Source organism: Pipistrellus kuhlii, unplaced genomic scaffold (genome assembly GCF_014108245.1).
Source record: "Pipistrellus kuhlii isolate mPipKuh1 unplaced genomic scaffold, mPipKuh1.p scaffold_m20_p_5, whole genome shotgun sequence".
Taxonomy (NCBI): Eukaryota; Metazoa; Chordata; class Mammalia; order Chiroptera; family Vespertilionidae; genus Pipistrellus; species Pipistrellus kuhlii.
Genome location: NW_023425551.1, coordinates 30,220,377 through 30,280,938, shown reverse-complemented (window position 1 = coordinate 30,280,938; position 60,562 = coordinate 30,220,377). Strand labels below are relative to the sequence as shown.

The window sequence follows — 60,562 nt, the reverse complement described above, 5'->3', positions numbered from 1 at the left end:
TTCCGGTCAAGGGCATGTATCTTGGTTGCAGGCACATCCCCAGTGGGGGTGTGCAGGAGGCGGATGATCGATGTTTCTCTCTCATCGATGTTTCTGACTCTCTATCCCACTCCCTTCTTCTCTGTAAAAACTCAATAAAATATATTTTAAAAATTATTATATTAAGGAAAGAAAGGCAATGGGAACTGGAGAGTTTCAGATCATTCCCCCCGACCCAAAAAAAAAAAAAAAATGTTGTTTTTTTGTAGTAATTTCAGTAATCAGGATACTTTTTTAAGCTATAAGAATAAAATCTAAATATCATGGAACAAATTCAGCACTTAGTGACTTTCACTTTAAATCTCGTCCTTCCTTTTTCTGTCACTAACAGGGGACATTTATCTCCTCTACCATTATTATTATTACCCATTGTTAGGATAAACAAAGTCAACACTGCCCACCCAAGCGAAGCCTAGCACTCGTGTTGCTCAGGCAACAGTTTTTTCTCACAGCAGAGCTCGTTCCTGATTATATTATTAGTTTCTGGTCAAGATGTTGTTGAAACCAATGGTGTCCTTAGTAATTCGGATTATGTCCCTCAGTTAATAGAATTGAATTTTGCCCAATTTACATGGCAAAAACTCATGCTGTAAGAGAAATGCCTGCATTCATTTCCTGTCCCTGGGTTCCACTGCGGCATATTTTACCATAATTTTCCTTTCTCCTTGAGCACCTTTATTTTTATCTTTATTTTCTCAGGGGAGAGCGTGAACGCAGCCCCCACATTTGGGGAAACCACAGGGCTCAGCACATCCGGAATGCAATGGATAAGCCTCGCCCTGGGAACACCACCTTCGTGATCGTGGGATCTCCCCTGCCAGGTAAGTATCTCCTCGAGCACATTTAAATAAATTCTCTCCTTTCCACCAAAAACCCTGGTCTAAGGCACCTTAACAATAAGGGAATCCCTGTGATGGGAAAACATTTAAACCATTCACTAGACCAGGAGTCTGCAAACTGCAGGCCCAGTTCAACAAGCCTCATGCAACAAGCTCTCTTTTTGGCTTGCTGGTTGATTTTCCTTAAAAACTACAAAAACCTATCTACCTACTGCTAACATCTCAGTTCGCGTATAAGACGCTCGTGACCTGCATTCTCAGGCAGCTATCTAACCAGCAAGAAGGAGTAAGCATGAAGAAAATTTTCTTAGAATCGAAGCCGGTATGTCCCTTAACCCCACCCACCCCCAATCCAGGACTGTGCATTCCACTGGCATTAGCCTACTGGGACCACACAGGAGTGTGAGGCTGCCGTCTGGTCTTTTCCCTGCCTGTAAGGTCTCGGCAGCTCCCAGGTATGTTGTGCCTGGGATCTGGCTCCTAGTAGGAGAGGAACGAGATAAAAGACAAGAACATCCGTCCTGTGTCTGGAAACTACATTGGCCAGAAGGTCTTCTGGTGAGCTTGATGCCTTGTCTCAGCTCAGCCCTTCCCTCACTGGTCCCCGCATCCTGCTGTCCACCCAGCCCACCCAGGGCACTTTCCATATGTCTGGTCTCCCATGGTTTGCTTTTCTTTTGCACCCACTCAAATGTGGGTTAACTTCCTTGAACAAAAAAATCCCATTTGACTGTCTGGACCAGACAAGTCTTTAACCCTGGCTGTGCATGGGAATCACATGGAGAGCAAAACAAAACAAAAACCTGACCCCTGGACCCATCCTGAGACCAAGAGAATTGGCATCTCTTGAGCAGGGATAGCAGTAATATTTTTAAAAAGCTCCCCACCCCCTTGCCATGTCATTTTAATGAGGATCCAGGATGGAGACACCCTGATTCTGATTTTTTTTTACATCAGAATCATCTGGGGAGCTTTTTAAACATATATATTCCATGTATATGCATTGTAGAATTGTATACCTGAAACCTACATGATTTATTAAGCAATATCACCCCAATAAATTCCATAAAAATAAATAAGTAATATTGATTCCAGACCTAATAAATTAGTATCGGAGGAAGAGGTGGGACTGGAACTCTCTGCTTTTCTCTGCCTCTTTCTTACCTGACTTCCTCTGTGTAAACCCGAACAATGTGGATGGTCAGCCTCCATTTCCTGGTCTCCACAGCCTACCAATACTAGGAAACACGATCCTTTAGTACAAATCCCTAAGGATCTGACTGACTCAACTCTATTTATAAGTTGATACTTTTAGCTGAGCCTTCTCAAACCTTGACTTTCCATTGTCAAAAGCCAATGGACTCCATTCCCAGCTTCCCTAGAATCTCTGTGTGGGCCTGAGGCTGAATCCCGTGCAGTGAGACAGAAGCAAATGTGCTCCACGAGTCTTCTGGGAGGTTTCCTAGGGGGTGGGCGTGGGGGTGTGCTGGCTGGAGCTCCCACTGCCATCCTGGAGCCCTGAGCACAAGAGCCACATCCTTGGGAGAGCTGGATGTGCACAGCTGGGGTCACTGATCAAGTCCTGGCGACAGTCCTGGGCTGCCTACGTCCAGAGAGAAATACATGCCAACGATCTGGGGTTTGAAAGCGATAGTTTCCTATGATCCAATAGGCTGTGACCAGAGAGGCAGGACACAGAACATACCAGGTAGTGAATTTCCAGGTCTGAGCAGATTTAGGAAAAGGGGCCTGAACAGAGTAGGCACACTGTTTGGTGTTTCGCCACAATCCCTGAGTTCCCCCCACCCCCACTCCCCCGCCTTTTCTATAAAAGCTCTTACTGGGTTGACAGCTTGGGTCTGTATGGAAAAGAAATACTAGAATGCACGAAACATGTTGACATGGGCTGATATCACAGAACATGCACCAGGGCAAAACTACAATGCAAGAGAAACGGGCTCTGGGCGGCAGAATTGTGGGTAATGGTGGCTGCAGGCCAGGTCAGCAGGTGCCCTGAGCAGATGGGAGTCTGTTGTTCGGCTAATAATTGAAGAAACACTGGTTACATATTTTCTGGGATCTGGTTAGCTCATTTCCCTTAGCTGCTTAGGGCTATGATTTATAGGTGGCAAAGCCACTTGGGGTAATAAAGCCCCCAGGCCTCGTGGCAAACTGCTGAGATTTTTCAAGAAGAAAGGGACTGCTTGAACGTCTCAATTGGCTTTTCCTAAGTGAATGACACCCAGAGGAAACAGGTTTCCTATGTGTCACCATCATTCACAGCTTCAAGAAGAAAGATGAGAGGAATCAAGAAAAAATTGCTAAATCAAGAAAGAGGGGAAAGGGGGGGATGTTACATTCATTTCAAATACCTGACAATCATACCCTAGCTGGCTTGGCTCAGTGGATAGAGCGTTGGCTTGTGGACTGAAGGATCCTGGGTTCAATTCCAGGCAAATACCTGACATTCTTGAGAGTCCTGGACCAGGTTTCCCAGAACTAAAACTCCCAGTGGACACAGGTCCCATCATCATTTTTTCCCTCCTTTTCTATAAAAGCTCTTAATGGGTTGAGAAAAAATTGGTTTCAATAGCAACTGGTTTGAATGAGCCTGTTCCATAAAAGGAAGACCATATCATATATCATTTTTAAAAACAGCCTTCCTTCTATCGTGTTCTACTGGGCTATGGCCTTTCTGTGCAGCTTCTTTTCTTCCTAAGTGAATAAATCCTAAAAGTGTGTCCATAACCTCTGACTGCTGAAGAAGCTCCGTGCCTGCAACACCTGTGCCCTCACAGCTGCCGGTCGCAGGAGCGCGGGTCTGAGCTCAGGCACAATGCTAGACACTGTCAACACAGGGACTTAAGAAAGAAATCAGTTGTTTTCCATGTTCAGAAAAAACAAATAAACAATTTTTTAATGGTCTGTAATAGAAAACGGGAAAGAAAAAAAACCCAGCAAAGTAGTCCATTCTCAGGCCTTAGCACAGATCACCAGAGACTTCAGGAAATCTTTGTGGAATAAAAAAAGAGAAAAGAAAAGGCCAGCCAACTGAGAAAAGCAATGGCTATATTCAGAACTTGCTTTAGCAAAGGAGTCAGCAGCCATCACATCAAGGCAGGCAGAGGGGTTGGAAGCTTAATAGTGAAAAAAGGACCTGCAGGTGGGCCCTGAATGGAGGCTGCCACCTGGGAAGCTGTAGACAACTAACGAGAAGCAAGGCGTCCACTGTGACTGGTTAGAAGAGCATATTGAGCTTTCTCTGGTTGGTCCTACGTTAGAAATGGGACAAAAATTAGGGAACCTGTCAGTTATTAATCAAGTTCCTGGCTATTTGGGGCCAATTGTTTCAGAAATGATTGAGTAGCTTTCTGGATTATTACTAAAGACTAGAGGCCCGGTGCATGGGGATTGTGCATGGGGATTGCGCACTACAATTACTGTACATAGGAGGTGTGGGTGAGGGAGCGCCACTAATCTGGGGTCAGCCGAGGAGCGCACTGACCACCAGGGGGCAGCGCCTGCATTGAGCGTCTGCCCTCCTGGTGGTCAGTGTGCGACATAGCAACTGGTCAACTGGGTCATTCTGGTCATTCCACTGTTCAGTTGCTGGGCTTTTATTATAGCAACCTGGCTTCCTCCAAATGTGACCTATATCAGGCTGACTCCTGGGGCCGACTATTATAAATAAGGGTCTGGTTTACTGGACAGGCTGCTGCAAGTTGTGGGTCAGTGTTCTATTTTTACATATGGTCTGGCCATGGCCCATTTGAAAATTGCCTCTCATCTTTCAGACAAAGACAGATAGCTGTCTACAGGCAGTGAGGAGATTCTGGCATTTCTAGAGACCCACTTAGGGAGACAGCTAAGCCCTATTGGCCACCTTGCCCAGAAGTACCTATGACGTCCCTGCTTTTGTGAGCACATCCCCAGGACCATGCCCCGAAAAGGCAAGGCAGGAAGGGAAGGATAGTGGTATTGAGCAAAAACCGACATTACAGCCCACCCACCTCCAAAGATTCTAATATAATAGAGTAGGGCTGGGCATCAGTATTTTTCCAAAACTTCCTAAATGGTTCTAATGTGCAGCCCGGTTGGCAGATAGTGATCGAAACCTTTGAGCACTACTGGGGGCACATCCTTAGCCACGAACACAGGGCTGCAGCCATGGTCACTTCCTCAGGAAGCCTCTGATCTTTCAGTCTGGTAATGCTGGGCGTTAGAAATACAAAATCCAGAGGGAAACTAAACTCTGAGAGTAGTGAGTAGACAGTGTCAGAGAGTGTGAGCCTGCCTGCACTACATGAAGATGCCACATTTATTGAAACTGGGGTATAAGCAACAAATTCAAAACACTTCAAACCACCATGCAAGTGACAGAAAGATGACCTGTGCTGGGCTTCATTTATATATATATATATATATATATATATATATATATATATATATATATATATATATATATATATTTAAAAATGTTTTTATTGGTTTTTAGAGAAAGGAAAGGAGAGGGAGAGAAACATGAGAGAACAACATTATTAATCTGCTGCCTCCTGCATGCCCTCCACTGGGGATTGAGCCTACCCCCAGGAATCCAATCAATGACTTCTCGGCTCCTGGGTCAATGCTCAACCACTGAGCCACACTGGCTGGATTGCATTCATTTCTTTAAGGAATGAGGTAAACCTCAGATTACAAAACCAAGGCCAAAATAACTTTGCAGAATTAGAATGTGTTCAAGAAACCAGTCACACTTTAACTGGATCAGACTTCAACATGGAGCATTTGTGTTCCTCTTAGCTTAGGAAGCTACAGTCATCCAACATAGGGAAAGAGAATAAATACTCTTGCTTCTGCTCTCAGTTGCAGAGGAGGACGTTTCTCTCTGCACTGAAAAACACTATTTCTTTTTCCTGCTCTTTTTCCCTCTCCTTTCCTTGGTTTCCCCTTTCCACGAAGTTTCTTCAGACGTCTCTGCTCATCCATGAAGTCCTGATGCTCGTCTCTGTAGAGGCCATAGAAACGCAGTATCCCCATGAGCGCAAAATAAGTGTTGTGATTTGCATACCAGTCATATGTCTCCTTCCTCTTGGCCAAAGGCTGCTCACTAAACAGCTTCACCACTTTCATGGACTTGGAATCAGTAGGCCTGGCAACTTCACCAAATAGCCGGGCACTCAGACGAGTCATGCGCAAGGCATATTCTGAAAGGGAAGACATTTCTGGGGCAGCAAGGAGGAAAAGTCCCGAGTGGTGGCCTTCCTCTCCCATGCGCCCTTCTACCGGAAGGCCCCTGGGCTTCATTTTTATTTTTATTTCTTACCTTTAAACTTTGTTTCCCCTTCTTTAAAATGCCATTTTGTCATAACATTATTTCTCACAGATTTCAGGTAATGAGTGTGTGTGTTAGTGTGTCTGTATGTGTTTCATCTAAGTTTGTACCTGACACAGAATTCATAACAACAGGCCGTGGGGGGCATATACCCTCAAAATAATCATATATTTGCTCAATTTACCAGGTATCCATTTTTTATTTCCAGTTATTTCTAAATTTCAGATTTACCAATGTATCTGAATTTAATACAATACCACCCCCTGGTGGAAATCTATGGAAAAGAACCCATACTCGAATGTTTTCTCCACCATCCCAGCCCCTGCGCCAACCCCTCTCCCAGACACCTTCTTTCTTTCTCCCAGAATAATTTTTTCTTCAAACAAAGTCAGATGCCTATGGATGAGGACAGTGTGGGGTGTAAGGGAAGAGGGTGGGGTAGGAACCTAGTGGAGGGGAGCTATGGAGGGGAAAAAGAGGAACAATTGTAATAATCTGAACAATAAAGATTTGTTAAATTAAAAAAATAATAATAAAAAGTCAGATGCAAAAGCTCAGTGAACAGAACGGCAAAAATAAAACCGTACTGGGGGCTTTCTCTTTCCCACATTCTCATTGCCAACCCCACATCTCCCTCAGAGTGAAAATAGAATTCATCTCTACACAGTCGCCATCTTCCCCTGAAATTAAAATCACCTCTGTTTCTCTCAAGCTTCCTTATCTCAACGAAGAGCATCTCCTTTGCCATTCACTCAAACCAAACCCTCCTGAGAACTCATAAAACACATGAACAGATTAAAGGCTCTGAGCAGGCTCACATCAAGAAACCAGTTAGATATATTTAATTCCCAAATTCATTTTATCATGAGGCACATCCCCCTCCTCCCCAGTACATTTTTTAAAAAATCCTGTGAAAAGCACTGGGTATATTTCATTCAGAACGATTGTTCCATCTTAATTAGCAACTTAGCTCTTTGGCTGCACATGCTATTCAGTCTTCAGAAATGCTTGGGCACAGTCCACCATACAACAAGCCGGCTCTCAATTGCCTGTGGTGATGCAAAGTATGGACCTTAGGGAACTGAGCCCAGACAGCTATGTAATTGATGCCACCGTGTCTTCTACCAGGAATTCTTCTAGCAGGAGTCATTCATTAACTGTAATAAACTTATATCACATGATCGTATGATTTTATTTACAAGGACTTTAATCTCATTCGACTACAACCAGTGAGCATCATGGGCAGCCAGTGAGCTCAGTGATTTCCATGCCTTATCTCCTCCTGTAGATTTATGAGCCAAATATGTTGAAATCCCTACAGAAATCCCCATGCAAATTAGCATAGATTCTTGGACACTAGGTCTAAAAGTCATCTTTTTTTTTTTAATCAAAATCTTTATTTTTAGTAGAAATAGAGCTCTATGTTCCATGTGATTAGTAATAGATGTAAATCTAGTACCAGAATAGCATTAGATTAGATTAGCATAGTCCTAAACCTACTCATACACATTGTATCGTTTTTAATTAACAGAAATTGTATTTTGATCAATAGTCTCCTGGGCCATTTGCTGTCATTTCTTGGCACTTATATCTTTGGCTTGGGAGCGGGGGTCCTGAGGGCTTGAACACACTCGTTCAGCAGCCTGGCGGCCTCCAGAGCTGTCCCCCAGTGCATGGAGAAGCCCCCGCTCCCGTGGCCATAGTGGTGGACCACAGGCAGCCTCCGGCCATCCCGGGCCAGGAGCTCCTTCTGCAGCCGAACCCCTGCTCTGTAGGGCCTCAAGCCCACCGTCTCCTTGATGTCCCAGGCTCCGTGGAGGGAGGGCTCCAGAGCACAGCATCGGGAAAGAATGTCTCTGCTAATTTCTGCATCTGGGGTCAAGTTCCAGTCTCCACTTTGCCTGCTTCCACCCAGGATTACGTTGGATACACCGGGGAAAATGTACGTCAGCCCACTCCCATCCCGGATAAAGTGCTTCACCCAGGGAGCCTGCACTTTAAGCAGCTGGCCCTTCACGGGGTAGATCTCCAAGTCTCCCACAAGCTGTCTGCTTCCAAGGCCTGTACAGTTGACCACGATGTCGAAGGACGGCTGAAGCTCCCACAGGTCTTCTATTCGCCGGGTGAGTGTCACGGCCCCGCTCTCTTTTACCCTGGGGAGATCGAGAGAGCGGGAGGTGAGCCTTGGCAACTTCCTGCTCAACCCTCCACAGGCAGTGATGGACAGGAACATGGACACAAACTCCTCAAGAGCTTCCACGGCCCAAGCCAGCCGAATTCTAGCCACCAATTGCTTCATAACTGGGGATTCCAAGAGTGGAACCCAAATAAAAACCTATTTCAAAAATTCAAAGCCAAGTAAATTATATACAGGGCGGGGGCAAAAGTAGGCTTACAATTGTTCATATGGAAAGTAACACAATACTTAATAAATAATAATACATGGATAAACTCTGTTTCAAGTACTCACAGATACAAATTCTGTCCTTTGTCCTTTTTGTATTTATTATTATTATTATTATTATTATTATCATTATTATTATTGATTTCTAAGAAGAAGGGAGAAAGAGAGAGAGAGAGAAACATCAACGATGCTAGAGAATCATTGATGGCTTCCTCCTGCACACTCACTACTGGGGATCAAAGCCACAACCTGGGCATGTGCCCTGACCAGAATGGAGCCATGACGCTCAACCATTGAGGCATATTAGCCAGGCTGTCCTTTCTATTATATGTGCAGTAGAGTTTCTATATCATTCTAGATGCCAAATAAATACCAAATTAATCTGGGTATGTGAAATCCCCACATATTTCTTGTTTGTGTCTTTTATTTAGCCTTGGACATTTTTGTCTTGCATGTTCCTTTGTATTCGTCTCCCTAATTGGATGGCTGGGACAGGGCTGGCACACTCCCTCTTATGTCTACCACAGGGATGCTAGCAAGAGAGGGCTAATATTTAGACATTCTGTTCTGTGTTCCAACCATTCCAATTAGAACTCAAAATTATCCTCAGAGACATAAGAGAATTTACCAGCCTTGGAATTTGAGCAAATTAGCTAAACCCACTGCACTTGTCTTCTCAGCTATAACCTAGAGACAAGAGTGCTGAGCTCTCATTGTGTTTTTTTTTTTAATGACAATTATGTAAGAATGCAACAAATGTAAATGTCCTTCTTTTCCATTTCAAGGGTACCTTGTTGGCTGAGCTACTGATGAAAGCTCATCATCCACCCGGGAACTTCTTAAATTATCATAGAGCACAGGGTGTTGGAAAGCCCTGTCAGGCTTGCTGTGCTGGGTCCCTCCCAACCCTCATGCCTCACAAGAAAACTCACTGAGTGTGCCCAGGGATCAGTCATCCTGGTGCAGTTGTGATGTGTCCACAGTGTGATACTCAGTCATTACTCTAGAGCCATGGCCCATGTGTTAAGACGGCACAAAAATGTAGGCGGAAACTGTACCTGGAAGCCAGATGCTAAACTAGGTAATCAGGCACCTACATGGCTGCCTTACCTTCATATGAAGTAGTTATTCTGGAGGTTTTGAGTGACATGGCTAGGGGTATAAGAAGCTTGGTGACTTTGTTCTTGGAGCTTCCTGCAACTGTCCTCACCCTGGGCAGGGAGGATACCATTGCCCCAACCACCCAGGAGGAAATGGGGGGAAGAGTGGGAGGGTTCAAGAAGCTGTGCTCACTAAATAGCCCCAGCCCAAGTCCTCTGATCATCACCCTAAGATCCAAGTGTCCATTTTCATTAAGCCTAGAATCCAGGCTGCGTGAGAGAGGAACCCTAGTGGGAACAGGAAGTCCTGAAAACCAAGCCAGAATGCAAGTTGAAGGTATCTGAGGCTAACCTTGGTGAGGAAGGAATTACCTAATTTAGATAAGCCCTCAGTGTTAGAGTTCTTATTTATAACAAAAGAAAACAATGAAGCTATTTTCTTTATCACCAATGAGAAAAATACTCAAAAATAATTTATAATAAGCATAGGATTCTCCCATTCAAAGAACGAGAGTAAATCATCTAATTTTATATAACTGGAAGCATGTTTTCCAAACTCCATTGCACAGGCCAGGAGACCAAGATACTATTTCAATAAGTTTGTTTTACTGGTGTGTGGTGGTGGTGGTGGTGGTGGTGGTGGAGGTGGTGGTGGTGGTGGCAAACCAACTTGTGTATCAAGATGCACACTACAAGTTACAGTAGATGGGCATGTTATTCATTAAAAAGCATGGTGTGATTTGCTCCTGTGACTCAAGCACTGTCTTCAAATTGTTTTCAAAGCCTCGGCCATCTGTGATCAACAAAACACTGTGCAAGAGCTCTGAGGGACCACAGAGAATTTTCAGTATATATTTAATGAGTAACTAAGAAGTTACTTATGGCTATGACAGATTAAGGAAGCAGCAAAGAGCCATGTACACTGACCTTTTCTCCAGCCATGGGAGGTAGGCAGAACCTTCCAGTTTCAGCGTTGTAAAAGCATGACCAAACACATGTTGGGGGAATTTCTTCAGCTCAGCCTCTGTCATCTTTCGAAATCCCAGAACCACATCAGCCCAGAATGGCACTTCAGTAGAAATGCTCCGATATACCTGCCAACTGAAGTATATTAGGAGAATAAATTTCCTGAAATTTTGTGAAATAACACATTTCTTGTGAGCCCCATATGACATTCTCTAAAGCAATGAAAAAAATCACACTTTCTGCACATGAGCAAAAGATCTACCTATTCTTCCATTCTCTTCGGTTCAGATACCTCAGCAGATAAATTTAAAATGTTCATGAGTGAAGGGAATAAGACATTTAAAAGGTAGTTTGTCTTTTAAAGATTGGATTTAATTCTTTCTTTCTTTTTTCTCCCAAAAAGCTCTTGCCCAGATTTTCTTACTTATTTATGACAATGAGTATTAGAGGAAAGGTTTTCCTGTTTTGCATAATGCTTGACATAAATTATAAGCAAACCATCAAAAGTTTAAAGGTTGGCCTCATTCTTGAACAAAATATCTAAATTGGAATGAGCAATGGTGAGAGTCCAGGAGGCTGGGGTGCAAATTATGACCTAAGTTGTAGGTCATTCGACAAGCTCTCAATAAAAGAATCTGATTTGTCCAGAGAAGTCCTGTTACCATGAAGTCATGGTTGGGGTGAATGAGGCTGAAGTGATATTGATTGACAACAAGAAGCCTGTAATAATCCTACCAATAGCTGTGAGGCATATGTTGAATTTACAAGTGTTTTCATCAATATGAATAAATGTTGTAAATCATGGCTGCTCTAAAATAGCCAGGAAAATAATTTGAGTGCTGTACCTAGTTGCTAATGATGTAATTCATAACTAAGTAGTTTGCTTCGGGGCTTGTGCTGCAAGCTCTCTCTGGGCTAGACTGCCCTCTTCCGTAGCTTCACCATCATCTGTGGGCCAAACACTCAGCAGGCTGCATCTCCAGCCCTTTCTCTCTCAGGAGTTCCCAGACCAGATCCACACCCCCCATGTTTCCTACTCCCCACTGAATGTCTATCTCATATCTCACACAATGACCACACAACACGCACACACACACACACACACACACACACACACACACACATTTCCCCTACTCCTTTCCCCAATCTTATCCAACTCAGAAAGCAGAATTCCATTCACACAAGTGCTATGCCAGAAATCCAAAAATCACCCTTTACTCTCTCAACCCCTGCATGCCATCAACTACCAGATCCCGTCAAATATCTTAAGCCCTGGCCTGGTGACTCAGTTGGTTGGATGTCATCCCGTACATCAAAAGACTGGGTTCAATTCCCAGTTAGGGCACATACCCAGGTAAGTTAGGGGTTAGATCTCTGGTCAGGGTGGCTACAGGTGGCAACTGATGGATGTTCCTCTCTCAAGTTGATGTTTCTTTTTCTTCTCTCTCTCTTCCTTCCTCTCTCAGGTGGGAATTAAAATAATAATAGCTGGTCTGGCTCAGTGAATAGAGTGTCGGCCTGAGAAATGACAGGTCCTAGGTTTGATTCCAATCAGGGGCACGTGCCTGGATTGTGGGCTCAATCCCAACTGTGGGGCATGTAGGAGACAGCCGATCCATGATTCTCTCTCATCATGGATGTTTCTATCTCTCTCCCCCTCTTCCTTCCTCTCTGAAATCAGTAAAAATATTTTTAGCCGAGACTGGTTTGGCTCAGTGGAGAGAGCATCGGCTTGCGGACTGAAAGGTCCTGGATTCAATTCCGGTCAAGGGCATGTACCTTGGTTGCAGGCACATCCCCAGTAGGGGTGGTGCAAGAGGCAGCTGATCAATGATTCTCTCTCACTGATGTTTCTAACTCTCTATCCATCTCTCTTCCTCTCTGTAAAAAATCAATAAAAATAAATAAAATAAAATAAAAAAGATGGATCCTATCTTCTAAAACAAAAAACAAAAAAACAAAAAAACCACAACTATTAAAAATATATTTTTTAAATAATAATAAATCTCCTCTTAAGCATTTCTTAATTCATCTACTCTTTATCCCCACCATCAACAGCTAATCTATCCTACCATCATCTTGCATTTCACAAATCTGTCTTCCACACTGCAGACAGAATAGTTTTGAAATGTAAATATGATCAGTTACTTCTCTGTGTAAAATCCTTCAATGGCTTCCCATTACGTTGAAATTTTTCAACCCCTCCAACACACCACAGTCACCCCAGACGCAGGTCTATGCATGTGCTCTTCTCCCTCCCCAGAATGCTGCCTCCTCTGTCCTTGACCCTGTCTCTGCCTCCTTCACCTCTACACATCACCAGTCTAACCTACCCCCATCTGGATGGTCTGCACTAACACATCACTTTTTTCCTAGTGGCTTCTCATAAAATCCCAGAACAAGTTCATTCTCCAGATAACTGCTTTCGTAATTGGCGTCTCATTTGTTACTCATTAAATTTAGGACATTATCCACATGCCATAAGCTGCCTGAGGTCAGGACCATGTCTGTCCTTCTTAAAAGTTCACTCCATACATGTTTATTGAGCATCTGCTATATGCCAAGCAGTCAGTATTACGTTGCCCAGTTTTATATCCCTGATACCTAGGATAGTACCTGACACCGATGAATGCTGAAAACTTGTTCTGAAGGAATGAACAGATTAATAAAGTGACATACTTAAGCCAAAGATGCACAGGACATTGTGCCCTGGTCTTAGCTTGTGTCGTCCAAATCCTTTTTGGAAGCAAGTAGAATAAAAATCATTCATGTGAGGGAAAATAAAGAGCTCTCTTTCAGAATAGCTTAAAGTGCCTTCTTTATAATAACCTCAGCGATGGCAAAGTCTTACTCTTGAAAAGATAATTAAATTGTGGACACAGCTGTTTTTTAAAAATTATGTAGAGCCAAAGTTTGTGACTTAGACTGGACCACATTGGTTTTGACAAAAATGAAGGGTGGTCATCTATTAATGAGAACCATGTTTCTACATGGCTCATCCTCTGGTTTTGAAGACAGTGATAGAACCGTCTATCTTTGGAAGGTAGAGAAGCAAAAGTTGCTCCTTTGGACAAAGACTTTGAGGAATTAGTGATGTCAATATATTTTGGTATTAGTGATGGTGAGGAAGGGCAAGAAAAGGAAAAGGATAGAAATCTGCCCGATGCAGGGGTGTTCCCCAGCAAAAAAAAAAAAAAAAAAAAATAGTCAGCAGACATCTCAAAAGAGGAGAGAGGACAGGGTGTTTGTTTGTTTGTTTGTTTTTGTTTGTTTGGGGGAGTTGTTTGTTTTGCTTTAGAAATAGCACAAAGGGGGCAGTGGATTTAAAAATTTAGCAAAAGGCAAACATCCCTCTGCTCTTTCAAAGGACATGACTGTGTTATAACACAGGATAACACAGATAACATATAGGTTATGTCATTAAGTTAAAAGTGATATAATTATTAGTGACCTCTATTTAAAACCATATAGAAAGACATTTCAACATTTTAAGTGCAAATTTGTGTTAGCAATGTTACATAGGATTTATTTTTAAACTCTTTTGTTCAATTGTGCATCTCCTGAAGTCAGATATGAAGAATCAATAGGAGTGGGCTAACCATTTCAGAAATATTTTTTCCCTAAGTGGCAAGTCACAAGGTAACTTTGGTGACCTACAAAATTTACATTTTTGGAATGTAGCATTTTCCGAGGACACGAAATATATAAGGTGTCCCTATGTTTTGGGTCTCTGCTCCCATTTGAGTGTCATGCCTGTTTGCTTTCCATCAGCCACATATCTTCACATAACCCACCTCACTGCTTACCTGACATACTTTTGCGGCCATAGTTGAAAATCACTGCATAACCTCCAAGGAAACTCAAAACAGTATTTGTTGAGAAACTGTAATGGATGTTCATTATTAAAAAGTCTAACACCATAATTTGCCTTTCTCGAGTTCTTTGGAGTAAAGCCTAAAATGTTCTTCTAGCCGAAACCTGTTTGGCTCAGTGGATAGAGCGTTGGTCTGTGGACTGAAGGGTCACAGGTTCGATTCCGTCAGAGGCATATGTCTTGGTTGCGGGCACATCCCTGGTGGGGGGTGTTCAGAAGGCAGCTGATTGACGATTCTCTCTCATCGATGTTTTTAGCTCTCTGTCCCTCTCTCTTCCTTTCTGTAAAAAATCAATAAAATATATTTTGAAAAATAAAAATAAAATAAAATGTTCTTCTAAATCCTCCCACATCCAGGTCAGCATTCTGCGCACAGCAGACACTCGATAATAATATATATTGAACTCTCAAGTCTGTTTAGATCACATGTGTCAAACACTAGGCCCTCGGGCCAAATCCGTCCCTCCAGGCCTTGCAATGTGGCCCGCACCACGCTGTCATCACTGCACTCCGCTGCGTTTCCATCACAATGACAGTTTATGACTGTTCAGTAAACCATTCGGCCCGCGATTTAGGCTGGATTTTAGATTTTGGCCCCTTCTCTGATTGAGTTCGACACCCCTAGTTTAGATCATTGTAAATTCTGAAATAACCTCAGCTCTCCTCTCTTACCCAGACACCAGATGAACGGCAGCCTCCCGGGCGTCTGCAGAATTGGCAATTGCCCACAGGTGGTCAAAGGTCTCTCTAAACCACTGCTTCTGCTTGTGGGTGGGTGTGTCTGTAATCAGGGAGAGAAGCAAGTGGAACAGAAAGGAAAATTATAATGACTCTGCTTCAGATAAGCTCCTTCTAGACAATGGGGGGGGGGGGGAATAAAGAGGCGAAGAGGAACATTTAGATCAAGTACCACACGGTGGAGGATTTATCAGCAACCAGAATTCTGAATGTGGACGCATGCTGTCAGCACCTGTTTATATAATGATAATATGCAAAGGGGGAACCAACCAATGAGGGGGAAACCTGGTAGGTGAGCCAGCTGGCAGGTGGTCTCGGGCAGAGGTCTTGAAGGGTCGGTCTGTAACCAACCTGAGCAGAAGTCAGTTCACGGTGAGGCATCCAGCTGGCCATGCAGTTACAACAAGAGGAGAAAGAATCCAGGGCCCCTTTCCTGGGGACGGAAAACTCGGTGGGTGACGAAGGGAGACCTGGGAGGCCCAGGTCAGCCAGGACAGAGACGGGAACGCACACCAATGGGAAGCTGGAGAGCTCACCCTCCAGCCACAAGGAAACACGCCCTGCACTGTGAAGGTGATGCCTCGGGAAGAGCTCCCTGCAGCCCCCACCAGGCTGTCGTGACCTCTCGCGCCACCCCATGAGCCACTGCCCGCTTAGAGCAGCAGTCAAAGGTCAGCAGGGCATGCAGGACCGCACCAGGCACCGCCCCTCTGTCAGAGTCCTGTGGACCAGCGCTCCCTATCCCCCAGGCAGCCCTGCCAGAGCCCAGGAGATGAGGCTGGGACACAGCTTCTAGAAGGGAGTCAGGCCTGTCCGGGAGGAAAGAAGTCAGGATGCAGTCCCCAAATAAGTGTCCAATGCAGGTACAGATAAATCTAACTGTGGGTAAAGTATTTGGCCCTCTGGTTCCTGTGGAAGGTTTGTAGGGGGAGTCAGGGCCAGGCCAGGGAGCAGTGGTTCGGAGGGGCTGCAGTGGGAGCAGCACAGAGGAGATGAGGGAACTGAGGCACAAAGGATGCTGGTCAGCTTTGTTTGGAGAGATGTCCCTGTGGTTCACAGTAGGGTGAGCATGCCCCTGGAGTCACCCTGCTCCCCGGACAAACCCCCAGGCCAATGAGATTGTTTCAGAAGCAGGGTTTCAAAACTTGTTAGGAGTGGACCTGTGCTATCTTTAAACATGTGCCCATTGTGTACTCAGCACTGTAGTCCAAAACTGAGGACTATGCCATTGGGGTAGAAATCGGGAAGAAATAAATAATAAACTCCAAAGAAAAATAAATTAGTTTATACCCAACAATCTAGGCCACTCTATGGACTGTCTTGAAATCCATTCCCTGTTCCCACCCAAAACCTGAGATCCACATGAAATCATCCCAAAAGAACTGCTCTCTACCCAGTTCAGCAGCGAATAGAGCAAGCCTGGTGGCCTTGTTCACGTTCTAGTGCTGCTAAAAAGAACCGGTGGCCCGAGCAGCAGTAATAACAGTAGCAACGAAGTATATAGCACTCGCTGTGTCCCAGGCACTGTTCTAAGTGCTTTACGTAAATTAATCCATTGAATTTTCACATGACCCTGAAAGGCCAATATGGTCCCCATATGGTGCTGACACTCATGAGCACAGAACATATTTACCACTGAGCCTCGTCGGGGCACATGTGGGAAGCAACCAATCGATGAGTCTCTCTCACATCAATATTTCTCTCTGTGCGTCTCTCTCACATTGATGTTTCTCTCTGGGTGTCTCTCCCCCTCCCTTCCACTCTCTCTAAAAAATAAAAAATCAATGGAAAAAACAAACAAACAAACAAACAAACAAAACATGTCCTCAGGTGAGGATTAACAAGCAAAAACAAACACAAACTCAGACTCAATGCATCTTTCAGCCTGAACACACACTGACTGGTTGCTCTATTCTGGCTTAGAAATGAGGATCTTGGTCCCATGACACACAGGCAGTTTCTGACTTGAGGGTCATTACTGGAATCCGTGGAAAGACTTAGAGTTGCTCATTGTGGTAGTCCTTAGTGATGTTCACCAAGTACCCTGCCTGTCCATCTCTGAGCCTTACAGAATGCACTTCCTGGTCTCCTCTCAGGGGTGAGAGCATGTGAGTGGTGCCAGCCCATGAGCTGTCATCACAAGTGATAAAAGTCACTTGGCAGAGCCTTTAATTGTGGAGGTGAGACCCCTTCCCACCAGAGCTCTCCCCAATACCCCCACGCACAGATACCGGTGACATTCAAACAGCAGCTGCTCCATCAGCTTAGGTCCCTGCAGATCCCTTGCTGATGCTCAACAAACATATACCACAAGCAAGAAATAAACCCTTGCTTCTTAAACTGCTAACGTTTGGAGGTTGCTCTCATCGTACAGCTTAACTGAGCTTTTGCTAACAGCTGAGCCAATAAGATGTTAAAAGCTCACGTGACACTCACATGCATCATCATTCTACCTGACATCTACCATGTCGGACAGAGCAACGAAGATGCCTCTCACCTGGGTAAACATGGGGAATGAGGATTCCAGCTGCCACATCGCTCGTTGTCTCCGGACTGAACTTGTCTGAAATGACTGTGATGGAGCATCCCGGGACCAGTTTGGAAATGCACAGAGCGGTGGAGAGCCCCATCACCCCTGCCCCCACCACGGCAACCCGGACTGGATCCATGGGCCTGCGAGGAAAGAAGGTGTGAGCTCCAAACCTCGTTTGAGGGATTAGTCCATCCAGTACAAAGTTTGGCCTGAGGTCCAAAACCTCTCACAGTAAGACCTTTCCTGCTGGCATTTCTCGTGGGGCAAGGAGAGCTCCCAGGAAGTTCTCTTCCCAGGAAGCACCGGGGTGGGTGTGGGCAGCAAGGGCTTGATGGGGTTTTAGACGTGAGCGCAAAACCATCCTGGAGCTGCCCTTGGAACATACAACAGTGATGTAGGTTTGCCTTTGAGGGGAGATTTCTACTCATTCTGCTCCCTTTCCTAAACTACTTGCCCTCTGGGTAAAACCTAGGAGAGGTGAGTGAAGTAAGCAAGGTAGATACAGCAGCAAATATAACATTTGACAGAAAGTTTGAACAACTGAACTCAGCGTCTCCTGTCTCCTCACCCCTTCCCTACCTCTCTCTGTCACTACTTTCCCAAGCCCCACACTCCCACCCTCACCCTCACCCTAGGCCTGAAACCCCGCCCTCTGAGAGCAGGCTTTTCTTAAGCTGGGGAGCAACCCATGGTCTCCTAGCCTGGACTCCCTCCTCTAGAAACCAAGCCATACGAATTCTGCACTAACTCCTCAGGGCGGTGAATAAGAGAGAGCCACAGAGTGTGTCTCATAAAGAGGGCTCTTTCCCAGAGCCTGTAGGGGAATACAGAAGCCTGGGCTGGGTGGGTGCCTGAGACCAGCACTCAGTGTGGGAACGAGAGGGTTGATGAGGGCTCACCACCCTCCCACCCCCTCGCCACTGAGCCCTGCTCCACTGTAGCTTACCTGCCTGTTGTGCCTTCCCTGCTTGTCTGTCCACTCTGTTTCTGCTCTCTGTCTCTGTAGGTCTCAGGCTCAAACTCCAGAGAGATAAAATACAATTGTTGATCATTGCCACCCCTATCAGATAATGTTTAGCAGCAGACCAGCTCATTGGGCTGAATCAACTTGTACATCTGCCCTTGGCACAGGGGCCCTTCTCTGTCTAATCAGCAGTAGCCAGCACACCGGGTCATGTGATATAAACCACGGCCATCTGCATGCACTGCACCTTCCTCGGGAGGGGGTGGGGCAGGTCCCTCTGCTGGGAACAGGGCCAGCTGGGTGGGGCTCAGCTGTCAGTAGGCTGTTCTGCTTCGGAAGCTGTCTGATACTGTAAAGTCCTCCCGTGGAGGTCTCTGTAAGTTATTTCTTGAGCTCTCTTGGCCATTCATTCATCTCATTGCTGCACAACGGGCTGGCTCACTAAGAAAGATCAGGATTGCCAGGGCAGAGGGCGGAGCAGGGGAGGGTCCTGGGCAAGGGGCAGACCAGCAGAGGGGCAAGCTTGAGGAGGGCAGCCCTGCACGCTGCCCCAGAGGTAGAAGGCAGCCACCTGTTCCCTTCCTGTCTCTCCTGCTTCCCTACAGCCTTCCTGCCCAGCAACTCTCCCAAAACGGTTCTCATAAGTTGAGAAGGAAAGTAATTGTGGCTGAGAATAACCAGCTGCCGGGGAGAGGAAGTGTGAATTGGCAAGGTGGGTACAGCCTGGCCCAGTGACCTGCGAGTCAGGTGCCCCTGTCCCTTTAAGACACACCCCAGGCTCCCTGCGTGTGTGTGTGTGTGTGTGTGTGTGTGTGTGTGTGTGTGTAGCATGAGCCCTGAGCACCAGCAGGGGGGATCCCAGTACCTGTCTCTGCAAAGGCGGCCTGGAACCACAGAAGGCTCTGCCACCAGCACTTGTTTTCCCAGTGAGTGGCTGGTCCAGTGCCCGGTGACGAAGGGAAAGCAAAACTGCTTCCCATTGGGGACATGACTAAGGACGTTCCCTCTAATCAGACTCTCCATTGGCCACCCGCCTGTGTCTCTCACTCATTTCCCGGGAGAAATGAGCCAGTGGCCTCCTCTTGTAAGTTGTGAAGCTGGGGCTCTGCCAGCCTGGAAGTGGGCCTACTCAGCCGTTCTCCTTTTTCTGGCTGACAAACCACCTCACCACTGGCCTGGGATTCTCAACGGCTGATCCGTGGGCGTGGTAACAACTGCCGAAGCTGTCCGGCTCCCAGCCAGTTCCTCCTGTGGCTGCCATCTCCCATAGGTTCCTGGCTCTGCTGGCTCTGCTGGGTCTGAGGGGGAGGGGGAGGGGGTATGAGGACAGAATAATGTTGTTGATCCGTTAGATGAATGTTTCCCAAACTTTTGACATATGTGTACCCCTTCTATAATTTTCATAGTGCTGAGTACCCCTCATACTCATGAGAACGTAGAATTAGGCGCAGCTAAGCACGGTGCAGTGCATATCCCCACCAAACTCCGGTGCAACGTGTACCCCCACCAAACTCTTCCCGTACCCCTGCGGGTATGTGTACCACACTTTGGGAAACACTGCTAGATGATGATTGCAGTTGGAAAAATTATTTAGGATAAAATCTAGGATAAAAAACTAAATGACCCTTGAGTCCACATATTCAAATATTTGCTGAGTGTCCACTGGGTGGCAGACTGTAAAATTACAGTCAACAAGTTATTTTACGGGAAAGCAGTTTGATGTACTGAAGTAATGATGATCATACTGTAACTAATGTGTAATTAGCTTGCACTGTCTGCTAGACACATGCATGACACCATTAACACACACACCCTGTGAGATGGGGACTGTGATTATCCCCAATTCACAGATGAGCACATCGAGGCTCCAAGAGAATAAGGAAGGGCCCAAGGTCTCTTAAATGGGAAAGCCCAGTCTGAATGTCAGGTTCCCAGGCTCAAGGTCTTCACCAAAGCACATCCAGAGGTGCCACACTGGAGATCTGTTTTACCTTGAGCGAGTCATCTCGCTTCCGAATTTCCTGTCTCCATTTGAAAACTGGACATGAACTAAGATTTCGCTTACAAGTTGTTGTGAGCATCTGCTGAGTTGAGGTGCGGATGGTAAAATTCTTGGTAAGGTGGTATATGTATTTCATTGAGCACCTACTATAAAACCAACCAACAAACATTTGCTGAGCACTCTGTTCAAGGCAGGTTGCAAGGATTTGGAGATACTCAAGGGTTCCTAAAATGGTGTTTTCTCCCTCAAGAAAGGAAGCAAAGCAGAATAAGACAGTCCTCTAAGAAGCAGAACTGTCCCTGTAGGCGCTGTGATAGCTCAGGAGGGAGGGAGGGAGGGAGCGTGGTGGACCCCCGTGGCCAGCCCAGGAGGGACAAAGAAGAAGAGGGTAGGAAGTGTTGGGAGGGAGGATGGTATGAGCCAAGTCAGAGGCAGGAAGTTCAGAGAGAGCTGAGGGGACAGGGGTGTGTGGGGGGTGGCTCCATGGGGATGTTTGTGTGAGTGGAGAAAGTTCCACAAGTCCGGTTAGGATGGAGGCTGTGTCCAAAAGGTGATGGGAGCCATGGGAAATACCTGAGACTCTCCTTCTTCTCCCGGCCCAGCTCTGGGCTCTGCTTGCCTCCGAAAGGAAGACAAGAAGAAAACATTTAGTAATGAAACCAAGAAAGCAAGCTTCCACTCTCTCTAAAAGCCAATGGGAAAATATCCTCTGGTGAGTATTTATTCAATTAAAAAAAAAAAAAAAAAAAAAAAAAAAAGCCGAAACCGGTTTGGCTCAGTGGATAGAGCATCGGTCTGAGGACTGAAAGATCCCAGGTTCGATTCCGGTCAAGGGCATGTACATTGGTTGCGGGCACATCCCCACTTGGGTATGTGCAGGAGACAGCTGGTCGATGTTTCTCTCTCATTGATGTTTCTAGCTCTCTGTCCCTCTTTCTCTCTCTCCCTCTCTGTAAAAAAAAAAAAAAATCAGTAAAATATAAAAAAGACTCACAGGTATAAAGAACAAACAGGGTTGCCAGATTGGAGGAGAATAGGGGGTCTGGGTGAAAAAGGAGAAGGGATTAAGATGTACAAATTGATAGTTACAAGACAGTCACAGGGATGTAAAGTACAGCATAGGGAATATAGTCAATAATATTGTGGTAGCTATCTATGGTGTCAGGGGGATATTAGAAAAATCAGGGGGAATATTTCATAAATTATATAAATGTTTAACCACTATGCCATACACCTGAAACTAATATAAAATAATGTTAAAAAGTCAACTGCAATTGAAAAATAAATAAATAAATAAACAACAATCAAACAAATAAATAAAATATGGAAAAGAAAAAAGAAACACACTCACAGTTGACAGTGCCTGGGGGAAGGAGGGGACCTGATGGGACTGGAGGATGTGGTGTTCCCTCAGGTGGTGAGTGGAAAAGGCTGAGAAACGACGACACAGAACAACAAACATGGAAAAATATTTTTCCGTGACCACAAGAAAGCAGTCTAAAACATGAGCATCCTCATCTTAGTTTTTATTTCTCTTACAAAATCACCGTTTTTAAAACTTTTTTACAAAATTTTTTTCCAGGAAATGAGAATAATATTTCTCTAATACAAAGGCAGTAAACAATTTTTCAGGAGCTGGACGGCATGCATGACGCAGTCATTCACCAAACTAGAATCCCCTGAATTAATCAACTTCTGGTTTGTCCGGCTTCTGAGTCACTGGTGGTGGGAAACGTTTCGCCTGAGCTGCTACCTTTTTCTGCGTCCAGTATGTTCGTCTCCTCCCAAGTAGTTGTCAGAGGCTTCTGGAGGGTTTCTGGAAGTCTGAGTGTCAGTATTCCACTCACTAAGGACAAACTCCCAACGAGCATCTAGAAGGCAAAAAACAAAAATAAAATAAAGAAAAGAAGAGAAACAAGAGGTGACACTTCAAGAAATAAATGTAGCTGAAACCGGTTTGGCTCAGTGGATAGAGTGTTGGTCTGGGGACTAAAAGGTCCCAGGTTTGATTTTGGTCAGGGGCATGTACATTGGTTGTGGGCACATCCCTGGTAGGAGGTATGCAAGAGGCAGCTGGTCGATGTTTCTCTCCCATCGACGTTTCTAGCTTTCTATCTCTCTCCCTTCCTCTCTGAAAAATAATCAATAAAATAAAATAAATGTATCCTTCAAGTGGGGACCAGGTGAAGGGGAGCTATGGGGGAAGGGGGAAAAGGGAGAAACAATTGTAATAACTGAACAATAACAATTTATTTAAAAATAAATAAAAACAAAACAAAAATAAATAAATAAATAATGTATCCTTCAGCGAATAATAATTCTGAACCTTTTTTCAGAGGGAAACAGATATGAACTTGACATGCCAGTTGACATTTTTATTCCGCAGTGAGGCCTCTGGTGACTGAGGCTGGACTGGGAGTTCTTGAACTCATCGTCTAGGCTTCCTCTGGTCCCTCATGAGTTCCTTCCTTAACCACTGTGGCGCACCTACTCAATAATCCCAATAGCTGCCGGCATTATCACTCCTGCTGGCACTGTCCTAGGAACTGCCACACCAGTCTGTCCCATTTTCCCAGACGCCAGAGTCTTATGGAGAAACCCAGCGGCTGAGCCGTGGGTTGGGACTTCATGGCCAGGGACTGCCCCAGTGATCAGTACTCTATCGGCATTCAATAAATGACGGGAAACGCAGTCATGCCTGCACGAATGAACATTTCAGTGAACCAAAGTCTGCAGGATTTAAGGGGGAAACCTACAAGGGCAAAGGAAATGAATGGCTACTTTTGAAAGGGTGACGGGCGGTCCACCTGACTTCCTAGGAAAATTCACTATTTCTTTCCAGATGTTGACACACAAAAGGCAGCCTCTTACACTAGCACCAGGTGTTTGTCTTTAAACATGCAAATCACACTAAAAAATTAATGTCTACATGTCTGTGCTCTATTGATCATTATGAAGATGTTGGGTGAATTTTAGAACTAAACCTTTATACAGTTTGCACAAATGCATTCCGTTCTTCGTACATAATTTTAATTCCTGTAACAAAAGACACTGCCTGGGAAGAGCCCATAAAAATAAGTCAAGGCATGGTCTTTCCAGTAAATCCGCATGCTGGCAGCTTCCACAGCCTGGGAGAATGAGAAAGATGAGACACAGAGCGACTGTGACATGATGCGAGGCCACATCAACAGCAGGCATGCCCTGGGAGATCAGCTGTGCATTTGGTTTTACAGAATGCTGATCATCCAGTTCTTAGAAACACATGAGCAAGCCCAGAAACAGTAGTGGGATTTAAAGTGACATTCCAGAGGATGTTTAAAGGCATTTTCTGATGCCTCAGGACATCGCTAGTGCCGACACTAATGGTTAAAGCGCAGACGAGCCCTGAAAAACACTGAAAACAAGTGTCTAAACAAGAAAATGGAATCAAACGGAAGATCCAAGACAGAACTGGATTGTTCTTTTTAGCTTGGTAGTAACAACAATAGGCAATTAACAAAAAGAATCCATAACCCTCCATGCTCCCCTCTCATTCTAAGCAGGAGACTTGGTCTCCTGCCACCCACCCCCAACCCCCCCAGCTCCTTCCCTCCCCAAAACACCCAACAACGCCCCTCCCCGCCCCTTCCTCCCTGGACCAGGTCCCACTGCCTCTCACCTCCTTCTCCAGGTCTTCCTCCACCTGTGGCCTCCCTCCTTCTCACAGATTCCTGGCCTTTTCCTTGCCACTGGCTAGTAAAAATACAGGTCCCCAAGCCTCTTATAATCTCCAAACCCACTCTGCCCAGTAACTTGCTACCAGTATGGCCTTGGGCAAGCAACCTGACTTTTCTGCTCCTCGGTTTCCTTATCTGTAAAATGGAAATACTGGTAGTGCCTGTCCCGAAAGACTGTTGAAAGGATTAAATTTAACACCTAACAGTGCCTGGCCTATGGTAAGCAGTGAATAAATGGCATCTTTTAAAACAAGCAAAAGAGGCTCATCCTCTCCAGAGTGGTCACTGCCTCCTCTCTCAGCTCTCCTTCCGCCCGGCCCTCAGCAGCCTGGCCCTCTCCCACCACCCACAGAAGCTGCTCTGCCATCTCAGCAAATTTCTATAAAGTGATTAAACACCTGGGGCATAAAGATCCAAATGTCGGGGAGGTTAACGGAGAATGGGGCTATGATGCTTCCGGCGCGGGACACCATGCTGCCACTGCCCACGGCCTGCGTCCTAAAAGCAAGAGGAGAGAATGGGAGACAAGTGGAACACAGATGACACAGAGAGTGATGGGCAACTTCCTGTAGCCCCTGTCCGCCCTCCAGCATAATCCTATGTAATAAAAGCCTGATATGCTAAGTGCTCTGTCATCCAGTCAGCCATTCAACCAATCAAAACATAATATGCTAATGATATGCTAAGGCCACTCAACTGCTCACTATGGCGTGCACTGACCACCAGGGGGCAGACACTCCCACCTGTAGGTTAGCTTGCTGCTAGGGTCTGGCCAATCTGGACTGGGCGAGAGGGCCAGACATGCCCTGGAGCCCTCCTGCAGTCCCTCCCAGCTGGCCAACCTCCTGTGTCCCTTCCCAGCCCCATTTGTACACTGGGGGAGTCCTCTGGCCTGGCCTGAGCCCTCTTGCAATCCGGGCTGAGGGACAACGTGCCCCCCCCCCAAGTATACAAATTTCGTGCACTGGGCCTCTAGTAAATAATAAGACTTTAGCTTGGCTTACTATACTTTGCAATAATTTTACTTTAATTTTTCAAGAATCACTTGTGACCTAAATCCACATTCTGCAGTGGTATGTACAAGTGTGCAAATAATTCAAGATCCAAAAAATTATTCATCTGGTATGCAGATGAGGCCCTCAGATATATTAGGTCAGTCTATTATTGAGGACAACATCAATTTCTAGAGCCAGAAGTTGTTTCGAGTAGGAAGTGGGAATGTGGGAGACTTATGTCTATGGAACATTTTATTTTTTTAAAAGTCAAGTGATATCTTAATGTGCTTTTCTTTTCTTTTTTTTTAAATATAAATATTTTTTTTATTGATTTTTTTTTTTTTTTTTTTTTTTTTTTACAGAGAGGAAGGGAGAGAGATAGAGAGCTAGAAACGTTGATGAGAGAGAAACATCGACCAGCTGCCTCCTGCACACCCCACACTGGGGATGTGCCCGCAACCAAGGCACATGCCCCCAACCAGAATCGAACCCGGGACCCTTCAGTCCGCAGACCGACGCTCTACCACTGAGCCAAACCGGTTTCGACTTAATGTGCTTTTCTTTGCAAAGTATTTAGCCCAGGCCAGGCAGCTCAGTTGGTTGGAGCATCATCCATAGGTTGCAGTTCAACCCCAAGTCAGGCATATAGCTGGGTTGTGGGATTGATCCCCAATCAGCAATCCTACAGAAAGCAACCAATTGATCTCTCTCTCTCTCTCTCTCTCTCTCTCTCTCTCTCTCTCTCTCTCTGTCTCTCTGTCTCTCTCTCTCTCTCTCTCTCTCTCTCTCTCTCTCTCTGTCTCTCTTTCTCTCTGTTTAAAAAAAGAAGAATTTTTAAAGGTATTTAATTAACCTTATAAAATATCTAACAGGAAACAATGTGCTTTTCATATGAGTATCTTTTCTTACACCAAAGAGAGAGACCCCAGGAGAAACCGAGCCTGCCGAACACATTGATCTTGGACTTCCAGCTCCCAGAACTGTGAGGAAATAAATGTCTGTTGCTTGAACCTCCCGCTTTGGGGTTTTGTTACGGCAGCCCTAGCAAACTAATGCACCTGAATCAGAACACCAAGAGACACATCCTGGGAAAATTAGCCTGCTTCATATGGGCAGTCAGCACAAGTCAATTATATTTGAGATTTAAAAGGGTTTTAGGATAACAGAGTGTTATTTCAAAAACAATTTCTTTACTACCCTTGCTAATGGAAGTGTAGTCCACGTTTCACATTCGGAATGAGTATCATGTAACTTCCCCATATCTTAGAGCTCAGGTAATGGCTTTGAAAGTAAAACATTTATACCCAAAGGCCAAATATAAGGAAATGATATGTAAGTGAAAGGCAAAAGGAAAACAACAGAAAAATAAGCAACTCTTACCTTATCACGGTTGGATATAGCTCTGCTGTGTAAAGGTAAATGAGGCCAAATACGGATCCTACGGCAAATTTTCCAGCCATAGTTGTCACCATAATCCAAAAATAGTACTTCTGAAAAAATACATTAGCAGAAAGACCGTCAAAACTAATATTTTTAAAGGAAAAATATAAAAACTTGAAAATTATTGCTTAAAACTTTTTAATCCTCCAGTATTTTTCAGAACAGTGAAGAGTTTTATTTTTCTGTTTGAATTTATTTTGTAAACTCTGCTCGTGGCCTGCAAAAGCTTTCCATCTTTATGAAATTTAGAGGAAAGTTTGATTGGGCCTCCTCCTCAGCCTTGGAGATGTCAAATGGCCAAACAAGGGAAGACTATCTCTTAGGGAGATTGCTGTGGAACAAGAAACATCCAGCCATCCAGGCATGCTGGTTCCAGCAATAACCAACCAGCTCCTGAAACTGAGGCAGCGGAATCAATCAAAGAGCCACAAAAACAAGTTGCACCCTTTGCAGCAGTAATCCCAGGGCGTATAAACTACCTTCAGAAAATAATTTGGACTGTTAGTACAGGCTCTCCACCCCGCCCCTCGCCCTTTGGCGGATGCATTCCTCAGCAAAACTTCTGCCTTTGCCTCCCACGGTGTTTCACTCTCAGCAGTGGCTCACAGGGTCCTCCCCTAGCCCATCCCCTTCCTTCCCCCCCCCCCATATGCCAGCTGGATGTTGACACCCAGATGACCTGGAGTTCACGTGTGGAGGATGGCAGTGCCTCTGTCAGCCTGAGTCCCTGAATGGCTCTGTGGAGCCAGACATAGTCTCCTCACCACTGCCATTGCCGCCAACCAGGGACACACACATCAGACTTTCTGTGAGCAAGAAATCTATTATGGGAAGTCACTGAGATTTGGGGATGTCTCTATTAAAGCAGCTAGTGTCACCTTGTCATATTAATCAGTATTGTAGACAATATTTGTTGAATAAATTACTGCGATTTTTTTTTTAAATGTGTATTGAGCTATCACTGCCATCTGGGGAGAAATTTCACTAGTTCAAAGGCAGCTGCCATCAGCTCAATGGATATCAATGCAAAGTGCTTAAAAACACAAGCAAAAACGAGTATGGATGAAGCTCCCTCAAGTTGGCGGAAGCCTCCTCATCCTGCGTAGTTTTATTGTATTTGTAACTGTTGTATTTTAATCACCACCTGGAAATTTCAGTTACATAAAACATGCGAGTCACCAACCCTGATCATTCAGTAAAGCATCACCATAAAAGGAAGTCATTGGTTAGCTTGAATGTGATGTCAAACAATATACAAAACCTGAAATGCCTTGTGCTACATGTTGAACTATCTATGCTAATAAAAGGGCAATATGCTAATTAGGGCAGACGTTTTCCTGACGTCTTTCTGGATGTCCATCCGGGCAAAGACGCAGTGGCTGTCCAAGGCTTGGGGCTCAGGCAGCAGCATTGGCCGGCAGTGGCAGCAGCGGCGGCATGACAGGGTGTCGCCTTCTCCCTCCCCCACCCCTACCCCACCCCCCGTCAGCTACTTGCCTCCCGCAGAGGGAGGCCAGGCTGAGGCTTAGGCCCCCTCCTTCAGGTTTCTGATCAAATACCACCTTCCCCGAGAGGCACGCCATCTTTGATCAGCCTAGATAAAATAAAATAGTGTGCAGGTGCGCTCCCCACCATCCGCAGTCACCCACTATTCCTCTTCCTGTTTTTTCCTTTGTTGTACTTACAGAAACTTGATTCACTACCTAGAAACTTGTCTTCAGCACCTAGAACAGCACCTGGTACACAATAGATGCTGGGTGAATGAATAAATGTTTGGGATTATAATCGCTGAGAGGTACCTACTTGACTCACTCAAAATTACTGTGTTTACCAAACACAACACTGGCCATCTTTGGAAATGGGATGATGGCCATTTTAAAATATACATTTCTTTTTTCCTTAAATGTTCAACAATGAGCATGTATTAATACTATTTATATAAAAGAGAATTTTTTTTGAAAGAAAACATATTGCTAAATGTGATGTATGTGTCCTGTCCATATATCTAAATTGATCTTCATATTTACTGTAATAAGCTAAAATTCTCTCGTCAAGCTGCCGTAATATATATAAAACTAACCATTCCTTAAATAAAACATAAAATAACTCACCGGGGGAATTATCATAAGCACACCACAGAAAAATGCGCTTGTAAAAAGGGCGATGACCAGAACCATCCTTCTCCCCAGAGTGTCCATCCCGAAGCACACCAAAAAGTAGGCAGGGATATCCACTGCACCTGTCATTGAGCAAAAGGGCCCTCTATAAGCCACGGTGCCCACCTTACAAAGGGACCTCACCTTGTAACCCAGGCACCAAAAAGCGTGATCATGAGCAGTAGTTCTGCTTCCAGAGGCTTCCAAGAATGGTCAGCTGCTTGAGAGGTAACAGGCCCCACCCCTTCACACTCCCTGGAGGATGTGTCCTGGGAAATGCACTATTGCTAAGGTAATCAGTCCAGCACTTATTCCATTCTGCTGGCTTATCCTATTCTATTCACCTATTCACTAAGCTGTAAGCTCCCCCAGGACATAGCAAGGTGCCTGGAGGGCAGGCCTGTTGAATAAATAAATAAGCAAAATTAATGGACAACATTGATAATTTCTGCCCTAAACGGTTTGGCTCTGTGGATAGAGCGTCAGCCTGCGGATTCAAGGGTCCCAGGTTCAATTCCAGTCAAGGACATGTACCTTGGTTGCAGGCACATCCCCAGTAGGGAGTGTGCAGGAGGCAGCTAATCGATGTTTCTAAATCTCTATTCCTCTCCCTTCCTCTCTGTTAAAAAACCAATAAAATATATATATATTTTTAAAAACATTGATAATTTCTAAATCGTTGGTTTCTTATGCTTGACAAAACTGGGGAGGGGGATGTATCAGTAACGTCAAACTTAGACACTAAAGTAAAAAATGCAGTGTCAGCTAAGTACATAAACTAATGTGACTGCTTGGTGGATTTAAACCTAACAATAAATAGTTTTAATCTAAGATGAGTCACCTACACAACAGAGGCTGGTTTTGGATTCTTTTCACTCCCCCACAACAAAAATTAAAGAGCTGAATCCATAATTGACATAAAAACCCTTTCCTTGAATAACCAAAGTTCGAGCCTAGCACTAGAACAAAACAAACAAAACAAAACAAAGCAAAGGAAAAAAAAGAAAGAAAGAAAAAAAAAACACACAACAAAGCTTTTTTATCCATCAGCCAGAACCGAACAGGGAGCAAGAAATATCTCGCAGCAAAACTGAGTCAACCCAACAGTCTCCTTCGGGAAAGGAGCCAGCCCAGATCTTCCTTGTAATTCAAAGTTCTCTTCTGTCCTCCCTGTGCAGCAGGCTAATCTCAGACACTCCCGCCACTGCCTTTTAGGAGTGATGAGCATTTGTCCGTTCATCTACAGAAGCCTGCAAGCACCTGGAGAGGCAGGCTTGGGCCTAAATGTCTCCCACAGGCAATTGCAGCTGCTCAGAAAAAAAAGAAAAAGACCTGACTCAAGCAAAAAATAGTAACAACATTCGGAGCCCCATTTGAGAGACAATCTCTCTCTCTCTCTCTCTCTCTCTCTCTCTCTCTCTCTCTCTCTCTCTCTCTCTCTCTCTCTCTCTCTCTCTCTCTCTTTAACATGAAAAACAACCAGCTCCAGAGGAGGTGCCTTCCTTTCACAGATGCTGCTGTCAGTTCCATGTTTCCGGGCCAGGACAGTAGATACACCTACTAGTATTACTCTGCTCTTTTTTGTTGTTGTTAATATATTTTATTGATTTTTTTTTTACAGAGAGGGAGGGAGAGGGATAGTTAGAAACATCGATCAGTTGCCTCCTGCACATCCCGCAACCAAGCATGTGCCCCTGACCGGAATCGAACCCAGGACCCTTCAGTCTGCAGGCCAGCGCTCTATCCACTGAGCCAAACTGGTTTGGGCTCTACTCTTTTTCTTTTTTAAAGAGTATATCAAGCACTTTTCAAGATCAAATAAGACAGTGATCTTCTAAAGAGCTTCCTGAGAGTAATCCCTACTTGACAACCAAAAGTAAGTTATTTGAGCACAAAGAGTAACTGACAGCTCAGGAACTGGAAGCGAGGTCTTGGTGAGCCAAGGGCCCTGTCCTGCAGCCTTCCTGCCCCACTACCGTCCTGCAAGTGGGCGCGGAGCTGTCCCCTGCACAGCACTGTGTGTAAAGACAGCAGAGTCTAGCACAGCTGGGCAGCAGCTGTGAAAGCGCGAAGGGACAGTGAAAGTGGACTACACTGGTTTCCCTTGAGTTTTTGCTTCAGGATATGGCCACGCCATCTGATTTTTGGCTTGGCTGTGTCTGGGAAAGAAATGGGGCAAGCAATGAGGCCTACGTTTTCTGGGATTAGGACAATGGCTCATTACTTTCTTCACCTTATATTAATAATATCTCTCTCTAATCACTCGGGCCCCATTCTACTCCTAGCTGCACTAATCCCAATTGTTATCATCTGCAAATGGCAGGAAACCAGAGCTGAAGTTCCCACCAGCCCCAAACCACCTCAGGAAATGAAAGCTTGTTCAAAAATGTCACAGCATGGAAGTACCTGTCAGCAAGAGGACCACTGGAAAGGGTAAGGATATGAGAAATCCGAGACAGAAGAGATTATAAAACCATGTAGATTTGTCTTGGAAACGTTTTTACCGTTATGCGATTACCCAGTTTCTTGAGGATGTGTATCTCCATCAAAATTAAGAAACCATATCAGCCACACCAGCATGGCTCAGTGATTAAATGTGGACCTATGAACCAGGAGGTCACAGCTCGATTCCCAGTCAGGACACATGCCCAGGTTTTGGACTTGATCCCCAGAGTGGGGCATGCAGGAGGCAGCCAATCAATGATTCTCTCTCATCATTGATGTTTCTCTCTCTCCCTCTCCCTTCCCTCTGAAATCATAGATAGATGATAGATAGATAGATAGATAGATAGATAGATTTTTTTTTTAAAGAAACCATATCATAAAGGTCTAAATCTTCAGCTTTCTTAAGCTTCCCCAGTCCCCACCTCATTTTCCTACCATTTGCTGCACTGACCTAGAAATACTGCTTCATTTCTCAAACTGATGCATAGAATGGGGATGAAGTCAAGATGGGCTCTTTCTACAAGCTTGATGGTTTGCCCGAAAAGAGAACAGAGGTTTTTGTGTGGAGTTTTCTCCTTAAAATGACTTCCCTCACAATTCCTACTGAGCTGTGATAAACAAAAATAGATGTCATTGGAGTTCTTGAATGAGAAGGGATGATTTTTGTGTATAAAAAGGTGAAAGCAGGGAAAAAACCAAGATGGCGGTATAGGTAAACACCTAACTGCAGCCTCACAACAATTTCAAAAAAATACAACTAAAATACAAAATGGACATTATCCAGAACTACAGGAAAGTTGACTGACTGGAAATTCCACAACTATAAGGAAAGAGAAAACCAGAAGGAAAATCAGAGGAGCTGTAAAAGCCTAAGGGACAGAGACACAGTGTGCGCGGGTAGAGGAAGTAGCCAGAGAGGAGGGATGGCTGAGTGCCTGGCTGGCATTCCCTAGTGGGAAGGAGATAAAAGCTCTGGACTATGCTGAACCCCAGACCCGACAGTGCTGAACACCAGTTCTAGGCAAGACCCTGGGGACCCAGGCTCATACGAAGGGAGTCTAGGCTATAAGGTGGAAACTCAAGGGAGCGGCGAAAGGCAGTCCCAGAGGTGCGCACATTGCGCACAGAGGACAGACTGCTGACTGTGGACTGTGCTGCTGGATTGCCCTGGCTGAAAGAAAGCTCCAGACTGCTCTGAACCTTACTTCCAATCCCACTTCCAACTGCATTGAACCCCAGTTCCTGGCATATTGGAGGAGAGCCTGGACTGTTTGGTAGCAGGTGAAACTCGAGGGCACCTTTCTCTCAGAGGTGCTTGCAGCAAGTACAGAAGGACAATGAGGAACACCGAGACTCAGGAACCTCATAGGCCAGAGCTGACAGGAAGCCAAAGCTATAGGCTCCACCCTGAAACTCTGCCCCATCCAAGCTGAGCACAGAGGCTTTTGCAGTTTTCCAAGTCTAGCTGAATAAGGCTGTCTCTTGGCATAGACACAGCTGATCCTCACAGCCAATTGGCCTGGAGGTCAGTTCCTCTCAGTGATACCAACAACAATCAAGACTTAACTACAACAAGGCTGTACACACAGTCCACAAAAGGGGGCACCAAGAGTGTCCACCTCAGGCAACTGGAAGACTGACCCACTGAACCATATAGGACACCTTAGCACACAAAGCCACCCTACCAACTCAGGGAAGCAGCAAAAATGCTGAGACAAGGAAACAGATCACAAATGAAAGAAATGGAGGACAAAAAGCAACTAGATATAGAGTTCAAAACCACGCTTATAAGGTTTTTCAAGAATTTCCTAGAAAAGGCCAATAAAATAAACGAAACCTATGAGGATATGAAAAGGATCAACTAGAAATAATAAGGGATCAACTAGAAATTAAGAATACATTGTCTGAAATAAAAAATATTATACAGAGTCCTAAAAACAGAATGAAAGATCACAAGAATCAAGTCAAAGATTTGGAACATAAAGAGCCAAAAAACACTCTTCCGCAGAAGCAAGAAGACAAGAGAATCTAGAAAGTTGAAAATAATGTAAGAAACCTCTGGGACAACTTCAAGTGAACCAACATCAGAATTATGGGGGTCCCAGAAGAAGAGAGAGAGCAAGATAACGAAAACATACTGGAAGAGATAGTGACAGAAAACTTCCCCCACCTGGTGAAGGAATTAGACTTACAAGTCCAGGAAGTGCACAGAACCCCAAACAAAAGGAATCCAAAGAGAACCATACCAAGACACATCATAATTAAAATTCCAAGAGCAAAAGACAAAGAGAGAATATTAAAAGCAGCAAGAGAAAAGCAGGTAGGTACCTATAAAGGAGCACCCATACGATTGTCAGCTGATTTCTCAACAGAAACCATGCAGGCCAAACAGGAATAGCAAGAAATATTCAAGGTGATGCATAACAAGAACCTACAGCCAAAAATACTCTACCCAGCAAAGCTATCACTCAGAATCAAAGATCAGATAAAGAGCCTCACAGATGAAAAAAAAGCTAAAGGAGTTCATCACTGCCAAACCAGAATTATATGAATTGCTGAAGGGGGTTCTTTCAGAAGAGGAAGAAAATCAAGATAAAAATTATGAACAACAAATACGTAACTATCAACAAGTGAATCTAAAAACCAAGGGAATTAAAAAAATCTGATGAACAATATTAACTGGTGAATATAATAGAATCAGAGGTATGGAAGGGGAGTGCACTGATGATTCTCAGGGAAAGGGGGATTTGGGGGAGGGGTGCAGAAGAAACTGAATATAAACTGTGCACCTATGGATGAGGATAATGTGAGGTGGGGAAATGGCAGGGGGTGGGGTGGGAACCTGGTGGAGGGGAGCAATGGAAGGGGGGGGGGGGGTGAGGAACATTTGTAATAATATGAATAAAGATTTATTTATTTATTTTTTAAAAAGGAAAAAAAAAATTTAAAAAAAAAAAAGGTGAAAGCAAGGTTTTTCTGAGGACAATATCAAGCACAGGCAGCCTGCAGGACCAGAAGCTACTACTGGATGAGCAAGTGCAGATAGATGTCTACGACCTCTCTCATGTTTGGAGTGAATTTGGTTTACCCTGAGAGTCACCCCTCAAGTGGTCACAGCAACATTTGAAGCCACTGTTAACCTGCTGCTACAATGGAAGAACCACAACATCAATTATAGCCGCATGCATTTAAGTGCTTTTACTGACCAAAATTTCTGAAGTAAGGACATTAAAAGGAGGAAAGCAGCCGGAAGATTTCCAAGACATATTACACTTTAAAAGGAAAACAACGTACAAGGAGCAATATGCAGCGAGTAACCTCACTTAGGTTAAACTAAGAAACGTTTATCTGCACAAATATACGGATATGCATGGAAAGAGATCTGAAAGGGCAGAAGCCAAATGTTACAACAATTACCCATGGGAGAGAGATCTAGATGGGAGGGGCGTAAAAGAAGGAAGCCAGCAAGGAGAAGAGGCAGAAGAGACTAAATTCTTCTAACTATTTGCCTTTTTAAAAAAGAATATACAGGGTGGGGCAAAAGTGTGTTTACAGTTGTGAGTACACAAAACACAGTTTATCCTTGCATTATTATTTATTGTATTATTTTCCATAGGAACAACTGTGAGCCTACTTTTGCCCACCCTGTATATGCATGTGTTACAGTATAACACTATATGAGACAATCATCATGTAGTTGTCAGTACTGTTCTTAGTAGGAAGAGAAAAAAAAGACAATAAAAACATGGCAGAAATTGCATTTCACTGTTACACGTAAATATAATTTAACTACTTACCCATGAGAAAGAGGTTTAAATATGCATTGCCTCCTAGATTCACAGAATTCAAGGAGAAGGCATAGAATCCCAAACACCCCGTGAACCAAATCAGCCAAATAATAAGTGTTCTTGTTCCGATATCACAGTCATGAAACAGATCTAAGAGCCTGTGCTTATTAACATAAGTAGTTGTTCTACCAACAGGACTGTATATATCCGGGGATAAAAGTTCTGACAGTTGAATGGTGCCTGTTCTATTCCATTTGGCCATCTGATCAACCACTGTTTGCGCTTCTTTAAATTTCCCCTCTGAAAGAAGCCAAAAAGGAGTCTCCGGGAGCATCCAACAGAAGAAGAAAAAGGGGACAGTCACTGTTGAGAGGATTATCTGGTAGATCCACCAGGTCCTGACCAAGTAGCCCGTCAAAGCCACCACCATTGTTCCAACGGCAAAAAAGGAGTGCACCTGGATGCATGCCCACGTCCGAGCCTTCTTGCCGACAAATTCTGTCACATAGACAAACACCACTATGAGGTAGCCACTTGCAACCTGGAAAACAAAAGGGGGGAAAGAGTCCAGGTTTAAGGTCACGTGTACAACTCCTAAGGGGTCTGACGTCTCTGTGAGGCAAGAGAGAAAATGCCAAAGGATTGTTTTCTGGGACCCATATCACATTTATAAAAGGACACCTAATCCAATCCATCCTTCCACTTGAAAGGGGGTCCTTTCATCTTCTCCGCACTCAATGGCAAAATGTAAGAGGTTATGTGTGAATAAAGTGGCTTTCTGTTTCATTTAAATGTTCCTTTACACTGTGAATTTATTTCCAGTTTCTTGTAACTGTACATATCAATTTATCTACCGTATATGCATGAGGTCCTTATTATTAAATCCTAAACTTTAAACAGGGACAAAAAGTTGTGGTAAGTAGTGGAAAGAAAAAAGATTTAACTAAAACTTTATTTTGAGGGGCAACAAAGAAAAAAAAACAAAACAGATAAGTTGGACATCATGAAAATTTAAGACTGTGCATCAGAGGACACTATCACCAGAATGAAAAAGCAACCTAAGGATTAAGACATTTGCAAAATACATATATGATAAGAAAAAAATATCTAGAATATCTAGAGAACTTGTAAAAACTCAACAAACAATTAAACAATCTAATTAAAAAATGAGCAAACAAAAAACTGGGATTTCTCCAAAGGAAGATATGTGAATGGCCAATCAGCATCACTAACAATTAGGGAGATGCAAATCAAAATCACAATGTGAAGCCATCTCATAGCTATTAAGATGGTAGTATACAAAAATAAAAACAGAAAATAACAAGTGTTGGCAAGGATGCAAGAAATTTGAACCTTTGTGTACAGCTAGCAGGAATGTAAAGTGATGCAACCACTAAAGAAAGGTGTATGGGAATTCCTCAAAAATTAAAAAAAAAAAAAAAATAGAGCTACTATATGACCCAGCAATCCTTCTTTGGCTATATAGCCACAAAAATTTAAAGCAAGGTCTCAAAGGGACATCTGTGCACCCATTTTAGCTACTGTGAATAACAGCCTTATTCACAGTAGCTAAAATGCGGAAACAACACAAGTATCTGTAAACAAATGAACAGATGAGCAAAATGTGGTGTATGCATTCAGGGGAATATTATTTAGCCTTGAAAAGGAAAGAGGAAGAATATTCTGACATAAGCTACAACATGAGTAAACTTTGAGGACGTTATGCTAAATGAAGTAAGACAATCACAAAAAGACAAATACTGTATCATTTTTATATGGAGTGCCTAGAGAGAGAATGGAGAATGACAGCTGCTTAGGGCTAAAGGGATGCATAGAGAGAAAGGGGAATTATTATTTAATGGGTATAGAAGTTTCATTTTTGCAAGATGAAAAATATTCTGGAAATGAATGATGATGATGGTTGCACAATATGAAGGTAACTAATATCACTAATACACTTCAGTTCAGATAGTAAATTTTATATCATGTGTATCTTACCAAAATAAAAAAATAAATAAAAAATGGGGAGAAACCTTTATTTTGAAAATAGGCCCAGCGACTGGAGGAGATAAAAAGAGGGGAAAAGGGGGACGTGTGTAATACTTTCAACAATAAAGATTTTTTTAAAATAATAAAATAAAATAGGTCCATTTTAAACAATATTTAGATTATAATAATAGTCTGTTATCATTCTTGGAATACAAAAAGAATGAATCAAATGATGGATTTTTTTTTTTTTAGGGGAGCAGTGAAAGGATTAAAAATTTTCCTGCAAAATTATTGCACAATCATGAAGTTAATTTTTGCAAAATTATTCCAGAGCACTGTCAATTTCCCCAAAGGCCTCTCTTCATCCTTTAATATTCGAATTTTTTTTTTTTTTGAAACCCTTGTGGATGCTCCTCTCTGGACCCCTTGGTGAGAGGGGAGAGGTTCCCTTCTCCGCAAGATTGCAAACTCTTCCTGCAGATGAAAAGGTCACTCCGTTATCCTGGACCAACGACCTTCAAACAGAATTCCTGCTGCTGTCTGACCGTTTGGAAGCCAAGTGTGGAAACAACATCCTCACTCCCACCTCCAGTGACAGTCCCTATTGCACAGAGGGCCTCCTCCCTGCCTAGTGCTGGGCCACAGATGTTCGCTTTAACCCTGCTGGATGCTGATAACAGCCCGGGGAAACAGGCATTACTCTCCACCGCGTAGAGTTTAAAGACTAAGGCTCAACGAGGATAACCTGTTTTCTCACGGTCACACAGCTAAGAAGCCAATCTGTGGCAAAGCTGTACTTGGAACTCATGCCTTTCTCACAAGGCTCCCCTGGTTCCTCATCACACAGAGGCCTCAAGCCCTCCTGCTTTCATTCTTAGCAATACACAGATGACTTTCTTAACACCTTCCCCATCTGTCTGGCTCAGGCACGCAGGGCCTGATGAGACCGATATAATTAATTGCTCAGAAGTAAAACAATGCCTTAGCAATTGTGGAATGTGGACCCTGTGCCAGACGTAGAGTCAAACAGAGAAGTTTCTGCCCAGTAGGCAACCATGACTCATTTTAATGAGTCCCATTCTAAACAGAGGGCATTAATATTCCACAGGAGGAACTTCTGCAAGGGAGTGATCCAAGGTTAAGCCTTGATCTCTCGCCCTAGATTCTAAATTGGCACATCTGAGAGAGTTAAGCTTCAATGTGAAACACTGTGTCCAATTAAAAAGGTAAAAAAAGAAAAACAAAAAAAAACCCACAACTCACAATAGCGAGAAGGAAGCGTGCAAACATGAAGCTGTAATAGTCCAAGGTGAACGCTGCTGCTATGCCAAAGAAGTACATGCCAATGCTTGTGGACCACAAGACAAGTCGCCTTCCTACCCTGAAAGAGAAGAGTCAACAGCGGAGGAAGCAAGGTAGAGCTGTCACAGTGCAAATCCACCCCAATTCATGAAAGATGTGTTTCCCATGTTTTTAATAGCTCATGTTTCTGGTTATTGTTATTCATTCATTTGGGCAAACCATGAGTTAAGACTTATTTATTCAAGAGGCCAGTCTTTCAGTGGCGAAGTCTCTCCCTCAACTACTAATATACAGACATGATCACTCTGGGTGATCCCCAGGAGACCCACTAATCTGGGATTTGGGGGAAGAGGAGGGAGGATGTGTCCTTTCTCTCCCAGGACTCCCACTCTCTGATCTGTTGGGTCACCTTCCCAGCCAAGCTGGTGCTGCCCACCAAGGCTGAGGCAGCTCTTGCTAAGCTCCCTTGTAGACAGAGATCTTGCTACATTTTGCTCATAAATCATCTGCTCATAAGATGCTTACTTGCCCTATATTTTTATACTTGGGGAAGAGTATTTCTTTGTCTAAAAACAAAGAACAGCCCGACTGCAGAGTTCAGTGGTTAAGTGTCAAACTATGAACCAGGAGGCCACGGTTCCATTCCCAGTCAGGGCACATGCCTGGGTTGTGGGCTAGACTCCCAGTACAGGAGGCAACCAATCAATGATTCTCTCTCATCATTAATGTTTCAATTTCTCTTTTCTTCTCCCTTCCTCTATGAAATCAATAAACATAAATATATACATAAATGCAAATAAAAACAAATTCTATTCCTGACAGATTTTATTTTAATTGAGATATAATTTACATGCCACAAAAACCAACTTTTTAAAGATCACAGTTCAGTGGCTTTTAGTGTGTTCACAGAGTTGAGGACTGTCATCGCTATTTAATTCCAGGGCGTTTCCATCACTGCAAACAGAACCACTGCACCCAGGAGCTGTCATTCCCCATTCCCTGCTCCCTCCAGCCCTTGACAACCACTCATCTACTTCCTGTCTCTGTAGAGTTGCCTCTTCTGGACATTTTATGTAAAGGCAGCCACACAATATATTACCTTTCGTGTCTGGCTTCATTTGCTTAGCAATATGTTTTCAACATTCACCCATGTTGTAGCATGTAGCAATACTTCAGTCTTCTTTATAAGTAGCTAACATTCCATTGAATGGATATACCACATTATGTTTATCTGTTCATCAGTTGGTGGACAGTTGCCTTGCTTCACTTTTTGATTATTATAAATAATGCTGCCATGAACATTCCAGAACAAGATTTTGTGTGAACTTACGTTTTTAATTCTCTTGGATATACTCTGATGAGTGAAATTGCTGGATTATATAATAGCTCTATGTTTTAACTTTTTTAATCAATAAAATATATATATTTAAAAAAACAAAATTAGACTTCCTCAGACTCATGTAATAATAATATATTTAAAATATATTTTTTTAATTGATTTTTTTACAGAGAGAAAGAGAAAGGGATAGAGAGTTAGAAACATCGATGAGAGAGAAACACTGATCAGCTGCCTCTTGCACAACCCCTACTGGGGATGTGCCCGCAACCAAGGTACATATCCTTGACCGGAATCGAACCTGGGACCCTTCAGTCCTCAGGCCGATGCTCTATCCACTGAGCCAAACCAGTTTTGGCTTGTATATATTCTTTAGGGAAATATCTATCCAAGTCCTCTGTCCACTTTTAAATTGGATTTTCTTTTTATTGTTGAGTTGTAAGAGTTATTTATATATTCTGATACTGACTCTTATTAGATATACTACTTGCAAATATTTTCTCTCTGTGAGTTGTCTGAAATAGATAATTTTAAGACAAAAAAAAAACCATACATAATGCCAAGATTCCAACCAGTAGGTAAATTATTAGAATGAATGAGCATTTAATGAGGTGGCTGGATATGTTATCAATATATATAAGTTAATTCTATTTCTATATACCCGTAACAAATATAAAATTTTAAATGCCATTGCAATATCTTAAAGTGGTGAACTGTATATGAATAAATCTAACAAAAAGCTTGTAAATGCTCTATGGAGAAAATGAAAAACTTCAAGAATCAAATCATTAGGGGGAATAGATATATCATTAGACAAAGAGATAGATGGTCCCTTAAGGGACCTTGAAACAGAATAGTGCGTTCATAGACATGAGTATGGGACAAATAAGGTCCTGCACAAGAATCAGTAACTGGTGCTGGGACAACTGTCTAGCTATATAGAAGAAAATACACTGGAGTCCCTTTCTCATAGCTTACATTATAAAATCAGTCCCAGAAGGATTAGAGGCACATATGTGAAATGCAAAACTATATAACTTTAGGAAGATGATATTGGAGAATATCTTCAAAACCTAACGCAGGAAGGGAAGACTTTTTTTTTTTTTTAAAGATACAGAAAACACTAACCATGAAGGAAAGGATAGATACATTTGATTTCACATCCATCTGAAAAACACTCCTGGCTGGCATGGCTCCGTGGTTGAGTGTCAACCTATGAACCCGGAGGTCATGGTTCGATTCCCATCAGGGCATATGCTCGGGTTGCAGGCTCCATCCCCAGTGTGGGGTGTGCAGAAGGCAGCCAACCAATGATTCTCTCCCTTCATTGATCTTTCTAAATCTCTCTACCTTCATCTCTGAAATCAATAAAAATATACTAATATTAAAAAGAGAGAAAGAGAAGAAGACACATGGGAGGGAGAGAGGAAGAAAGGAATAGAGGGAGAGGAAATATTTGTTTGACATATGACTAAAGGATAAGGATCCAGAATAGTCAAAGGACTTTTAAGTCAACTAGAGGCTTGGTGCACAAATGTGGGGTCTCTTGGCTTGGCCTACGGGGATTGGGCTAACGCCGGCTCTCCCACATCACCTGAAGAGTCTCAGATTGTTTGAGGCTGGTTCTCAGGTGACACACCCGAGAATCAGGCTCTCTCCTCTCTGGTTTCAGGATACATCACCTGAGAACTGCATCTGTCAAGTCACTGCAGCTTGGCAGCTCCTGCATTGAGCATCTTCCCCCTGGTGGTCATTGCACATCATAGCTAGTGGTCAGATGGTTGAATGGTTAGATGGTTGCTTAGGCTTATATATATATAAAACAGATAAAATGGGGAAAAGATTTAAAGTCACTTCCTAAAAGAGAAATCTAAGTGGTTAATAAAAATATGAAAAAGGTGTCAATGACATATAATCACACTGTTTATTTCTGACCAGTTGTCAAAAGTAAAAAATCTTGTAATACTAAATGTTGGCAAGCATATGGAGTAATAGGGTCTCTCACCCTGCTGGTATGAATGCAAATTGGGAATGCAAATCAGGAGAACCAAAGAATAATTTAGCATTCTGTAGAGAAGCGGGTAATGTGGACTGCCCCCAGGTTCTAGGGGATGTACCCTAGAGATGCTCTTGCACATGTCCACATGAATACATGCATAAGAATGTCCCTACAGAATTGTTTCTAACAGCCGGCACTGCAAACAAGCCAAATACCCTTCAACCACATCATAGACACATGTATCGCAATGCATTCCTGCAGGGGAATAGGCAGGATTGTAATGCTATAAATAATAAATCTTCTTCTCTCTTTTCCTTTATGTCTTTCTCCCATCCTCTCCTTCTCCCTCTTTCTTTTTCTCCCTCTCTTAGCTCTATAGTACTGGCTAGAATCTCTAGTACAATACTAAGTGGAAGTGGGGTTTCACATATTCTTGTCAGTTGCTGATCCCAAAGAAAAAGCTTTTAACATTTCACAGTTAAGATGTGCATGGCAGCCGAAACCAGTTTGGCTCAGTGGATAGAGTGTCAGCCTGTGGACTGAAAGGTCCCGGGTTCGATTCTGGTCAAGGATATGTACCTTGGTTGTGGGCATATCCCCAGTAGGGGGTGTGCAAGAGGCAGCTGATCGATGATTCTCTCTCATCAATGTTTCTAACTCTCTATCCCTCTCTCTTCCTCTTTGTAAAAAATAAATAAAATATATTTTTTTAAAAGATGTGCATGGCACATTCTTCTATTTTTAGGTTTTATCATGAATGGATTTTGAAATTTATTAAATTCTCTAGTTGTTTACTGAGTTGGTGATAAGAATTATGCCCTCTTCAACTGTTTCATTTCTAATATTAAATATGCTCCATACCTTATTCTATAAATTTCAACTTCTCATATTTTCCAACTCTGTCTTTCTGAGTTTTAGTATTGATAATTTTTTCTCAGCTATCATCCATGTTACTAATTATTTCTTTAGCTGTGTATAATAGGTTGTTAAAAGTACCCAGGAAGGCCAAAACCGGTTTGGCTCAATGGATAGAGCATCGGCCTGCGGACTGAAAGGTCCTGGGTTCAATTATGGTCAAGGGCATGTACCTTGGTTTCGGGCATATCCCAAGTAAGGGGTGTGCAAGAGGCAACTGATTGATGACTCTCTCTCTCATAGATGTTTCTAAGTCTCTATCCCTCTCTCTTCCTCTCTGTGAAAAATCAATAAAAAATATATTTTTTTAAAAAGTATCCAGGATGTTTGTTAGTCCCTTTTTATTTTTTTAATTTCTAGATGTTCTAGATAGGTATTCTTCAATTTTATGTCATTTTAAAATACAATTTCCAGACTTTTAGCAATTTTTAAAATGTATATTTTATTTCTTTAAGAATATAAACATAGCCCTGGATCGTTTGGCTCAGTGGATAGAACATGGGCCTCCAGACTTAAGGGTCCCTGGTTCAATTCCAGTCAAGGGCATGTACCTTGCTCAGTTGCAGGCTCAATCCCCAGCCCTAGTCGGAGTGTGTGCAGAAGGCAACCAGTTGATGGTCTTCTCTTATATCCATGTTTCTCTGTCTCTCCCCTCCCCTCACCCCTAACTTCCACTCTCTCTAAAAATCAATGGGAAAATATCCTAAGGTGAGGATTAAAAAAAAAAGAGTAATATAAATATAGTTACTTTATTATCTATGCCAGGTAATTCCAGTATTTGAAGTCTTTGTGCAGAATCAGGTATACCCCTTAAAGAGCAAGTCTATTTAACAAATACACACACACACACACACACACACACACACACACACAGTAATAACCAATATATGTTGAGTAGTTAAATGTCCAAGGTACTTTTTCTTTTAATTTATCTTTTTTCCCCATTTGACCCCCTCCCCAAGGCACTTTTTCTGTATTAATTTTACAATAACCCTTTGTGATGGATGCCATTGTTTTCATTTCCCAATTACAAACACGGGTTAGGCAATTTCCCCCGAGGCCACAGCTAATAAGCAGAGCCAGGGTTTGAGCGCAGGCAGACTGTCTTCAGAGCCCATCCTTTCACCACATTATTTTGTGAAGCATGAAAATAACTAAAGTTTTTAACCTAACTCCCTGTCCCTTTAGAAAACCAGATAGGAAAACAAACCCTGCACCGAGCAGCAATGCTAAATGCTTCACTGTACCTGTCGGAAAGGTAGCCAAAAATGAGCGCTCCCAGCAGGACGCCCACCATGAACGTAGGCTGGATCAGCTTTGCAAACCATTCCCGGTTACAGACCAGATCCCACTGAGTCACCACGGTGCTGTCCCATTTGCTTGTGTCGTAGATGTAGCCATCCAAACAAGGATAACGACTCTTATGGCCATTATAATTGTAGTCCAAGCTCGATGAGTTATCTCTCCGGAACCTGTTACACCTTTTGAGCTCCCAGATCTCGCCGTCCTGTAGCTGCACCACGACTTCTTCTTGGCTGGAGGAAGACAGCTTCCAGATGTTGTCCAGCCTCAAATCAGAAACGTTGTGGAAAAGAACCCGGCTCACGTTGCCTGGGGGCCTGCAGGCATACCTGGGGATCACGGTCATAAACACAGACGCCAAGTAGTGGATGCCACAAGAGATGTTCTGGAAGGCACATGTGAAATAGAGAAAGATCTGGTATCTGAAAAGAGAAGAAAAGAAAGTTATTACATGTGGATTAAAAAAAGAAGAAGAAGACAAGCAAATAGGAATGGTCTTTATCTTGTTTACCTTAACACATGTACAGATGGATAAATACAAAATAAGTAAAGATGTCTGTATACACAGGTTAGTATATAAGCATATATGCATAGCTCTGTTGAGAGGGCTTATAAGCAATGAAGTCCCAATAACAACAAGCACACCCAGTGCCCGATCTTGATTTCTAAGTTCCATTCTCCAATGAAAGAAACCAGGAAAAAAAGAGCAGGAGGAGGCAAATACTAACTAAATCTGGAGCATCTTGTAATATCAGAAAGTGAGGAAGTGCTTCAAATACAAAAGATCCTGAGCATTCTTTCCATTTAAACCTTCCTTTCTCTTTTGCAAGGATAACTTCTTAAAACAAACAAACAAACAAACAAAAAAAACCCTACTTCCTTAGGTGTCTAGTACTCTAACATATCACTCTGTCCCTGACAAAGCCTGTTATCCATCAGGTGTCATCCATGTGCCCAAAAGAAGACCCCCTCCGGAACAACAGACCCATAGATGCAGTGCACACAGCTGAGAGACATGCGTGTGGAAAAGAAGCATGGCAGACACAAAAGACACAACGCCCAGATGCGAGGGAAAGCAAAAATGACCAGAACTCCCTGAAAATGGACCGTGCAATCTGGGTGACCTTCAGTCTAGATTTATGCCATTCTGTTTACAAAAGCGTAACTGGTGGCACCCCACAGGGCTTAAAAGCGTGGACTCCAGAGCCAGACTGGATGTTTGAATCCTGACTTTGTCACCATATAAGGCTTTGGCCAAGATCCTTAGCTTTGCTATGCCTCCGTTTCCTCGTCTGGGGTGTTGTGGAAATGGAAAGATTTAATATGTGTAAAGCACTATGGCACCTTATAGGTGCATGCGTTAGCTATTATGATGTTCACAGAGGAAAGTCAAAAAAGAATCGCCAAAGAAAGGTTCATCTTTTGAAAACACACACACACACACACACACACACACACACACACAGATGTAAGACATCCGCAGGCTCCACGCGCCAGGTCTGACATTTTAAACTAGGGGTGTCGAACTCAATCAGAGAAGGGGTCAAAATCTAAAATCCAGCCTAAATCGCGGGCCAAATGGTTTACTGAACAGTCATAAACTGTCATTGTGATGGAAACGCAGCGGAGTGCAGTGATGACAGCGCGGTGCGGGCCACATTGCAAGGCCTGGCGGGACGGATTTGGCCCTCAGGCCTTGTGTTTGACACACGTGTTTTAAACCATCTCTTCCCTCTCCCCAGGGCAACTCAGGGGTTCGGGTTTTCAGTCTCCCAACACTGATGCCTGCATCTCAGTGTCAATTCCCTCTCCCACGGGGCTTAAGCCATGAAGTTTATGGAACTTCATACAATTTTAGAACAAATCCTGAAAGTGCCTTTTAATTCTTCTTAGGTATCCTGCTTTCCTCCCTTAAAGTGCTTCTTTATCTTAGAAATGACTAATGAGAAATAAAAGATAATTACAGATCTCCACTTAACACTTTCACTAGGTTTTCTCTTTTTTAAAAAAAATATTTTATTGATTTTAGAGAGGAAGGGAGAGGGAGAGAGAGATAGATGAGAGAATTATTGATGGGCTGCCTCCTGCACGCCCCCTACTAGGGAGGAGCCGGCACCCCAGGCATGTGCCCTTGGCCGGAATCGAACCTGGAACCCTTCAGTCCACGGGCAGACGCTGTATCCATTGAGCCAAACCAGCCAGGGCTGGGTTTTCTTAAGAGAAGGCTAATAATACACAATACCCTCCCTTCCTATTTATAAATAAAGAGACCAATTACAGCAAACTATGAGAGAAGAGATGGGGTACCGTGGTACAGTCACACTTTTTGCAAACTTTGTGCTGTAAGCTTTGACTGGTTACTCTTCCCCTTCTTATAATCTGCTTTCACTATCAACCTTTCCAAGGCGGAGGCTTGGGTAACAATAACAGCCATGATATTGAGAAATTACTGGATAGTAAGAGTTTTTTTCTTTTTAAAAAAAATATTTTTTATTGCTTTTTTACAGAGAGGAATAGAGAGCTAGAAACATCAATGAGAGAGAAACATTGACCAGCTGCCTCCTGCACACCCCCTACTACTGGGGACGTGCCCGAAACCAATATACAATACATGCCCCTGACCGGAATTGAACCTGGGACCTTTCAGTCCTCAGACCCGACGCTCTACCACTGAGCCAAACTGGTTTCCGCTGGATAGTAAGAGTTTTTGCATACATTGTTGTGGCCGGCTAGGACTTGTCTCCCAAAATCTGTTCTCCACTTCTGTCACCACCGTGAGCTACCTTTGACCAGGAAAGCAGCCTCAAACAGGACGCTGTGTGGTACTGCCTGGCACACCGCACCAGGCACATACCCGGCTCCTGTCTATGGCAACAACTGGCTATCCCTGGGGCGACACCTGCCAGGCCCGAGGAGATCCCAGGCGAGGCGGGGCGGGCAGCAGTCCTCTTGGGAAGCAGGAGAGGAAGCTGGAGGTCAGAGACGGGCGGCCAGGGACCAGCACTCCTCTGTCCAGGCAGCCCGGCCTCTCCCCCTGGGCCTCGGGCTTCAGCTCCCCGAGGGTGTGCGCCCCGAGCTCCCCCGGCCCCGCCGCCGCCTCCCCAGAGCGAACCCCACGGCCCTCTCCTCGCTGTGGGGGTCCCGCTGCCAGAGTCGGTCTGGCCCAGGGGACTGGACGGGGGTCCCCCGACCTCCCGGGGACACACGGGGTGGCGGTGTCTGCAGATCGCGAGCGCAGCGCCGGAACCCGCAGCAACGGAAAGAAACAGCCCCACCGACGCCGCCACCCGCGCGGGCCCGCCCCCAGGCCACCCTCCCCGGTCCGCTCCCCCAGCGCCCCACCTGCCGAAGTGCCCCACGCGGTCAAAAATCAGCTCCAGGTTGCCGTGCCCCATGGTGCGGCCGCGCCAAACGCGCCCGGTGCCGGGGGCTGGGGGCCCGCCCGGCCCAGCGCCCAGGTCGCCGTCGTCCCCACCCGCCCACCCGCCCCCCGCGGCCGCGCGCCGGGGCCACCAGCCTCCGGGTCCCCGCGCGGCCCGGCCACCGCGGGGACCCCGCAGGCTGTCCGCCAGCCGCTCTCCCCGCACCGGCCCGCCCCAGCCCCCCGCCAGCGGCCCGGGCTTCTCCCCGCCACCAGGGCCCCCTCCCAAAGCGCCGTGGGCCCCGAGCGCCTCCATCCCTCAGCACCCCCACTGTGGAGAGAGGCCAGGGCGTTTCCGGGGGGCGCACCCCACAGCCCACCCGGAACCCAGCCTCTGCAGATGGCACGCCTGTACCCAGGGCTCCCAGACGTTGGGATTTCACTGCCAGCATCACTGAGAGGGAAGAGGAAGGCCGGGGTTCAGATGGAGCTCCGAATCTCCCCTCGGCATGCTCTGTGGCCCCATGTGTACATTTCTGGACTCCACTCTGAGTCACTAATGTTGTTTTCTCAGAGCAGCCCAACAGGTTGATCTCCAAGACAGGTGTCCACAGGATAGAACATAAAGAATGGGTTCTGATGACTGGGACGGACAGGATCCCGCAGGCTGTGTCAGAGATTTTACCTTAACCGCAAGGCAAAGGGGACTCCCTTGGTGGAGTCTCAAGCACAAAAGTCAAGACAAATCTGTAATTGAAAGGATTGGAACAGGAGAGGAAAGGCCAGCTCCCGAAGTAACTCCCTCACCTACTCATCATAGAGACGTTTTCTTTGGAAATGCAAATACTCCGAGGCTGACCTATCAGCGATCGCGATCGATAAACAGTCTAGAGTGGATTTTTTTAAAGTTGATTCATGCTAACTAGAAAGACTTAAGGTGGGAAATGCTGAGGAGGTACGACTGGGAGGGAGAGAGGGAAGGAGTAGTTTTGCCAAAGGCTAACCTACAAGGAAAGGTGGGGACCACAGGGACCAGTCAAGAACCTAATTGTTTCAAAGCACCAAAAGGAGAGTTAACTGAAAAAGATTGGGAAAATTAGCCCTAACCAGTTTGTCTCAATGGACAGAGCCTCGGCCTGCAGACTGAAGAGTCCCAGCTTCGATTCCAGTCAAGGGCATGTTCCTTGGTTGCAGGTATATCCCCCTAGGAGATGTGCAGGAGGCAAGTGATTAATGTTTCTAACTCCCTATCCCTCTCCCTTTCTTTCTGTAAAAAATTAATAAAAATGTATTTTTTAAAAGATTGGGAAAATTTTGGACTTTCATCTGCTATTTCTAATTACACTAGAAAGAAATGCCACGACGTAAATCAGATGAACTGGCTCAGTTGGTTGAATGTCATCCTGTGCATCGAAAGGTCTTCACTTTGATTCTTGGTCAAGGCACATAGGGGGAGGAAAGAGAGGCTGGATCAATTTCAGTAACCAATGCCAATCATTTGACCAATCATTGGCCTATGTAATGAAACCGCTCACTATGACATGCACTGACCACCATGGGGCAAACGCTTCGGAACTGAGTAAGACAGGTTAAACACACCCTGGAGCCAACCCCCGGTCCCTCCCCAGCCCTGATCATGCACCAGTGCAGCCTCACCTGCACTCTCTCACAACTCAGGACCCCTCAGGGGATGTCAGAGAGCCAGTTTTGGCCCGATCCCACAGGCCAGGCCGAGGGACTCCACTGGTGCACAAATTTGTGCACTGGGCCTCCAGTGCTATTATCAGTAAACACACCAGAGAGCTTGCTCTTTCTCCACCATGTGAGGACACAGTGAGAAGGTGGCCTTCTACAAACCAGAAAGAGAGCTCCCACCAGAATCTGACCATGCTGGCCTCCTGACTGCAGGCTTCCAGCCTCCAGAACTATGAGAAAATAAATTTCTGTTATTTAAGCCAAACTTCTGTTTTTAAAAAAATATTTTTTTTTATTGATTTCAGAGAGGGAGAGAGAATAGAAACTTAAATGATGAGAGAGAATCATCAATCAGCTGCCTCCTGCACACTCCACACTGGGGATCAAGCCCACAACCTGGTGTGACCACAACTGAACTGTGACCTCCTGGTTCATAGGTTGATGCTCAACCACTGAGCCACAGTGGCTGGACTTAAAGCCACACTTGTATTGCTAAATATTCAGATTGCTCCAATTTTTGTGTGATTGCATATAAAGCTACAAAGAATAACTTGGCACACATGCCGTTTGCACATATGCGAGCTATTTGTTGGCTAAATTCCTAGAAAAGAATTGCCGGGTGAATATATACTCATATCTATAATCTTGCTAAATATTGCCAAATTGCCCTGCATGGTCATTGTGCCAATTTACACTCCATTTAGGCTGTTTAATAGTATTTGTTTCCCCCTCACTTTCACCTACACAGTATGTTAGCAAACTTCTGAGATTTGCCAAATTAGCAGGTCAAATTTTTCTTTATAGTTTTTTTTTCTTTTCTTTTCTTTTTGCATTTTCTTGTTATGTGTGAGATTATTTTTTTCATGTATTTAAAAGTCTTTTGTGTATTTCTTCTACAATTTACTTCCTTTTTTATAGTTAGTATTTTTTTAAATTGTTTTATAGGTGCCCTTTATTTTAACAGAAAAATAAAACCTTTATGTGTGGTAAGAATTGCAAACCCACCCCCCCACACACACAAGTTTGTTATCTGACTGCTGACTTTCCTTATGGTGATTTTTGTCAGACTGAACATTTTTATTTTTACATATCTCAATTTAACAAACTTTTCTTTTAAGACTTCTGGGTTTCACACATACTTAGAGATTTTTTCCCCACTCCAAGATAAAAATATCTCCTTGCTTTTTCCTACTTCTCTTTACTTTTTATATTTAAGTCTTGGGCCCATCTGAAATCTATTTTAGTATAGGCTATGAAGTAGGGATCCAATATAATTTATTTTCAGAGAGTCACCAGTTTATCCAGGGCCATTGACTAAATAATTTATTTTTTCCTGGTAAATATGCAGTAAACCAGCAATATTTATTAAATACATAGTTACTAAATAACTAGTAATCTATTGCCAGCTTATTGCATGTTTACCAGGAAAGGATATTGAATTTTATCAAATGCCTTCTTACTACCTATTAGAAAGATAATATCTATTAACCTTCTATCATCATAATAGATTTCCTAACATGGAAATGGTTACACGGCTGCGTCAGTGTGGTTGCTCAGACTTCATCATTGCTTTGTTTCCTGCAAAATAGAGAAATAGTCAATCTGGGTAAAGATGGGAAGAAAAAGGTGGGGAGAAGTTTAATTGACTAAAAACTGCATTTACTTGAAATCCATAAGGAAGGGCATTTGAAAGACATAAACAAATCAGCGTGCAACAAGCATTAGGAAATGTAGTTTTGAGATATGAATGTGCCCTGGGAAGACAAGAGTTCTGAGGTAGAAAATCCATAAAATTAAAATACCAACCTTCTGTGAAGGGTATTTCTTCGCATTTAATAAAATATCAGGATTTATTTCAACTTTTGCTCCCCACCCAGATGTACATACTCTTCTAAGGTGCCCCAACAACAACGCTTTTTGCCAAACAACTTCTGCAAGCCATCTCGCCCCTTTCCCAAAACAAATCTAATCAATACACCAGGGTGTCTTCCAAATTTTAATTGCAACATTTCTGCCACAAGAGGGCACAGTGTGACTATTCATACCGTGCACAACAATTGACGCTCCTCAAGGTTAATGTTACACAACAAAATAGGTTGTACTACAGTAACTGTTTTCATTTGCATATTGTTTTTTGTACACTTGAATTAATTGTATTCCTTAAAGCAAGAATAATTGAAAGCAGAAATGCCCACCATTTCCTTCTGGAAAATCTTTTTTCAGGCTGTAACTGGTTAAGTACAAACTTAGCATGACTCTCCTCTGTTTAAGAGACGGTGATTCATCTCTTTTTCTGGGAGTCATTTCCTGTAAGGGCCTTCAGCGGCCTTTTTGCTCCAAATTACTAGTTCTTACTATGTTTCCCGCAGGCCATCAAGTTCATGGCTTTTATTATAGCCTTGCAAATTAGTAGAAAAAAAATTTACTAGCCCATAAACATTTTATCAGCACCATCTTGCTCCGGGGGGCAGATTGGTAACCAAATAACTGAAAGCTCTGTTTCGCATAACCCACTCAGCTATGAAACTAATGATGGTTATGCAACCATCAGTAAAAAAAAGTTTCCAGCTTTTTATTCTCTCCTTGCAAAGAGTGTGCACATACAGTGTGGATGTGGGCATAAATGTAACCTAATAAACATGTTGCCAAACACCACATGCAATCTCTGCTCTGCATGGCAAAAGGGATAACATTCCCACACAGATTTTCTTAACAAATAGAAATCACCTTCCTCTGAGTAGTCTTATTGGCACCTGCTCAAAAGAATAATTGGCCAGCTCAACTGGCATGGCTCAGTGGTTGAGCTTCAACCTATGAACCAGGAGGTCATGGTTCAATTCCCAGTTGGGGCACATGCCTGGTTTTCAGGCTCGATCCCCAGTAGGGGGCGTGCAGAAGGCAGCCGATCAATGATTCTTGTCTCTGATGTTTCTCTCTCTTTCTCTCCCTCTTCCTTCCTCTCTGAAATCAATCAAAATATATTGAGTCAGGGTTTAAAGCGGGAGACTTGGTTTTGCTTTTGCACCTGGCAATGGGCCCAGAACTTAGTGCTCAGTTTTGCCCTGCACGTACCACCTCCCACTTGGATTTTAGCTCACTGCTCATTTCTCTGGACTCTGGAGGGTTCTTTGGCTCTCTGCTAGCCCAGCAGTACACATTAAAAACCACGTAGCATTCAGGATCTAATAGACGTGTGATAGGCGCGCCATGGGGAGTCAGCTCTGCCATAATGCTGGGAATGATGTAAACAACATAAACTACATTATTTCCCCACAAACACATCAATACAAGGTGATGACCTGAAAGAAGCTAATTTGATTAAAAGGAAGCAGATTGTAGGCAAATAAAATCCCAGGAAAACCTGAAATAACATGTAACTTGGTAGTTGTTACCACTGTCTTATGTAATAAAAATTGCCATGGTAACATGTACATGAGATGAGGATACAAGAAAACATATTGGCTGTGTCCTTTTCAGGTTAAGGACTGTTTTCCACTAATCTCCAAGTGGCCCATGAGTCCTGCTGATCTCTCTTTGCTCTGGATCGTGAGGGTGATGATGAAAAACGGGTTCCTTGGAGCATGTCTGAGGAAGCGGGGGTTGGCAAGAATTACCTTCTGAATTCCAAATAAAGGAAACCAGCCGTCAGAGCTCAGGGATCCAGACTAGATGACAGTAGCTAAGTCCATATCTAATTCTGTTCGTGTGACCTGTCCACACAACTGTGCCCCCTGAGGAACTTCCTTTAGGGTGTCTTGTGTGCGTACCTGTGTCAAGTTGGCCCAAAAGACGACCCGCAGAGTTCTGACCTGGTACCAAACTCAGCCATCTGCTATTCTGGGAAACCGAAGTCTGACTTCAAGACAAAAAACAGAAACTGAAGAAAGAAAGGGAAGAAAAAAAAAACCACCCCTTGATCTCCTCCAGAAACCTAGGGAGAGAGAGGCGGTGCATACCAATACTTGAGGCCACACGGAGCGAGGACTTAAATGGCCTGAGAAAAAAAAAACGTGGAGAAGAAAACAGCTATTGTCTAACACTTCCATAAAAAATACTGTATAAACAGCTAACAGCTGTTTTTCAGCCTTTGCTTTTTAGAGCAAAAGCCAACAAAAGGGAAGACATCCTCTTTCAAGTGTGGTTTTTGTTCAGAGCCCAGATTTTCTACAACTAATTGCCAACCCAGAAGGGGGCCTTGTTTTGGGTCATTTTGTTCTGAAGACCAGAGAAATGCCAAGCTCAGTGCGGCCCCTCAGGTGGGGATGGAAGCTGAGCCGAGGACTGGACTCGGCTGGGCCAGGGAGATGGTGTGTCGTGATGGGGGGGGGGGGGGGGGGAGATTGTAGCGTCAAAACACAGAAGCCGGTGCCCTCCAAAGCTGCCTGAGTGAGTGACCACTGAGAAGGAGGCACGTTCACTTCGCACACAGAGTAGGCAGCAAGATATACTTCTTTGAGATGCTGCTGCTGCTGGACTGCAGCACCTGTGACTGGAAAATCATGGAGGGTAAATGCCCTGGCCAGCCACTCACTGTCCACATATAAAAGCCACCTGAGAAGACCAGCACTCTCAGGAGCAGCCATCTTGTAAAGAAGAAAATTATAGGGGGCGTCCAAAGAGAGAGTCATGTGAAGAATTACTACCCAAGTCTTCTAGTTATGAAGGCAGAGGGATAAAATGGCAGGTGAGGCCTGTTTTATAAACAGACTCAAAGATAAGACCTTACTTATTCCCTGTGGCCTCTGTTAATGCTGTTTACTTCACCCTGAAAACCAGCTTCTGTCCTTAAAGGAAATCTTTTTTCTTTTTTTTAAATATTTTTTTATTGATTTCAGAGAGGAAGGGAGAGAGAGAAAGAGAGAAATAGAAACATCAATGATGAGAATCATTGATCGGCTGCCTTCAGCATGCCCCCTACCGTAACCTGGGCATATGCCCTTGATCGGAATTGAACCCAGGACCTGTCAGTTCACAGGCCGATGCTCTATCCACTGAGCCAAACCAGCTAGGGCCTTAAAGGAAACCTTATACTTGCTTTGGGTTTCAGCTCTTCACCTATCTGTAATTTCTTTATTATGTATATAAATAAATGCTGTGTGTGCATATATGTATGTGTACACAGGATGTTCCAAAAAACTGTATACACACTTTAACAGCTGAAAATGAACTGTATTTTAATAGACATTGCCCTTTATAGTTATTCAAAGGGTGTATATACATTTTTTGTGGGGGGACACCCTATATATAAAGAGAGACCAAGAGCTTTGGAATTTTCTCCAATTATTTATTATATCTTTATTGTGCCTTACAATTTTGAAGAGCAGGCTATGTCTCCTGCACGAGTCTGTCTTGCTGCTGTGTCTGTGTGGCCTGGGTATTATGGCACATGACGTCATTCCCAGCATTATGGCAGAGCTGACTCCCCACGGCGCTCCTACCACAAGCCTGTTAGATCCTGAATGCTACGTGGTTTTTAATGTGTACTGCTGGGCTAGCAGAGAGCCAAGGAACCCTCCAGAGTCCAGAGAAATGAGCAGTGAGCTGAAATCCAAGTGGGAGGTGGTAAGTGCAGGGCAAAACTGAGCACTAAGTTCTGGGCCCATTGCCAGGTGCAAAAGTGAAACCAAGTCTCCCGCTTTAAACCCTGACTCTTGAAGGGGACCTAAAGGAAGCAAATAAAAACCTCTCCCGGAGTAAATAACTCCAGTTTCGGCCCCTAGGATTACCACAGATGGAGCAAAATGAGTTCAGAATCAAAAATCACCAAACAGCAAAAATATAAGCCAGCATATATAAGAGAAAGCAGAAATAACAAATAGTACATTTATAATCTTTGGGAAGGGAATTATCAAGTGAAAAATTTTATTTATTTATTTATTTATTTATTTATTTATTAAATATATATTTTATTACTTTTTAAGAGAGAGGGATAGAGAGTTAGAAATATCAATGAGAGAGAATCATCGATCAGCTGCCTCAACCCAATGTACATGCCCTTGACAGGAATTGAACCCGGGACCTTTCAGTCTGAAGGCTGACACTCTATCCACTGAGCCAAACTGATTTCGGCTCAAGTGAAAAATTTTAAATACTGTATATGAAATGTTTAAATAAATCCAAGATGGGATCATCTGTGTTTGCAAAAACAAAGAAACTATGAAATATAACCGGGCAGATTTAAAAAAAAGACTGCAGTAACACTAATAAATGAAAAATATAATTGTTGGAAATAAGAACTCAATGGCTGGTTTAAACAGTAAATAAGACACAGCTGAAAGAGAATCAGTTAACTAGCATGTCTGAATTGATCACCCAGAATACAGCATAGGGAGAAGCAGGAAGATAGAAAGTGTGGAAGAGGGGTGAGTCATGGAGGACTGAAAGAGAAGGTTTACTAGACTGATCATAGGAGTCCCAGAAGAGACTAGAGAGAAAGGTGAAAAGGCAATATTAAGAGAAATCATGAATGAGAAGGTCCAGAAGTGGTGGACAATATGAATCCACAATTACAAGAAACATAATATATGCCGTGCAGGATAAATTTTTTAAAATCTACAGTCAGACACATCCTATATAATAAAAGCCTAATATGCAAATTGTCCCCTCAGGCAGTTGTTCAACTGAGAATTCGACTGCTCCCTATGACATTTGCTGACCACTAGGGAGCGGCGAGGAACATGGCAGGCGTCGGCGATGCAGCACTCGCATTGGGTGACAGTGGAGATGTTGCCCGCCCCAATAGGCCCCAATGAGAGTGGGACCACAGCGGGATGGTGGAGCAGGTGGTGCCAGGCCAAGGTTGAGAGGGGGCCCAGGTGCTGCCCAGGGTCCAGAGGTCAGCTGGGACTTGCCATTCCATGCCAGACAGTTCGAGCTTCAATTGACAGCCACGCCTAGGGACCACACCTGTGCACGAATTTCATGCACTGGGCCTCTAGTTGTAGTATAAATGTGGCTAAACTCAAAAAGATCTTAAAGGCCACAGGCCAAAAAAAAGGCAGATCGCCTACAAAGAACCAATTAGGTCGTCACCCTTATAGAGCAACCAGAAAACTGTAGAACTTTATCTTCAAAGCGATCAGAGAAAATAACTGAGAGTAGCAGATGCAACAAAACTCTTTTTAAGAATGAGTGAGAAGCAAAAACTGGTTTGGCTCAGTGGATGGAGCATTGGTCTGCAGACTAAGAGGTCCCAGGTTCGATTCCGATCAAGGGCATGTACATTGGTTGCGGGGCAACCAATCCCCGGTGGTGGTGTGCAGGAGGTGGCTGGTCAGTATTTCTCTCTTATCAATGTTTCTAGCTTTCTATTTCTATCCTATCCCTTCCTCTCTGTAAAAAAAAAAAAAAAAAAAAAAATCAATAAAATATATTTTTTTTTAAAAAAAAAAAAGAAAGAAAGAAAGAAAAAAGAAAATGAGCATTCTCACAAAGAGGAAGAGGAGGGAAAAAACAAGGATGCAGCTCCCTAAATAAATCAACTACTTCCATCATTTAAAAAAATAAAAATGAATAAATGAATGAGAAATAGCCAAAACCCGTTTGGCTCAGTGAATAGAGCGTCAGCCTATGGACTGAAAGGTTTCAGGTTCGACTCCGGTCAAGGGCATGTACCTTGGTTGCGGGCAAGCTGATCGATGTTTCTCTCTCATTGATGTCTCTAACTCCCTAGCCCTCTCCTTTTCTCTGTAAAATAATCAATAGAACATATTTTTTAAATTTTTTTTAAAAAGGGAGGGAGGGTATGTATGGGAGGGAGGGAGGGGGGCAAAAACAAAAACAAAAAAAATCAATAAAATATATTTAAAAAATAAATAAATAAAATGTCATGATTTAAAATATATTATTTAAAAAAAAAGAATGAGCGAGAAATAAAGAATCTTCAGATAAATATTATATATGAAGGGTGCCATGCTTAAGTTCCCTTCTGGGCATCATACCAGAAACCCTATTTTTGTGTGGAAAACAAAAAAGATTGTAATAGGAGGTTAACAGGCACTTAGCCGAGTTGATGAGGGGGTTTTTGGTGTTCCTGACTCTCTGGGAATTCAGGAAACAATTGAGTTGTGAGTGCTTCAGAATGTCAGAGAGCAGGGATCACAGTGTGCTTCCCACTCTCAATTACTTCGAGTGCCGCCTGGCTCGGAGGCTGTTCTTGAGCCCTGGAGTGTTTTCCTGGTCACATACTGTGCAGTTTCCTATAGTGTGCCGTCTCCTCGTGCTCCGTGTGACTCATGCGTTAGTCACAAGTTACAAAATGAGAACCTCAAGAAAAGACAGCTTGGTCTCTGGAATGACTTTCTCCCCGAGGCTTAGCTCCTCTCCACTCCAACCAGTTCTCACGCCCAGCGGCTGAAGCTGGTTCCATGCCTGGCAGGAGCTACTTCTCCAAGCCTTTCCTCCAGTAAAAAGCTCTGTCTCCGCCTTGGGCAGGCATTCCCCCTGTTTCTCGTCCCTTTTCCCATCCTCTCTGGTCTGCCTGCGGGAACGTGTGTGAGCCCACCTGTTAGAGAATGAGAGAGGGAGAGACAGACAACAAATTAGGGGAGGCTGCTGCCACTTAAGCAGAGCTGGTTTAAGCTGTGTTTTTGTAATGTGGAAAGGCAGGAACCAAGCTAAGTATCCTTCAATTAGGAACAGGCTAAGCAAACGTCAGCCTATGGAAAAAAAAAAAATGGAACATTGTATTGCAACGACTGACGGTAAATGTGTGGACACTTGGCCCCATGTGGGATCATGGGACTACATCAAACAGTTTAATGTCAAACTGATAAGCATAGAGCACAGACTCCATTACACACAAGGATTACAAGTGCATAAGGATAATGCAGATACAGAGCTAAGAATTGAAGAGATAAAGAGCGTTCTAACTTTGTAAATTTATTACTTAATTACTAGAGGCTGGATGCACGAAATTTGTGCAAGAGTAAGCCTTCCTTTCCCCAGCTGCTGACACCAGCTTCCCTCTGGCACCCAGGACCCGGGCTTCCCTTGTAGCCCTGGCTTCATCCAGAAGGACCGCTAGTCTAATTAGCATATTATGCTTTTATTATTTTTAAAATATATTTTATTGATTTTTTTACAGAGAGGAAAAGAGAGGGATAAAGAGTTAGAAACATCGATAAGAGAGAAACATCGATTAGCTGCCTCCTGCACCCCCCCCCCCCCACTGGGGATATTCCTACAACCAAGGTACATGCCCTTGACCGAAATCGAACCTGGGACCTTTCAGTCCACAGGCTGTCCCTCTATCCACTGAGCCAAACCGGCTAGGGTATGCTTTTATTATTACAGAGTAGTATTTATTAGCAAATTTATAATGAAAGTGTTTTCATGTTTTTATGTTGTTTTTGTTTCTTCTATGATCCTTACATATTTTTCATAGAAAGGAGGCCACATTTTTATTTTAAATGGTGGGCTGAAAAAAACATGATGAGTTTATTAGAGTTTAAACAGGAAACATAATTCAGAGTAATTTCTACAAAGAATCAATGATTCTCTCTTATCAGTGAGGCTTCTATCTCTATCTCTCTCTCTCTCTCTCTCTCCCTCTCCCTTATTCTCTGAAATCAATAAAAATATATTTTTTAAAGTAATTATTAGCAGGGAATTGGAAGAACAAGAGATTGGCTGGTAAGAGGTGCACAGAGCGCTAAGGAAAACAGGACTAGCAGACCCAGGGAGAAGAGTCAGGAGGAGCTGCCTCCGCCCAGGGCTGAGGTCCAGACCTCCAGGCAGAGGGTATATCGGCGGCTTTCTGGATGGTGGGAAAGTTCACAGGGGGCTGCGCTGGTGAGACCTTCCAGAAACCTGCTCTCTGGAGTGCTGAGACCATCCATGGGGTAGGGCACCATGCCCCAGCATTCACTGCAGGCCTCCCCCGGAGTACCAGGGACGCCATCGCAGGGAGGTACCCCAGTTCTGGCACTCTACTGTGCAGCCTCCTGTGGGGTCCCACAGAAGTCACTCCCAGGGAGGTCCCCTGGGAAGCTGCCCCCCACCCCCTGCACTGCAGAAACAGATGTGCCCGCTGGGAAGCCGGACGGAGCAGGCCCATGGGGACCTGGAGGAGAAGCCCCTCCCCTCACAGTGTCCCCTCGGGACCTCTGTCTACACGGCTTAAACCTCACCAGCTGGCAAAGGAGAGTGGCTGCTGGCTGCAGGCCCATCACTGCTAAGCAGGTAACGGAGGGTAGGTTTGGAGCTAAGAGGCAACAAAATAATAATTATAGCAGGGAATGAAGTGGATGGGTGGAGCTTGAGCTATCCACATGTTCATTCCAGGCTGGAAGCCCCAGATTTTTAAAATATATATTCTTATTAATTTCAAAAAAGAAGGGAGAATGAGAGAGAGAAACATCAATGATGAGAATCATTAATTGGCGCGTCCCCTACTGGGGGTGAGCCAAGCCTGCAACTCTGGCAAGTATCCTAACCAGGAATCAAACCATGACCTCCTGGTTCAACACTCAACTACTGAGCCACACCAGTGGGGCTGGGAGCCCCAGATTTTCTTATCAGAGAACCAAGCTCAAGTAGGAAGCCTGAGCTGTGGATCAGCCAGGTGAGCCAGCTGGTTCCTAGTCTCCTTGGGTGCGATATCTTTTACAGAAGCCACTGCCTTTCCCCAGCAATCCTTCCGTGTCTTCCAAGGCTTGTGATTTAAAACAAATATATAACAATACAAATGTGTCCTTCAGGCGCATTAAGGAAAATAATGCATTAAGAATACTGTTTAGTAGTTTGTGTTTAGAATATGTTTAGTAGCTTAATAAATATCCATCATTGTCTTAAAGTTTCTACGGCATCCTCGTTGACCATGCAGTGACCAAGATCCTGGGCTCTGAAGTCACTTATTAATGGTATCACCGTGGGCAAATTACATCACCGCTCTGGGCCTCCATGTCCCCATCTGTAAATTAGAGATAATGATAGTACCTCCTTCAGAGGAGGATTGTTGGGAGGATTAAGTGAGCTCATATATGGAAAGCTCTTAGAACAGGCCAGCACATAGCACATCGTAATATATCTTAGGTATTATTATTGACCTTTGAGAACAGAGACACCCAAACCCACGGATGCTGTACCCCTGTCAAGATGCCTGCCATCTCCCCACACCCCTTCTTTAGAACGTGGGCCTTCCTCACAAACACGGCTCCACAAGGAGCCCGAGGCACAGGCAACCCCGAGTCAAACTGGGCAGCCCACAGAGAAAGGAAGAAAACAGAGACAACAGGAAAACATTTCCGTGAGACTGAAGGTCCACTGGTCATGCCGGGCACCCATCGGCTTGCTCTTCTGTCATCCACGCCAGACGAGAAGGCCAAAAGCC

The 60,562-nt window shown here is 44.0% G+C and overlaps 3 protein-coding genes, 2 long non-coding RNA genes and 1 pseudogene across 9 annotated transcripts; 2 read left to right on the top strand and 4 right to left on the bottom strand.

The window, feature by feature from the left end:
* Window positions 1-735: 735 nt before the first annotated feature.
* On the bottom strand, window positions 736-868 carry LOC118706264 (annotated as a pseudogene).
* A 4,487-nt stretch (window positions 869-5,355) lies between these two features.
* LOC118705632 (28S ribosomal protein S33, mitochondrial-like) lies at window positions 5,356-6,172 on the bottom strand. Its single transcript, XM_036414607.2, has one exon. It carries the CDS (start codon window positions 6,147-6,149, stop codon window positions 5,694-5,696), a length of 456 nt encoding a protein of 151 aa, XP_036270500.1. The 5' UTR covers window positions 6,150-6,172; the 3' UTR covers window positions 5,356-5,693.
* Window positions 6,173-7,113: 941 nt separating this feature from the next.
* Window positions 7,114-19,962, bottom strand: DDO (D-aspartate oxidase). 5 transcript variants are annotated; one of them, XM_045572832.1, is made up of 6 exons: window positions 19,655-19,712; window positions 18,772-18,845; window positions 17,790-17,965; window positions 15,227-15,335; window positions 10,642-10,815; window positions 7,114-8,363 (listed from the first exon to the last, which is right to left on the bottom strand). In XM_045572832.1, the coding sequence occupies exons 3-6, from the start codon at window positions 17,959-17,961 to the stop codon at window positions 7,796-7,798; spliced, it is 1,023 nt and encodes a 340-aa protein (XP_045428788.1). In that variant the 5' UTR covers window positions 17,962-17,965; window positions 18,772-18,845; window positions 19,655-19,712; the 3' UTR covers window positions 7,114-7,795. The 5 variants fall into 5 exon arrangements, with proteins under 5 accessions (XP_045428788.1, XP_036270478.1, XP_036270480.1 ...); XM_036414585.2 differs by lacking the exon at window positions 18,772-18,845 and having other exon boundaries at window positions 19,655-19,962; XM_036414587.2 differs by lacking the exons at window positions 10,642-10,815; window positions 18,772-18,845 and having other exon boundaries at window positions 19,655-19,962.
* On the top strand, window positions 19,902-21,465 carry LOC118705636. Its single transcript, XR_004983748.1, has 3 exons — window positions 19,902-19,996; window positions 20,640-20,883; window positions 21,394-21,465. It is a non-coding gene; the product is annotated as an uncharacterized LOC118705636 (long non-coding RNA).
* An 831-nt stretch (window positions 21,466-22,296) lies between these two features.
* SLC22A16 (solute carrier family 22 member 16) lies at window positions 22,297-47,645 on the bottom strand. The gene is made up of 8 exons (XM_036414577.2): window positions 47,517-47,645; window positions 44,120-44,596; window positions 38,584-38,701; window positions 35,341-35,872; window positions 29,054-29,181; window positions 26,883-26,992; window positions 24,906-25,005; window positions 22,297-22,662 (listed from the first exon to the last, which is right to left on the bottom strand). The coding sequence occupies exons 1-8, from the start codon at window positions 47,567-47,569 to the stop codon at window positions 22,480-22,482; spliced, it is 1,701 nt and encodes a 566-aa protein (XP_036270470.1). The 5' UTR covers window positions 47,570-47,645; the 3' UTR covers window positions 22,297-22,479.
* LOC123651349 lies at window positions 31,822-35,262 on the top strand. Its single transcript, XR_006739995.1, has 2 exons — window positions 31,822-32,220; window positions 34,503-35,262. It is a non-coding gene; the product is annotated as an uncharacterized LOC123651349 (long non-coding RNA).
* Window positions 47,646-60,562: the final 12,917 nt, after the last annotated feature.

Bases quoted from the DNA above. Each gene is read 5' to 3' on its own strand.
- LOC118705632 (XM_036414607.2), bottom strand. From the start codon at position 6,149: ATGGGAGAGGAAGGCCACCACTCGGGACTTTTCCTCCTTGCTGCCCCA.
- DDO (XM_036414585.2), bottom strand. From the start codon at position 19,812: ATGGAGAGTCTGATTAGAGGGAACGTCCTTAGTCATGTCCCCAATGGG. The intron at 15,336-17,789 runs GTGAGAGGCATC...CCCTGATTACAG, and splicing joins CATTCCCCATGTTTACCCAG to ACACACCCACCCACAAGCAG. The intron at 8,364-10,641 runs GTCAGTGTACAT...CGATCTCCCCAG, and splicing joins CTCCCATGGCTGGAGAAAAG to GGTAAAAGAGAGCGGGGCCG.
- SLC22A16 (XM_036414577.2), bottom strand. From the start codon at position 47,569: ATGGGGCACGGCAACCTGGAGCTGATTTTTGACCGCGTGGGGCACTTC. The intron at 44,597-47,516 runs GTGGGGCGCTGG...TTCTCTTTTCAG, and splicing joins CGCGTGGGGCACTTCGGCAG to ATACCAGATCTTTCTCTATT. The intron at 38,702-44,119 runs GTACAGTGAAGC...CTTCTCTTTCAG, and splicing joins TTTGGCTACCTTTCCGACAG to GGTAGGAAGGCGACTTGTCT.